Raw genomic sequence first — 72089 nt, 5'->3', positions numbered from 1 at the left:
CCGGCCACTTTTGGTATTAAATCTAAGAAGGCTTTGCCTAATCCAAGGTCATGAAACTGTACTCTTAAATTGTCTTTTGAGAGTTTTACAGTTTTAGGCCTTACATTTAGGTAGATCTGCGATCCATTTTGGATTAATGTTTGTGTATGGTGTGTAAGAAAGGGGTTCAACTTTATTCTTTTAAATATGTATCTCCTGTTGTTCCAGAAAGATTTGTTAACATACTCTTCTTTCTTTTATTGAATTGTCTTGGCACCTTTGTCAAGAATCAATTAATCATAAATATGAGGACATATTTCTGGTCTCTCAATTTTATTCCATTAATTTGTATGTTCATGTTTATGCCAGTGTCACACTATCTTCATTATTATAGTTTGGTAGAAAGTTTTGAAATTGAGAAGTTTGAGTCCTTCATCTTTTTTCATCTTTTTCAAGATTGTTTTGGCTATTCTGTGATGCTGGAATTTCCAAATGAATTTTAGGATCAGACTGTTCATTTCTTCTGTAAAGTAGCCAGCTGGCATTTGGATAGGAATTGTGTTGATTCTGTAGATCACTTTGGTGAGTATTGTCATTTGAACAATATTAAATCTTCTGACCCATGCACATGTATGTTTTTCCAGTTATTTAGCCTTTCTTTAATTTCTTTGAACAGTGTTTTATCATTTTCAAAGTATAAGTTTTGCATTGCTTTTGTTAAAATATTTAAAGTATTTTATTCTTTTTGATGCTGTTGTCAATGGAATTGCTTTCTTAATTTTATTTTCAGATTGTACATTGCTAAGTTTAGAAATACAACTGTATTTAGCAGCATATCAATATTGTACTATGCAACCTTGCTGAACTTGTTTCAAATTATTTTATTTTCTTGCCCAGTTGCCTTGCCTTTGACCTCCAGTAAATGTGGAATAGATATGGGGAGAGTGTAATCCTTGTCTCATTCTTAAAAGCTCTTATTTTCCACCATTAAGTTGGATGGTAGCTGTAGATTTTTTATATTAATTGATGTACTTTATCAGGTTCAGAAAGTTCCCTTCCATTCCTAAATTTTGAAGCTTTTAATCCAGAAAGAGTCTTGGATTTTGTCATATGCCTTTTCTACATCTATTGGGATGACCATGTTTTTCACCTCCTTTTATTTTCTCCATTGTTGTAGTGTATCACGTTGCTTGATTTTGAGATGTTAAAACAAACTTAGATTTTTGGGGATATATCCTACTTGGTTATGATCTGCAATAATTTTCATATGCTGTTAGATTTGGTTTGACAGTATTTTGTTGAGAATGTTGGCATCTGTATTTATAAGAGATAATGGCATGATATTTTCTGTTTTTGTGATGTGTTTTTGGGTTTTGGTATCAGTGTAATAACTGGCCCCATAGATTGCCTTGAGGAGTAGTCTCTCCTCTTCTAATTTTTGGAAGAGATTGTGAAGAATTGATATTATTGCTTCTTTAAATATTTGGTAGTTTTATAAGTGAAATAAGCTGGAAGGGCACATTCTTGAGTGGATCAGTGATGTAAGCCAACTTGGCTGGGTTTGGTCATATCCCTCTGAAAGATCAGGTGTACTGTATTTCAGAATTGCCCACAAAGGGGCAGAAAGTGGGAGCATTTATCTACTCACATGTCTCATCCCCTATTGTTCAACAGTTTCCTTGTAAAATGTTGGTTCCCTTGTGTTTTCAGAATTTCACTGTGTGAGTGTGAAGTGAATTCTTGTAGATACGAAGTCCAAAAAGCTGTAGTGCAGCTTAAGTGAGGTGCTGTTATGTATAACAGCATGAAGCTTGTTGTGGCACCAATGGCTGGAATAAATGGTTGGAGGAAAAAATGTGAATTAGGGTATAAGAGTCCCCGTTTATCGATGGGCAATACATTCTAAGAACCGAGTGGTTGCCTGAAACCGCAGAGAGTAAGAAGTTGTATATATTTTGTGCTTTGACCTGATAACTGAGATGCTTACTAAGTGACTAACAGGTGGACAGTATATACAATGTGGATATGTTGGACAAAGTAATGATTCACATGTTCGGTAGGATGAAGTGGGATGGCATGAAATTTCATTATGCTACTCAGAATGGTGTACAGTATAAGACTTACTGTTTATTTCTGGAATTTTTCATTTAATATTTTCAGACTGAAGATGAGGGAGAACTACTGTAGTGCATTCATTGAATCATTTCAGTCTGCTTGTGCCCTTCATTATGTTCAATCAGTCATGAAGACTGCAACATTTGTGGTTACCTCCCAAATCCGCAAAGGAATAAAACGAGGTTAATGGGACAAGATTCAACTTCTAACTCTGAGATCATAATTGCTATTCATTTATTTTCTTTACCTGTAATTCCACATTTCCCTCACCTTCATTCAGCACTTCAGTGCAGATAATATGCTGGCCTTGTAGGGTAACTCAAAACTTCGTCACTATGGAATATGAGTACTTGATTGGTTTACCTTTGTTGAACTATGGTTTCTGCAATTCTCCACTTACAATTATTACTCAGCATAGAAACACTAAGTGATGCCTCAGAGAATCCCCTAGGTACCATATGTACTCATTCTTCCCTGGTGTAGTATAGAGACAGCCCTATCTCCTTAAGCTTACGGAGTCAATTATGGCTGCCAGTATAACTCATTTCCTTTCTTAATGCCCTACACTCATGAGGAATCCCAAATGGCAAGGTAATAATTGCAGATTCAAGTTCAGTGGATTCTAATCCAACAAAGTCTAAAGTTTTAGGGATATAAAGAACAACTCCAAACACTAGAAACTGTAAGTGATACCAAACATTGTCTATCTACTTGTTCCCTTGTTATTTTGGCCAGTTGACCCCAGCTTTTAGGGGAAAACCACCGTGTGTATCCCCCATTACTTCCAGGTAAAATTTCAGAGCTCATTTTCCCAAACTCATTGGATGTTGTCCTAAGATGGGCCTTATCTATACTTACCAATCATGGCATTAGATGGACTGCTTTTGAGTGATCTAATACATGTAGAATTAGTGGATCAAGTGATCAAATGTCCATCAGTGTACCTCCATTACCATAAAATAGGTCCCTTAGTTGGTGATCATTACTGCAATATGATGCTATAAATGAGGAGTTCTGGAAGTCTTTGAATAGTGGTACTGACAGGAAATGCAGACCAGGCAGACACTCCCATATCTGGAGCACAGATCAATTCCAGTAAGTAAAATTCCAAGTAGAACTTGTCTAATAGTAAGTTGCTCAATCTGCCGGTAAGTGGCTGGCTGGTTTCCACAGTGCCATTGTGAGAGTTCAGCATCAGAATCTCGGCAGGTTGAACCCTCAGCAGTGGCCTTGGTAAGAGGATTCCCACTGTCTTTCACCCATTTGTAAGCTTTAATCCTGCTACTTTGTTCAAGACCCCTTTTTGTAAGCACTGGGTATAGTGCTTACTTTATAGTGAGCTATAATATAAAACACAAGTAGTAGTATGTTTTGTATCCTCTCCAATAGATTGCCCCATACTTATATTTCTTTGTCTCTGATCTTTTCATCTTACTCTTTGTAGGCAGCTGACCAATAAGATAAGTCATTCAGCAATGCCTGGAATTGAATGTTACCCTACACTTGAGGTCATTTCTTCTTCCACACAATGTGAATGACTTCATGTACTCTCCTTATCTGCTCACTGGAAGGATTTTCCTTCACCATGTTCCCTCAAGGTCAGCTATGACTGGGACTGCTGTGCTGCAGCATTGTCAGCTAACTCCAACATGTAGAGCTGCTCCCTCGGAGAACCAGGCCTAAGTATTTTTCTCCACTAACAGGTAATCATAGAATCTCTGCCCCCACCCCTCCCTGCCCTGAGACCACATGTATGAATTGAGAGAGAGGTACATTTCAGGAAGAGGTACAATTTGGGTAGAGGTAGGATCTCCAGGAGCCTGGGCCATTTCTTTATCTAAGTTACTTACACCTTCAAGACCTGGGGCCTTATCCTGAACATCCTATTTCCATTATATGATGGGTTACTGCTCTAGCCATTCAATATTGTGATTTGGAGGATCTGATAATATCAGCTCCAAATGGATAGCTCTAGACACGTAATTATTTGGTGTCTTTTGAACAGGCTCTTAAAATCTACTAGGAGTCCTTAGCACTATAAGAACTGTTTTTCAAATGATGACTAGTTTTTCCCTGCAGAAGGCATGGCTTTAGAACACAGGGGCTATGCACTTGACTCTTCTGCTGAGGCTTGTCAGGGGTAATGCCCTGTATTCGTATTCAATATGGATGCCTATAGCACCATTACATCTGTTGGGTCATATGATCTTAGTGTCAGGACACCTTTCACTGTACCTGGAACTGTTGCAGAATCTTCTCTTGCTTTGAGCACCAGTGAAAACTGGCATCTTTCCGAATCACCTGATTAATGACTCACAGCGATATCCCCAAATGTGGTAAATGCTTTACAATTCAAACAGGTCCGCCAAATACTGTACATTGTTTTTAGAGCTGTGGCATACAAGATGTCACAGCTTGTTCTTTATTTAGGGGAGGATATCCTTACATGCCACAGACTAGTAGGCATTTTTCCTGCTCCTAGTAATAGTATGGTCTGATCTCTGTAGTCACAGAACTTCGCAGGTCAAGACACCCAGGTTGCTACTTTGGCTTTGCTTTCCCTCACAATAATTTCATCCGTCTTGCTTCTGTCTGTTAAGTAATGCCATATGACCTCTGTTATTGTGGAACCCCATTGTCCTTATTGAAACTATAAATCCAAGATCTGTGTCAGCATCTCCAACTGTTAACTCTATCTTGCAAAGTATAACATTCAGGAGCTTTCTATAGAAGCTGCTGTTTTCCTCAGTGGTGTAACTTCTGAGCTACCAGCTGACCCTATCACCTGAGTTTATCTTTATGCCCATCTAGGGGTGGTAAGACACACATGAAGATGCACATCCGGGCTGCTATAACAAAATATCTTAGAATGAATATAAACAACAGATATTTATTTCACACAGTTCTGAAGGCAGAGAAGTGCAAGATCAATGTATGTGCTGAGTCATTGTCTGATAAAGACTTTTTGCATTGTAGATGGTGCCTCTAGCTGTGTCCTCACATGGCAGAAGGGAAAAGCAAGCTCCCTCAAGCCTCTTGTTATGTTATTAATCCCATTCATGAGGATACAGCCCTCATCACTTAATCGCCTCCAAAAGGCACTCCTCTTAATAGTATTGCATTGGAGATTAGTTTTCAACATATGAATTTTGGGGGACATACACATTTAGACCATAGCAGGTATCATAAGCTTTTTGAATCTTCTACTAGAATCTTCTACTGAAACACCTGCAAGCCACTGGGAACCAGTTGGGGATGGTAGCAGCACCCTACTTTTCCAATTTGCTACAGTATGGCTTCCCTGTGCTCTGAAAATGTACAGTACTTTGGCAAATCTCCTGCTTTCAGAAATCTCCAGAATAGAAACAAGTCAAGCCATTTACTCTTCTTGTCTCTTGGGATTAAATCCAAGAGGAAGGAAGGTAACACTAGTTATTTACTGGATCTCATTCTCTCTTATTTTTCTAAGATTTTCTCCCTCTTCTTCCCCAGCTCAGAGCTTATTTAGCTCACATTTGGGGCATATGCATGGAGCTATTACTAGTGCTTACTAATACTTAGTTCTGTTCTCCTTCTGGACATATGAGAAATGGAACTTTCCAGTCTCTGTGCTGTTAGACAGAGCTATTTGACTAGTTCTGGCCCACAGCCTGTGGTCAGATATGATGCATGCCACATTTGAGCTAAGCTAGTTGTATTAGTCTGCTTGGGGTGCCATAACAAAATACCACAGACTGGGTGGCTTAAACAACAGACATTTTATTTTCTCATAGGTGTGGTGAAAAGTGCCAGCAAATTTAGTTTCTGGTCAAGACTCTTTTTCTTGGTTTTTAAATAGCCACTTTCTTGCTGTGTCCTCACATGGCCTTTCCTCTGAGCATGTAGAAAGAGAACAAGAGATCTGATGTCTCTTTCTCTTCTTATAGGGGTACCATTCCTGTAAGATTAGTGTTACATCCTTATGACTTTATTTAACTGTAATCGTCACTGGTAAAGTGAGTTTTTTCCCCGCTTTGTATTGGTCACAAAGACCATGCGATTAGAAAAAGCAATATAGTTTTATTCCCTAGCCAGAGAATGGAGAAAGGGAACACTCACTCTATATGTACCTACTCCCCAAACAACAAAAGGTATATTGGGTTTTTAAGGATAAGGCGTGGGGCAGGAAAGGAATGTTAGCATGTGCAGGGTGGGCCTCCAGATGCATAAGCACAGTTCATAAACATGTCTTCATACATCACACGTACACAGAATGGAGGAGATTTTCTTTTAGGGAACAAACTTTTAACATTATAATCATATGTTAATGATTCGAAGACAACCAGGGATTGCGGTTCCAGTTTGCACCAGTTTCTCAGCATCTTATCTTCCTCTGGCAGCTGGTCAGGGCTCAAGAAGCTCTGGTGTCATCCTGGGCCATCTGGTTTCTTTAAGCAGCTGTGCCTCTAGATAAAGGGACTAAAGAAAAACATTAAGTAAAAGGAAACATTCCCAGTTATCTCAACAGGTCTTCCCTGGTAACTTAATTTACCTCCTTGACAGTCAGTCCTGTCTCCAAATACGGTTCATACAGGTCAATACTTGAAACGACCTTAAAGAGCCAATGGGACTACAGGGAACTTGGCTGAGTAAGAAACAATATATATTTAAATTGTGGAAATTTGGGGGTTATTTATTAGTGTAGCACAGCCTATCCTATCCTGACTAATACAAGGGGAAAATACCTGCTGGTATGTATTTGCTTCATAATTCTTTCTGTCTCATGATTATCAAAGGGTCCTTTAGGAGATTTTATTTCCATCTTTCTGTATATGAGTGATCACATGGAAACAAGACGTATGTTTTGAAATTTCAGTTCTGTTACCATAAATTAATATTTCATAAGTCACCCCGAATTCTCATGTTTCCTTTTTCCACGCAGGGGTTGATTTAGTGTTTCTAGTTATTTTAAAATAATTGGTAATATTTTGCATATTGCTTCCCCCCATCATCATATAGTTTTCATAAAGATCATTTTATTGGTTCCACAAATATTTCAGTCTGAGAGATGAAAGTAAAAGTTGTAGGCTCCCAGCTCATTGAAAGGACCATCTGTTGACCAAGGGGACCCCAGAGTAAACTTGAGTTCTCAGCAACAAGGACAGGTGGTCAGACATGCCTTGTTATACCCTCTCCCTGGCTAACCATCATTAGCCTTTCTTTCCTAAGAAAGTGGCGCCTTCAGGACTCCACACTGGTATAAACCAACCACCTGACACGGCCTCTCCTTTTTCATCTAATAAGAGACCACAAACCATAGAGTTGTCCTGGCCGGTCTACAGAGAATGCACAGTAAGGGTTTTCATGTCCTCTGCTTCACGTTTTTATGTCAGAACTTGAAAACTGCATCCTTGGATCATGCTAATGCCGCCATTTTTTGTACATGGGATTCATAAAGGGACATGAAGCTCAACTGCTCATGTACCTATTTCTCTTTCATAAATATTCATGACTCCTCCTATAGCTTATTAAATACATCCATACGCCACCCTGCTCAGCGTAAATTCCTGTTCCCTTTGCCCCTTTGGTGTCTGTTTCCGGCTTCTGGCCGAAGGCTATGCTTCCCAGCCTGTCAGAAAGGCCACCCGGCCGGCTACAACTTTTTATGAGAAATAAAGCTCTCCTTTCCAAGTTTATGAACCTCATTCATCTTCAGTTGACAAGTTCAAAGGCTGAGATACTCTAATTTTAGAGACATTCAACTTATTATTTTATGTATAATTTTGTTAATGAAAAATCTTTATATCATTTATATTGAAAGCAATGCCTCTTCTGGGTGAATTATCAGAGTTAAAAAATACACTTTTTTAAAAATAAATGTGAAATAATGCTATGTTCAGATTTATTAAGCAATTATATCTTTAATGTCTCAAATTATTGCATTTTGCACACTTTCTCCAGCATTGGCTCTAAGGTAGCTTTATTTATGTGCTACTTTCATGTACACAGAGCTTTCTCATAGAATGACTTTTGTTGAACAAATAACTAAAAGTTCCTACCCTAAGGACCTGGAGTCTGCAGGCAAGTCACCTAATATAAGAGAAAGAATAAAAGAGCAAGCATTGTGTGTAGGTTGGGGTTACGACATCTGGAATGATCAGCAGGAGCAAAGCTTTGCTTTCATCCCAGTGATACACAATTGATGCAATGATACAATGATTTAACATGTAAAATGAGACATTTAGCAACAAAAGAGACCATTAAGAAGTCACCTGTGAGTCATTACAGTAGGCCTTTCCCTCTTAAGGATGGCCTCAACCTTGTAGCAAGGAGTGACAAAGAAATGGTTTACCCTTCAGGAGATCTTAGGCATTCAGGCATGACTTAGGCTAAGCTATTTTTTAATGCTTTTATGTGGTACCTGAAGGGAACACAGGAAGACAGAGAAACAAATACAGTCAGCTTTCTGTCGCCACTGATGACAATACCATCTCCAATTATAGCCCTCCAAGAGATCTCTAAAATTGTATTTCTGAAATGGTCATTTATTAAAAGCTTAAGACTCTTCTGATAAATAAACTGGGATGTTCTGTCATACATCTTACAGGGCCAAAGGAGGCTGTGTTTGTGCTCAATGTAAGAGCAAGGAAGGTGCGGGAAGACGAGCGGGATGAGGCACAGGAGTACAGGGCTGTAATTCAGCTAGGTGAGTAATGAAATGGCAGGCTGGAAGGCAACTTCATTATCTGCGGTGCTGTGTATCCATCCATCTGCAGGAAGTGAAAGCTCAGAGAGATAGCAGGAGGCATGTAGTGGGAAAGGGAGTGACATGGGATGGTTGAGTGGAAGGTCTTGGGAGTTAGAAAAATTTAAGTTTAAATTCTGGACTTAGTTATTACTAACGGAGAGTTTGAGGACAGTTTACTTAATTTCTCTAAATCTTATTTTTCTAATCAGTAAAATGGGAATAAAAATAATGTTCTGCATAAGGTTTTTTTTTTTTTTTATGTATTCTATAAAATAATTTGGATGAAGTACTGAGCATAATGCCTGACAATAATCACAGTAATAATAACAGTCATTCATTTCCGGGACCATCTTCTAAGTGCTTTATATATTATCATATAAAATCTTCCATTTCCAGTTGATATGGTTTGACTCTGTGTACCCATCCAAATCTCATGTCGAATTGTAATCTTCACTTGTAAGGAGGGTCCTGGTGAGAGGTGATTGAATCATGGGGGTGGACATCCCCCTTGCCGTCCTCATGATACAGTTCTCATGAGATATTGTTGTTTAAAAGTGTGAAGCACTTCCCCCTTCACTTTCTCTCTTCTGCTCCGCCATGTGAAGATTGTTCTTGCTTCCCCTCTGCCTTCTGCCATGATTGTAAGTTTTCTGAGGCCTTCCCAGACATACCTTCTGTACACCCTGTGGGACTGTGAGTTGCTTCAAACTCTTTTCTTCATAAATTACCCAGTCTCAGGTAGTTCTTTATAGCAGTGTGAGAACAGACTAATCCACCAACCTTAGAAATCCCTGCAAGATAGCATACCCTTTGCAGGTGAGAAAACCGAAGCAATATGAAGTTCAGTAACTTGTTCAGGGACACACAGGTAGTAAGTGGAGTACCCTAGATTCAAATCCAGTTTGTTTAGTTACAAAACTAACCTTTCTTGTACCGTACTGCAAATAGGCTGAATAAATATTCAATACAGTCAAGTAAGACAGGCATTAGTTCAATTGAGATATTGATAAAAATATCTTTCCTATAACCCCTGTGGTTGGAGGAATGCAGAAAGATGCGTATTTTGTATGTTGGCCACTTGAATGGATTACAGTCTGGCAGATGATTTAGAGGAAGTATTAAATAATTAATGGTGTTTCAATGTATAAAGTCAAATGACAGAAGTATTTACCATCTTTCTCAAGTATGCCAAGATTAGTTGAGACAATACATACATGAATGACAAAATGCCAGACATCATGATATGGCTAATGATAACCATTATGATAGAGATTCTATAATTTCAACCAGTTTTTCTAAAATCAGATATACTCAGCCACTTTAGTCCTTTAGGGCCTATGTGGTAACATCAGACAACTGGATAAATTATTTTATATGAGGGTTATTTGCTTCTAAGTTACAACTGTCCAAGATGGTGGTATAATCATCACTTAGAAACTAAGGGACTGTCATGCTAGTTATGATGCTGCTCAGAGGCCGAGGGGTATATAGGCAAGAGTTAGTCAACATGATTTCTAGGCATGGCTCTGCTATTCATTAGTTGTGTTTACAGTCATCAATAAGTTATTTATTGGATACTGGATCTAAACTTAACAAAGATCCAGTCCTTGCACCAAAGCTAATAGAAAAAGAAGAAAAACTCATAAGCAAATAACAAAAGCTCTAGCTATGAAGGAGTGTGGTCTATTTAGATTTACAAGGATAAGGTGAATTACGTATCTGGGAAACAAGAAAAGGATTTATTGGGACCATTCACTTTCATACACATTTTGAGTGTGTGTGTGTGTGTGAGTGTGTGTGAGCGCACATTATATTCGTAGGTAATGGGTAGGAAAAAAAAAGGAGAGCTATGCCTGCCCTCAAAGACTTCATGGAGGAGAATCATGTATTCATGTATTTAAAAAGATAAATTGCCATAGAGAGGTTTGAATGAAATAATAGAACACTGGAGATTAGATTGAGAAGGAGAATTATTGGTCAGAATATTACATTAGTGGAGTTAGTTGTGAACCAAAGAAATTAACTGTGGATAACTTAAGCAGAAAAAGAAGTTACTGAGTCTACATTAGGTAACTCACTGAATTGCCTGAAAGGCAGAAAAGCCAGGTTGGCAAAATATGCAGAAGTAAATGAAAGGTACATACCCCAAATTACGTCTTGCCAATGAATCAATCTGGAGAGGATGCCTTTGCTATTACCATTGACTATCAGTGCACCATCTTGAACTCTCCCTACCACTGGCACTGAATGCTGCTCATAACCCACTCTGGATTCAATGCCTTTGACAGGTACATTTAGAATTTTTTTTTTTTTTTTTTTTGAGATGCAGTCTTGCTCTGTTGCCTAGGCTGGAGTGCAGTGGCGTGATCTCAGCTCACTGCAACTTCTGCCTCCCAGGTTCAAGCGATTCTCCTGCCTCAGCCTCCTGAGTAGTTGGAACCACAGGCATGCACCACTACACCCAGCTAATTTTTATATCCTTAGTAGAGACGGGGTTTCACCATGTTGTCTAGGCTGGTCTTAAACTTCTGACCACAGATGATCCACCTGCCTTGGCCTCCCAAAGTGCTGGGATTACAGGCATAAGCCACTGTGCCTGGCCGACAGGTACATCTTTTTAATAAAAGGTAGGTCACATGTTTTCTCCATAGTTACGAAGTAGGCTGGGAAAGTATGCCTTTGTCAGTTTCTATAAATGGAGCAGGTTATATTTCCTACTAATATTTATTGTAAATCATTCTAGAAAGGTAGAAAGGGTCTTCTGAAATTGGCCGGCCAAAAATACATGTTGCATATAATAGAAGGTCATGTTTTCATCTTTACTGGTTTTCCTGCACCTATTAGTAAATAGATGTTTTATTATTTCATGCTTATGGAAAAATATATGTAAAGCCACCATTACATTCTATACTAACTGAGCAAAAGGAAATCCTCTGTGTCTGTGCTTCCATAGATGTGCATTTGTTCCCTATTTCTTCCTAAGCCAAGGATAAGACACTTACACAAGCTCCTGACTCAAAACATGGCTCTGTACCAAAGAACTAATAAGCAAGAGCAGGATTCTTTTGTGTCTTTTCCTTTCTTTTTTTGGAATAATTGCTTTCCCTATTTATTTCTTACCAATTCAGCCAACACACTTTATCTCAAGGAAATTACATTAGCTCACATAGGTGTGTGAATAAGCACAATGACAGGAGTTTGTTTCAGCCAGAATTAGATGGGTATTGCAATTACCTGGGGAGAGAACGTTTCCCTAAATTCAGCAATGAATCCTTCTCAGATCAAAACAAGGATTACTTGGAAGATGGCTCTTGTGCCTTAATACATATTGTGTTTTGGGAGCATATAACTACTTCTTACTATGTGGTAAAGTATTTTTTGGCTTTGAGAAAAACAAATATATCTTCACAATGATAGTGAGAAGAGAAAGGCTGAGTTTTCTGGTCAAAGAAAGGGGATTAGGAGCTTTTCTAGTGATGTGATTCAGACTGAAAAGGGAATGTTGTGGATGTTTTTGCAGCTTGAAAGAATATTCAACCAAGAGCCTTCATTTAGGATTATAACTAGAGCCTCCTTTCCTGACCATGTTCTGCCAGGCTCTCAGGTACTGTTTCTTTGGATTTCTCTTGACATGGCATACTTCACTTCGCTCTACAAGCTATCTCAGTTTTTAGTTTGCTTGTTTATCTAATGGTTAATAAACTTCTTGAGGGCAAAGAATGTGTACTTTCTGTCTAGAACTCTTAGTGCTTATTGTGGCTCTAGCATCTAGTTAAGTCAGAAGCCAGAACATTAAAGGGATGAATGACTTGAACACAGAGAGCTCAATAATAACATGGAATTAAAGTCAGTATTTCTTTTTTATTGATGTTTTAGAATCTATACAGTAGTCCTCCCTTATCTGTGGTTTTGCCTTCTGAGGGTTCAGTTTCCTGTAGTCAATCGAAGTCCAAAAAATGTTAAATGGGAAATTCCAGAAATAAACAATTCATAAGTTTTAAATGGCTCACTGTTCTGAATAATATGTTGAAATCTTGGGCTGTCCCACTCCAACCCACTTGGGACGTAACTCATCCCTTTGGCCAATGTGTCTATGCTCTTGCATATGTTACCTCCCTGCTAGTCACTCAGTAACCGTCTCTTATTTGATCGACTGTCGCAGTATTGTAGTGCTTGTGTTCAAGTAATTCTTACTTTACTTAATAATGGTCCCGAAATTCAAGAGTAGAAATGTTGGCTTATTGTTTTAAAGTACTGTTTTTTTATTAGTTATTGTTAATCTCTTACTGTGTCTAATTTGTAAATTATACCTTATCATAGACTACATATAGGACAAAACATAGTGTATATAGGGTTCAATAGCATCTGAGGTTTCAAGAATCCACTGGAAGTCTTGAAATGTATCTTCCTCAGATAAGTGGGGACTATGGGATGGACGTCAGTCGAATAATAGATTCTGAGGTTTTTTGGTTGTTGTTGCTTGCTTGCTTTCTTACATGATTTTCTTCAAGAATTTCTATAGAGTGTGCATACATATCTAATTTTTATAATCATAAATAAATGCAAAAGTTAAAAATATACATACTTTTAAAAAATATAAACAATACCTTTTAAAAAGAAACCTTGAGATTTTTAAAAGCAAAAATTTAAAATTCCTTAAAGATTTCAGTTGTGGAATAAGATTCCCCCCCAAGCTCCTCCACTGTCAAATCGTAATATAGTTGTATTCACATGAAAGGAAGCCAGAATGAGCATGCTGGAAATATGGTGTAATACTAACAAATGACATGAGAAAGACAGAAATCTTTATTTTTATTTTTCATTTGACATTTTTTTGCCCAACTGGAAAGTAGAATAAAGGTTAATAGGAATATATGGAAGGCCAGGAAAGAAAGACCACATTAAGAAGATACCTACATATGTCAAATGATCTCTAATATCAAGCCCAGATAAATTGCACTCTGGAGAGGAGACAAACTTCAAGAGCAGAGATGACAAAGTAAGCATAAGCCTCTAGCAAAGCTGATACTAGGCCATTTACAAAAAGAGAGGGAGAGAAAAATGGATTATGAATGTGACAGATTTGTAAATTTGACAACAATTTCTGGGCAAAATAAACAAGTCAGGAAACATGTGGTTTTGAGTTCACAGAAAAAGGGCAACCACTAAATTTCAGAATGTGTTTTAAACGGATAAGCATACAATTTACTCTTGATTCCTTTTTTTGGGATAGGATTCTAGACTTCTGGATTAGGTGATTTAAAAAGCAAAATCAAAGTCTTTTGAAATTTGAGCAAGTCATTGAATGGTTTTTACTGATTTCTTGCTGATGAATTGGAGAGCTGTGAATAAAGAATGTGGGTCATGAGAGTTTACCCAGAAAGTGGCATACGAATGCCCAGCTTCACAGTCCTGGGTTTGTCCCTGTCCCTTTTAAAATGTTGTCCAACAACTTGTATGTGGACTGAAAAGTTACACAAATGCTTTGAAATGAAGGATCACATAATAAATATGGAATTCAAGACAAATTTAGACTGGTTGGAATAAACAGCTAAAACCAAGACGATTTTAACATAGACGAATTCAAATTCAATTGTTTAGGTTAAAAAAAAACAGAAATAGGAAGACTACTCTGTACACATCTTAATATAAATATGAGCAAATTTTTATACAAAGCAAATCTCTTTACGTGCCAACAGAGTGATGTAGTTATTAAAACATTCTGATATCCTTTTGGATTGCAGTAATAGTGCGTTAATGTCAAGTCCACAGGAGCTGATGTTCCTAACCAATATTGTTTTCCTCAGTTCATACCAGAGTGTGGTATTGAGTAGATGTTCACTGATTCAAGAAAAGGGTGATTGAAGAATTTACGTACAACTAACAAAAAATCTCTGATGGTACTGGGGATATTTGGCTTATGGGAGAAAGATTTTAGGGACACCCTGATAATCTTTCTATATTTAAAAGGTTTTTATGTAGAAAAGAGAATAGATTAATTTTGTATTGTTCTAACAGGTAACAGAAATTGTCACAAGGATGGGGAATTCAATTCAGCATGAAGAACTTTTTAACTATTAGAACTGTGTGAAATTAGAGTAGAAAGCCTTAGGAGGCAATGAACACCTGTGATTTTGAATGGGTGTGTAACTGACAATGCTCTATGTAGGAATTTTTACACGGAGGTAATATCGAGTTGAATTAGGCAGTCTAATGGCTTCTAAGCCTAAGGTGTTGTGAGCTTATAGGTTCTGTTTTTCTTTACTTTTTAACTCCAAAGGGAAACTTTTAATATCTTAAAATCAGCCTTCTTGCATTATAAGATGTCTGGGTGAAGATAGTAAACAGAACTATTTAGGGAAGTTTAAATGCATTTAGCTTGCTCTTCTTTGAAAAATCTTAGCTGAAATTGACATTAACCATGACATGTATGTTATCATGCCCTGTCTCTACTGATGATTGTTGCTTTGTACTGCATTTAATGCTGTCACTCTTCAGAAGTTTCTTTCTTTTAACTTTCCTTAGAAGTAGCTTTAGTGATGAATAAAACTTCAAATTTGTACAGTTTAATACACTTTTAAATAACTAGAGTAAGACTTTTATATTCTCATTTTAGGTATTATGCAGACTGTAAATGCAAATTTTTACAGCCTAGGTGTGCGGGCAATATTCTTTGGCAAGTTTACAATCTGCATTAATACTATAATTTCAGCTACATTTATTGAACCCCTACCCTTTGTGGGACAAACTTATGGTCACTTTGTGTGCTTTATCTCATTTAATCTTTACAAAAATCCTGTCATATAGATAACACTCTCATGTTATCAAAGCTTTAGAGAATTAGTTATTTATCCATAGTGACTCAGAGCAAAAGCTTTATACCACTGTACCTCATATTACCAGAGAGTAGATAGATTCATTTTGGATATACAAGAATCTGCCATTCCATTCCACTTTTTCTCTTTTCCAACCCAGGACCAGATACCTTGAAAATTCCCTTTTATACTTTTCTTTTTTTCCCCTACCAGCTACACATTAAAAAATAAAAATAAAAAATAAATTTCTGTAATCATTTCTTCTACCCATCCTATTAATGAGTTTTAGTCCTAAACATGTAGGACTGCTTCCAAAAGTTAAGTTGATTTTTTTAATGTTCTACTTAGTTGAGGCTAAACTATGCCATGTCCCAAACCATCATCCTTCCAGTGTTCTTAAAATGTCTCCAAGTCTTGCTTAAGACAATCAATCAACTGGGACCATTCATTGGAGTCCACAGTGGGTAGATCCCTGACCTAGTTCCCATGGAGATTAACCAAAGAAAAAGAAGATTGCTAGTTCACTGAAACACAAAGAGACATAAGAACACATTCAGAGGGATACATGGAGCAGGGATGAATTAATCAAACTTTAGGGGGTCAACCGGCTAATCTGTTGTATTTCTATAGGATATTGACTACTATAGCTGAGTGTATTATTAAAAGTTTTTCAATGCAAATGTTATAAAAGGCATTCTGCAGTGAGAGCAGATTCCCTGCCTTTGTATTTGTCCCGACCATGCAGGATTAGTCATTGATTTTAGCAACAAGGAACACATACAGTATCTTTACCTGCTGTTGATTGCCTCTCTCTTGTTCACCGCACAGACCATAGGAGGCGGCGAGGTCACATAGTGGGATATGTTAATCCAACCAAGTAACTGAATACACAGCCAAACTTATTGAGACAGAGCTGTGACATTCCTGGAACAATTTTTTAATCCTGTTCTTGTTTATATGAGCGAATTTGCGTTCCTCATGGATAAATCCTTTGAGAGCAACTCTCATTGGATGCCCTATTGGAAAAGGGCCGATACTGTGTCTAAATCATTAATTCTTTATTAGTTTGGGAACCATAAACAATACTTTAGACAATGAAAACTTCTCTCTCTTACTCCCCATCTCTCTCCCTGCTTTTCTCCTTCAAGTATATGCACACTCATCCTATTCCTCAATTAAAATGGAGTTTGGCGTGAATAAATAACTTCTACAATCATAAAATGGGAAAAGTCCTCTCTATCCTAGAATTCTAGGGAGAATAATTATAAAAAAATTATTTTAGTGCGTGAGTACTCTGAATTTCAGCTGAAATGTCTTTAGCTAGAAGTCCCATGCATGTTCAGAGAGATGATTATCTGATTGGATACAGGTCTTGGCAGAAATCACTTTTCAGTTCAGACATGGGATGGCGACAGAGTCTCATTACGCTAATTTTATTTACAGGGCAGCCTGGTTTCCTGTGCTGTGAGCTGGGTGCTTATTCAGCTGCCTTGGCTTCGGTGGGTTTGCCGCACAGCGTATTTTTGTTTCCAAACTATTTTGGCCCTGGAAGGATGTCTGGCCTCGTTTCACTTTCAGAACTCTGATGAAAGCCACAGAAGTTTCCAGGGAGCCAGAGCAGGCTACTTGTGGGGCCCTTCCTCCTACAGTGTAAATGGCTACTGGAGGGTGACTTATAATCTGGGAAGAGCCCCTGTATCTGGAGACTTTTACTTTGGCAGAGGAAAGAAATCCTCGCTATACGTGGCATTGACCTCCCTGTTCTGCATCTCCAAGGCAGAACTTAAATCCCAGAGGGCCTGAGATCTGCTGCTTTTCTTATTAGTATGGGTAGATGTGGGGTCTTATTATAGCCTCCTCTCCTAACCCAGGATACTCTGTATTAGTACTTATTACAAAGGGTGTGAGAAAAATGGGACAAGAATCTCAGTTTGACTTTGAGAGTGCTATTATTGTTTTTGCTCCATGTGGTCATTCAAATACTAATACTCATACGTTAACAGGGTACCTACACACACAGTCTCTCATGTATGCATCACAATACATGGCTGAAGGAGGGGGAGATGGTGATGATATATGCCTATTTTAAAGAAGGCTTCAGAGGGGCCAAGTAAATTATGCAGGTCACACAGCTCAGAGTGTTAGAGCTGGAGTTTAAACAGAAGTCTGACAAATGATCATTGGTTACCTTTTTTGTGACTCAGAGAAATGGTCTTAGCCAAAATTAATATGTTTGCTATGATAATCATCAGAAATTACTAAATTAGTCACAATAAACATTGTTCACGTTTTGAAAACAATTATAGAATCGCATTTACTCAGATCACAAGATGATACTGATGATTGCTGAGAAATCAATAACTAAATTTAAGTTTACATGTTAACAAGGAAAATTAAACATCCTTTCAAAATATTTGCAGCAGATAAAATTATATTTTGTGTTAGGTGTAGCTGCATTGAATATGCTGTAAATGAAAGGGATTGAGTTCTGCTAACATAAAAGTGGTAGTGCTGACAAGTGTTCGTTGGTTCTGAAAGCTGATGCATTTTCACTTTAGGACTGTACAGATGTACTTATTTATGCATATATAGGCCATGAAGTGTAACCAGAGCTAGTCCCAAACTAACTCAGACCATCAGCTCCCTTTACCAAGCCCATGCTATCTCTGAGTGTATTAAGGGCTTTGCTCATGTTATGTAGTAATTACTTATCACTAACAATTAGCTTGTTAGGTACCATTTGCCTGATGAGGACATGTAGAACCAGAAAGTAAGACATAGAAACAGACAAATGAGTTGGAATGTAGGCCTAACTCAAAAACCCATGCTTGTCACCTAAATCTCCCACAGATAGAGCCCCAGGCATTTAGCAAGATCTCTTGCTCCTAAAAGCTGACTCCATGTGCCTTCTAAGCCTAGAGCTTCTTAAGTATTGCAATTACCAGGAAGTAAGGGAGATCAGAACCTTCTATTCTCATTCCACATTCCTAAAGTTGACAAACTCAGATAGCAATTGAAATATATTTGAAATGTCAGATGCTTAAATTTGTTTTAATGCAAGTTTGATGAAATAGGAACTTTAAACAATTATATGTATCTTTCAGGACAGAGAAAAGAAAAGAGAAAAGTATTTGCTTCAGTGGCTTGCTAAAGGCTTCTCTTATCTTAAAAGACCCGGTAATTGCCTCAATTTTCCACTTCACTTTTCATGTCCAGATATGGCCTCATTTTTTTTTGAGAGTTTTTTTCTACCAACTAGTTCCACTATATTTGAAGTTTTCAATTGTATCAAGTAGAATGTAATAAGGTCTTTTTCTTAGGTACCTCTTGTAAAAGTATTTTAGAAGATTATTAGAATGTGCATACTTGAGTTGGCAGTGTTAGCAAATATTCACATCCCTTCAATGGCAGTAGCTTTGTGGGATGATAGAAACTGTGCAGTAAGTAAGGACTACAGTAAGTCATTTACATTAAACACCAGGTATAAATGTCATTCTTCTGTTTCACCTCCACCTCTAAAAGATAAAATGACATTGCATTTTGAACTAAACACTTCCCAACTACGAGTTTAAAGTTTTAATGATCTAAAATTTTCTTACTCAAAATTTTTTATTTTTCTCGATTTTTAAGATTGAAAAATCAAAACAAGATATTTTAGAATCAATCTCTTCAGCAACTGAAATTGTTTTCTGTAACATTTTGCTTAAAAAAAATTTCCATAGTAGAATCATCAACCAGAAAATCAGGACTGATATGGAGAATGCTATAGCCAGATGGGGACCACAGTTGGGTAGCAAAGTGTTTGGAGTTTAAAGAAGAAATAGTCTGTAACTTTCATAATGGGGAAATTGGATGAGAAGTTCAAATTTATGATCTCAACTTTGTGATTGATCCAAAGGCAACTCTTGGCACTTGAGTCCTACTTCGTCTTCCTTGTGCAACTAGATTTCCTGACTTAGGGAAACCCAGCTGGTAGATGGGAAAAGTTATAGTTATAGTCATGGTTCACATGTGCTACTAAGTATACCTAACTTCTAATGACTGTCTTAAATTACCTCAGCAGGTTCAGTACTTATAAATGTGCTTTTATGTGGAGATTATCTTAACATCTAGAAAATAATGAAAGACTATATTATATCCTTATATGAATAATATATTCAAATATTCACTTATATTTGATGTCCACAGATTTTAGCTTATAGCACTCCAACACAGAGCCAAGAAAATAAGCCTTTTTCTCAGAGTCCAGAAGCAGTGAGTGAACCTTTGTAAAATTGGTGAAAAGTACTCCTGTATCTTTTTCTCATTATTCAAAAAGTCATAAGCAAGATTTGAAAATGTAATGTAGGTGACGGTGAGCAGAGCAGTTTGTGTCCTGCCTTCAGAGGTAGTAACTGGTTTTTGGTGAGTCCTGAAGCTCACCAGTGAGAAGGCAGTGATTAAATAACTACTCCTCATCTTCTAAATGCAAAACTGAGGTCTTATTCAGGAAAGCGGATGAGGAAGTTGTGGGTCTGTCTTGCCCTCTCAATTCTTTGGCATTGTTGTCTATCCATCAATCCATTCATTCAATCATTTGACAATTGAGTTCTTGTTTTATTCCAGGCATAGTGTTACTTGCTGGGGACAAAACAGTGAACAAGATTGAACAAGTTCTGTTCTCCATGGAGTAAAATGGGCAGTTGCAATAAAGTATGCCAAGCCCATGGGAAAATGATGTAAAGTGATGAGGGTGGTTGTAGCGAGAGCACCTAATTCAGATGTGGGATGGGGTAGGGGGTTATGAGGCTTCCCTGAGCAAGTGATATTCATCCTGAGACATGTAGAGATCGCCAGGAAAAGGGAGATGTGCTCATCAAGATGGGATTTTGCCTTCCTTCACATATTTTTCTAAAACATGAGATGCAGAGAAAAGAAGAATGCTCCAGAAGAACCATCCTCTGAGAGGGTTAGCTTATCTCCACCAGGAGATAAGCTGCCACCCAAGGACATTTATTTTTATGTGGATATGAACATTGGGACTTACCAGTTGAATCCACACAGACTTACTGTTAAGTTTAGAGCTATCTTTAATTGTGACTATTTCTACTGGTGGATATTCAACTAATCCATCTTTGTCTGGATTGACTCAGTGAGAATTGAACTGAGAGTGATGTCGGCAAAGGATGATGTCACCTTAATTATTAGCCTTGTGTTCAGGACAGTAAGAATTTATTCATTCTGATCTGCAAGGTCCTGAAGTCACTGAAAAGTCAGAGCTTCTAAAAGTTTAATGGAATCCTTAGAATAGAATGTTCAAGTTTCTTTGTCCTTGTCATTGGTTGACACTTTTAAAATATGTTCTAAAGTGTTTAAGCTCAGTTGGATTTCGAAGTTTAGATGGAATCATAAATTCTGCAAATGTCTACTTTTTTATCTTTGCTTAAAAACTCGATAAAAAGTATTACATAGTAAAGAAATCAGCATGAAAAGCAGATTATCTTATATTTTTGAATTTGTAATTTTCTATGACCTAAAAAACTGTGAATTCCTATTTTATATTTGTATTCACTTATTCAGGTTTTCCATTACATTAGGTGAGAGACTACATTAAGTTCCAATCTTCTGCTAAAACAAGCTGAACAACTCACAGAACTTTCTGGATTGAATATCTTATCAGCTTTTCAGTCACACAAAAGGAAAGGAAACAAGCGCTTATTGAAATTGTTCATCATGAAAAAATAATTGCTTAAACATCCCATAGCAAAATCCTAGAAATATTGTTGAATATGTTGTGAGTAATGGTAGATGTTAAAACTAGGGCCAAAATTTAACCTGCTTTCTCAGTAATAGTTTATATAAAATGTTACTAAGTGGTTTCATGAAAAAATATATTTGCTTTGGTCCAACCTAAAAATATATATATTAAGCCCCCACTCTGCTCACAGCACTGCAACTCTCACTGTTGTTATTCCATCTTTCTGGGTCATTGAGAGCTTGACATCTTCAGGTGTGGTCATCTCTTCATTTGGTGTGGTGCTGGCAGTTCTCTACCAGAATTTTATTTTTTTCTTACAACATTTCCCCCAGTTTTTTTTAACATTCTATCAAAAAATATATAAAGTTATCACAGAAAATCAGGAAAATAAGTTATCTGTATTTGCATTATATAGTTATAACAATTGTTGTTACACTTTGCTGTTTTGTTCTCTTTTCACTTATATTTTTTTCTATCTCTAAATTAGAATTCAAATACATAGGTTAGGTAATCTGATTTGTAAATAATCTCTATATCCTGAGCATTTTCAGATTAATTGCATATAATTTTCAGATTTTTAGCTAAATAATGTTCACCATATGAATGAAGTTATTTAGGCTATCCTATATTGTTAGGCATCATATTAATGTAGAGACTAAGCAGCTGTCATAAAGAGAACTGAGCGTTAGTTACTCAGATGTGATAGAAGTTTATTTCTTTCCCTTGATATAGCATAAAGATAAGCAGGAGGCCTGGCTCTGATGGGTAGCACTGCTCTGGAAAGTCACCTACAAATCCAGATTTCTTTTTTTTTCTCTTCCATCTCCAAGGAGGTTGTCCTTTTCTGCGCGGTTGGAATCATTTCATGAGCACCATGTCCTTGTCTTTTATGTGATAGGCAAGCTGCTGCCTTATAAAAATGTCATCTGATGAAACCTGGGAAGGATAGTCAGGGTGGGTTACAAGATGAAGAAGGAGAAATTGGAAAGTGCTGAGCAATTAATATTAGCCATGGCATCTAAAAGGTATTTCCCCCAATGTTTTATTATGAATATCATATAGAATTCCTTTTACATGTACATGTTTGATAACTGACTTGAGATAAATATGCAATATTAGGTAAAAATGTAGCATACTTTTATATTGTATTATCTATATTCTCTAATTGCTTTTCAGAAAGGTTCCATGCTAATTATTATGGTTTACTTTAATCTCTGCTAATTCTTTAGGTGTTTTTTTTTTTTTTTTTTTTGAGACAGAATCTTGCCCTGTCACCCAGACTGGAGTGCGGTGGTGCAATCTTGGCTCACTGCAAGCTCCACCTCCCAGGTTCATGCCATTCTCCTGCCTCAGCCTCCTGAATTCTTTAGTTTAAAAATGACATTTTATCATGATATCCATTTGCATTTCTTTCATTACGAGTATGTGAAAGTATTTTTCAGGATTATCAAACATTTATATGTATTTTGTGATTTGCCTATTGACATTCTTGACCATTTTTTCTAAAAATTTTTTTTTTTGCTGATTTGTCAAATTCGAATTACCCTTTGTCATACGTATAGCATATACTTTCTTAGTTTATCATTTTTCTTGTAATTATTTGTGTGTGTTTAAAACATACTTTTTGTAATAGTTGGATTGTTTCTATTTTCCTTGATGCCATGTTTTGCTTTCTTTTTTGCTTAGTAGGACTTATGCAAATGAATTGAAATAAATAATTGCCATTTTTCTTTTTAATTGTTATTTTGCTTTTTTTCCTACAGTTATGTTTTAACTTTCCATGTGACTGAGAACCAAAAAATATTTTTCTCTTTTTTTTCACTGAATTTTGTCAGCAATTTTTTATGGGTTGTTGAGTACATGCCAGGCATTCTTCTAAGTAGATTTCATAGACCTAAAACCTATGCTTTTAAATCCAGTATAGTCATTGATGAATTCTTTTTCAAAATGTGTGAAGTATCATTTTTCAAATGTATAAATCCTTGTATAATTGTCTCGGATCCCCAGGAGATTGGTTCCAGGACCTCCTCCAAGTATACCAAAATCCGTGCATACTCAAGTCCCTCAGTTGGCCCTGTGGAACCCACATATGTACATACAAAAAGTCAACCCTCCATATATGCAAGTCTTGCATTCCATGAGTACTATATTTTCTATCTGTTTACTTGAAAAAAAATCCATGATAAGTAGACCTGTGCAATTCAAGTTCATGTTATTCAAGGATCAACTGAATATTTTAGACCTGATTTTGACTTTCTCTTCTCTCACATTCTGTTATTTTTTACTCCAGTATCAGTTTTAATTAGGGTTGGGGCAATATGTTATAGTTAATGCAAAAGCAAACAAAACTTAAGACTCAATGAAAAAATCTCACGTAATATCCTGATATGCTAGTGATAAAGGTAATATTATTTTTTTACATAATTCAGAGGAAGCTGTTAGAAAGCAAGGCAAAATAAGAAAGTATGTTTTATTATTTTGTTTTAAGTATGTTTCAGTACTCAAATATTAGAATAGCCTTTTAAAAACTGAAATAATTAGGTTTTGCAATGTACTTTGCCCCATCTTCAAAATATGACAGTACCCCAGCTAATGAGGTATAACAAAAAAATTAATGTGATTTGTCGAATGAAGTACTTAAGTTAGGGTTGGTATAGTTAGGTGAATATATATGGCACAGTGAAATGCACTCAACCTGGAGTGTCAAAAGGATTAAATTTATTACATACAGATCCCAGAGAAGAGGGCAACATGCCTCACAGGGCCAACCAGAAATAGGGAGGTTTCCAGTACATGTGCACTCAATTACTAGGTAGAGAGCAAGAGGGAGAGACTGATGGGCCGAAGCCTTTACTGGGGTCCAGGGCATTACCTGGGTAAGTTTCTGGCAACAGGCTTGAACGGGTTAACCTGAAGTCTTAATCTGAGGCTAAACACAGAACCTAGGGTATTACATTACCAGGTTTAAGGCAAAAAGTAAAGTGGTCAAGAAGTTCAGGGTATGGGGCCTTGTCTATCTAGAACAGAAAAATGGGAAGTGGATAGAATACTGCCTCTAAATGAAGGTCTAAGAAAACAAGACAGGGACAGGACAATGAGATAGAAGCCAAAGCAGTATTAATATGAATCAGAATCAGAATGATGACAATAATAGTTTGTGAGCAGTAATCTCAGTAATTGGGATAACTGCTATTGCTCACAGCTATTCTTGTCTGCTTTCATTGTCAAATATTTTTATACTGTTGAGTTGCTACGTGAGTAAGTTTTGATGCATTACATACATGTGTTATTAAATATTTACCCTCATTAGTTGGTAACTATGATTTTCTTCTAGTGCTTTATGTAGTTTTTGTTTTCAATGTTTTTAGACTATATACATATACTACATAGACTGCCTGTTTATTAATACATACTTGCCTGTTAAAAATTAAGGCTTGGTACATAATTTTAATACCATAATTATACCTGTTGCCAAGGTATTTGAGTGCATCTCTTATTTGTCCAAGCATTTATATTTGTTGTCAATTTTACCTACTATCATCAGTGACTGTATTCTGTGTTTCTATACTACACTGCAGTCATTTTCAACCAAACACTGCAAAGTCTAAAGATCTCAAAGAAATGAACTACTAGCAGTTAGTCTGAGATACATAATCTTGGATAGATAGACATCGTGTGACTCTTCTTGCTGCCACATTTGTATCTACACGTTAGTTAGGATAGATTTTCTGATGGTTAATTCTCTAGCTTTCAAAATATTAGTAATTTAAAGGCAATAATTTTTTAACCTAAACCATATCGGTTAGATCTGAACCATAGACCTATCAATGGGACCCATTTCTCTGTTTGGTGGTATGTGAGTAATGCAACTGAATCATATTTATGTCTCACTGTATACCATCATTGTGTCATGTATTTGCCATTTTGGATGATATGCCAGGAAATGTTTTCTATTCACTCGTTACATTTAAAAACCTTTTTTAAAAATTGTGATTTGCCATTAGCAATTACAGGTGACTATGGAAAAACCAGATCCCAAATCACACAATCTTAACACAGATTTCAATTTTGTATCAGGTCATCACAGTAATCCTGTGAAAAAGTGAAAATCCATCATAATGTTTTGTAATTTGAAGACACTGGGAGGGTCAGAGATGCTGAGTCACAGCCAATGTGGCACTGCTGTCCATGTCAAACACGTTCTTGAATTCTAGTCTCTGATTGTAAGTTCAGGATTCTTTTCAGTGTACATAATAAAAAGATAAAAATTAAAAATAAAAACTTTATAATAGGTTGTTGACTTACTTAATCTTACAGAGTATTATCAAAAATACTCATATGAATTGATAACATTTCATAATTATATGCTTTACTTAGTGAATGAAATTGGTTACAATAAAATATGAAAATATGTTCATCTTGTATTGAACATTGGCATGCCTTCAGGGTTTGTTTTACTTTTACTTTGCTTTTGAGTTTATAATTTTAATCTGTTACGAGTAAAACACATTTGTCTAATCATTTTTGTTGATTATGTTAAATTCTTTTATTTAAAATTACTAACTTAGTGATTATTAATTTAAGATGGGTTCATATGGAGAATTTGGAAATACATTAAAAAAATAAATAATAGGTCATCCTACCATCGGGAGATGACAAATATTGACGGGTGTGTTTGTGTGTGTGTGTGTGTGTGTGTGTGTGTGTGTGTGTATACACATATATTCACTCATCCTTACAGGAAAATTTATATAAATGGTTTTCTTCAAAGAATAAAATTGAGAGTGTACTCTTTATTTAGATTATCCTCTTATGTAGTATGTTAACACTATTTCCCATATTCTTTGATATCATGATTTTAAAATTTGTATTATATCAATTTAAACAAACCATATCCCATTCCTTCACCTCTATTTTCATTGACTTGCTCTACCTTCTTCCTATTTCTGTAGTAGTGTGGGAATTATGCACTTTATTTTTATTTCTGTGTTGGGATTTCCTTAATGTTGTTTTTGTGATTATTTTTCCTAAGCATGTAAGAAACACCTTCTTTTAAAAATTATTATCTACAATTATTACTACAATAGGAGAGAAAAAGTAACCTTTAATAAAGGAAAGTTTTGGTTAATACTAGAGACTTTATCTCACTAAATGAAATAAAGTGTTGATAATAATAAAAATAGGTCTTTTAAGTCCACAGGCGTCAGTGAGAAATACTATGGTGGAATAACTTTAGAAGACAGATTGCCAAAGAACGGGCCCTGCTGCTGAATAAAATGTGGTGACCCTATGTAAGGTTTAAGCCTGGGGAATGCAATAGAACACCTATGATGCTTCAAGGATGTTTTGAGAACAGACCTTATCTTGTGGCTTCCCAGAAATAAGTATGGGAAGCTTATTTGGGATAGCCAAAAATCATGGTCTAAGAACATTACTAATACTACACTCATCACCCTCCAAATCTCATAATGAAGAATTTAGGTCCATGAGAATTTCTGGCCAGGTGTCTGAAGATGGGAGATTAGGTGGTACTGCTTCTCCCATCTATTCTGGCCATATACAATAGATAAGACTTTGTCCTTCTTCAAGTATTTGGCCTTGAATGTGTAGTTTAATTGTCTTTCATGAGTTAGTTAAGAAAGATTGTGAGAACATTTTTCTTTTGGCTTGTAACTCCCTAACAACCTCCAAGTCCAGAAAACCCTCTTGATCATCTTTAAATTAATAACTATTTGAATTTAAGTCAAGAATAAAAAGAAATACATTGGTGTCTCTATTATAAGATGGTAAATTGAGAAAGTTTTTCCATCTTTTCTTCCTGGAGGAGAATATGGGATAGGATAAACTCCAGATATTGTTTAGAATATTCTGCAGCTTTCAAAATAGGCTATTACTGTTGACTTATTTCATTCTAGATTATGACTATTTAGTAAAGTTTCATACATTATTTTGATATTTGTGTATAATTTTTTGCCCTGTTGTGAGCAATTATTTTCACCTGGGATAGAAGTCTCTTTCATTAATTTCTCAGACGTGATTTTGTTTTCTGATTTCTTCCCTCTCTGATCTCACTTATGCTAGATCTTGCTATAATTGCTCAAAATTTCTGGCCTATAGATAGCATTCTTACCTGGTTTCCAGGGCCAGTGTAACATTTTCCCCATCTTTAGTTTCTGATATTAATTTCAATAGGAATTGGGGATGGAGAAGCTCAAAAATATGGATTCAATTTACTCTAATGAACTAGGCCCTGAAAACATGACTTTATTCTCAGTACCCTTTTCTGATGTGAGAGTAGATCCTAATCTATTTACATTTAATATTATTTCTATTTTTTACATTTAATTTGTTTCTGAATTTTGCTTTAATTAATAATTTAAACAAGTTAATTTGTATCTAAACTTTATCTGTATATCTCAAAAGTTTTCTCTGTTTTGTATTTATTTCCTCTTAACTCTAGGAAACTCAATAATACACCATTTTGCGACAGCTTATAAAGTGACGCAAAAAAAATGGAAGATAAAGAGAGAATAATGGTGACTAGTTTTAGGTCAGAAAACTAATCTGTTGGAAGTGTCCTTGTCTCCTGCTCTCCGGCCTCTGCATAATTCAAACTGAGAACTGTGGAGAAGGACTTACTAAAAGGTGTAAATTTCAATAAGACATTTGTATTTCTGAATGCCCATAGTGTGTATCATTTCAGAAACTTACAAGAATCAAATCTTTAGCTTATAAAGGAGACATGGTGTGAGTTAAATAATATTTATTAAATATTTATTACAAGCCAAACTGTATTCCTGATAGTAGTAAGATGGGAAATAAAATAGATAAGACAAAATTCTTGTTCTTGGGCCTATAGTGGTTTCACGGAAAAGCAAAGACATGCAGTTTTGAAACTTTATAAGTATCAAAATGTGTTAGCCAAAATCTATCTGTACAATTTAAAAAATTAACACATGAGTAAGAAGTATTGGTGACTGATTGAAACGGACACTGATCCAGTGTTTGAAGGTTGGGTTGTGGTCATCACTATACCAAATTAATGGATTCTGGGATGGCTTTGTGCAGCCTCTTTTATTCTTATTATATTTACTTTCAATTACTCAAGTAACAGCTGCATATATATTCACAAAATTCAAAAAATAAAGAAATATTTAGAATAAAATGGATAGGTTTTTGTTTTCTCATTTCCTTCTCTGGAAGTAACCACTTTGTATATACTTCAAAAATATTTATATACATAGAAATATGTGGCTATATTTTGTGTTTTTTAGTAATTCTGGAAATTGAACCACATTGTATGTTTTGTTCTGCAAGCACCTTTTTCTTAACTTAATCTGGAGGGTCTTTCATGTCAGTAACTACAGATCTATGCTAACATTTTAACTGCAAATTACAATTTTATGAGCTAAACAAATGAGTGTCATTGGAAAAGTTGGTTACTCAGCAGTATAGAAAGAGACCATCTGACAATAATTGGGATTTTGCAAGACTCTTAGCCTCAATTTGTCATCTTCTAATTTGATGTCTTACACACATTTTTATGTGTGTGTGTATATATACACGCATATATGTATACATTATACACACACAAGCATATCATATATATGATTTTATCTTGTTTAATAGCACTTTTTAAATAACTAGGTGTTAAGTAGACTGGCAGGGATTAGAGTTGGAAGGAAGACTAAACCATTCCTGTCTTATGTGGTTCATTTTCCTAGGTACGTTGCAAAAAGACTGATGAAAGTGAAATTAGGGCCCCCAAAATTGACCTGGGCCATATTTCATGGCTTAATATTATCCCTGCCACAAATTGTATATCTGTAAGAGTCTATGTGGTCCTAAGTGAGGCAGAGACAGGAGTTTGTGGAGTACACACAGCTGTTAGAGAGTGTTAAAAGATTTTGTACCTGCTGGTAGCAATCTTGATCTTTTATCCTCTGCCTACTTTTTAAAGTGTTTTTTGTTTGTTTGTTTGTTTGTTTTTACTTCTTCCTTCCACTCTCAAGCTTTCTCACTTAACCCCCAAAACAGCTTGATTCACAGTTGTTTCTGTCCACCTAATCCTACCCCAAATGGAATAGACGAGCCTGACTGACAAGTGAGTTTTACTTGTGTTTGCAGCATCAGCTAATAACCCTTAGGGTATTTTGCAATCAAATTTTAGTCATATTGATGTGTTGGAACCTAGGTACTCTGAAAAGAGATCTATAAAGGAACCAGACATGCTTTATTACCTGGAAAGTATTCCAGGGAATACTAATGGTGGAAGGTAATGCACTGAATCAGAAAAGGAGGGTTTTCCCCAAACTTTGGTACCCAGTGGTTCCTTTAAAGTTGAAGATGTGCTCCGCAGAGAGGTAATAAAGTCGGCTCTCAAGGACTGATACTTTTCTATTTCCAAACTCCTTTCCTCAGGGTATAATAATCAAAAGCAGAGGCCTGCCTTCCTGGTCTTCACATTTTTCCTTTTATGGAAAACATTCAGCACTTTCTTGATGGCTTCATAAGCAAACAGTTCTTGAGCCATGACCTGAAGAATTTAGCTAGATGAAACTTTAAAATTAATGAATATTCAACTCTTTTATTCAAGGTTTACAAGAAGAGTGAAAGAAAAAAATTAGGGGGAATATTCATATCACTATAGACACCTGGCGGTACTGAGTGAGGGCTGGAAAAGAGTCAATGACAGCCAGAAATCCAGTGAAAGAATGTGGGCGCCTGCATCTTCCTCATAACCACATTAAGGAGTGTGGATTCATCTGCTGTGATGGTTCATCTTCTCCCACCACTCAATTTCTCTCCTCTCATCTGCATCTTAATTACAGGTTACATGTTTCTTAAGAGTTTTCTTTTGTTGCTTAGAGATGTGTGGCATGTCTAAGCACTGAGGCTTAAGCACATGTTACTCTTGCCATCTGAAACTGACCCTGGCATGGGCAGTATTGAGATTGGAGGGCTAATTTCCACCCCTAGTAACCTTCTGCTGAGGCCTACCTGGCTGCTGGTGTTTTGTCTTACCATCCAACAGTCTCCACCATTTCCACAGTTGTGAGATGACTCAACTTCTTGGAATAGTTTGCTAGTCAAGAGCCAACCTTACCCCTCTATGGGTATCTAGTGGTGAAAGTGGTTGATGGTTACTCTCAACTCATCATCCTGAGAACCAATGACTGTGCCAAGCATTGGAAGTGCACTCACAAGAATTTAAAATATTCAGAAATTTACTAACAAGAAGTTGATCCTTCTTTACACCTGAATAGGGGATGGCTAAGAAGAAATAAGAAAGGCATCGAAGGTGAAAATGACGGGAAAAGGAAGGTTTTAGAGAAGAGTAATTTCTTCTTTTATCTACCACTTTGAGAAAAATCATAAAAACAGCAATTTCCTTTTGAGGATAGAAACTGCTAATTGTACCAGAATCTCTGCATTCATGATTTTAAATATGTCTGAAATTCTGTTATGCTTTTTACTTTTAAGAGAAGGAAGACACAGACACTTTAGTACCTGAAATCTGAAGAAAATCAAACTGTTCTGGAAACAAATTTGTATTCTTGCAGTTGAAGAATTAAATAAAGTAAAATCCCTTCATCCCTAGCATCATTTCCTATACTTTTCTGGAATTTACTAGTATTTGCAACTATAGGCTTTGTTCCCATCTTTAGTTTCAGAGCCAGTCCTCTTTGAAGAATGAAGCTTTTGTTTCTGCCTTCCACTGTGGTGGGAGGGGTGCATTAAGCCCCCTTTCCAAGTATACTGCCCTGAGAGTGAGAGTCATGAGGCTCACCAAAGAGAAACCTGAGACTCATTAAGGCAGAATCCCAGTATTTCTCACTTTCCTGCAATGACCCAGTTCTGATCATAGGATTCTATAGCATCAAGGTACTTTGTTGGCTAGCCTCCATAGAACTTTTCTTCTTTCCCATACCTGTCCTGAGTTCCTCTGTAAAGATTGTAGTCTTTGGAGTCTCCTTATTGCTTTAGCCTGGCTTTACTTTGCTCTTAACAGAGCCCCTTTTGGCGAATGATCTGGACACTACCCATAACTCAGCTACCTGTCTGGTTTTCTGAAATTTAGTCATTTTCTCTATTTCAGAAATTGAGCCTAGTCCAACTTCTGAGACCCTTTGCAACATTATATTATACTAGAGGTTGCAAACTCACATAGAGACCTCTGGATGGAGAGTGCTGGGTAAAAACCGAGGTGGACTGGAAAGAGCGTGCTTCATTTAAAGGAGGTAGTCACAAGCCATATCTAGCTGATAGCTGCAATTTCAAGAGAAAAAAGTTATCTGAATTTTGGTGTGAAATTTCCTGATTTGAAAATGTTTGTGGCCAGGCACAGCAGCTCACTCCTGTAATCCCAGCACTTTGGGAGACTAAGGCAGGTGGATCAGGTGGATTGCTTGAGCCCAGGAGTCTGAGACCAGCTGCAGCAACATGGTGAAACCCTGTATCTACAAAAAAACACAAAAATTAGGAGGGTATGGTAGGGCATGCCTGTAGTTCCAGCTACTTAGGAGGCTGAGGTAGGAGGATCACTTGGGCCTGGAAAGAGGAGGTTGCAGTGAGCCATAATTATACCCCTGCACTCCAGCCTGGGCAATAGAGTGAGACACTGTCTCAAAATATATATACATATTCACAACTAATTCTTTTTTTTTTTTTTGAAATAACACATGTGCCGAATAAATTCCTTCTGTAGCCTGACCTATGACTGTATATGTGCGATTTCTATTTCAGACCATGTTCTTAAACGCTGGAATAACCTATGTGTCTGTGCTTTTGTCTAGGTGGATAAACCTGTGCTGTCAGTCTGTAAGCCCAGGAAATCGCCTCACTATCTATTTTAGCCAAATAGATGGTTGGTCTCCAGGAACATCCTGCTTCCCCTGTATTTTCCATCTTGTTGTGTGTTGTTGGGTAACAACGTATTTCCCAAGGAGCATTTCCTTCGCAAATATGGTTTTTTCAGCCCAGGAAATTATTATTAAACAACTCTAGCTTACTAAGTACTGTGATGTTGCTTTAAGATATAAATATCAAATATCTATAACACGTTGCCCTTGTTCTCTAGCTTGTCTGGAGGACACAACGTAAAGTGACCCTCCAATAAGTAATATCTTTGCATAATCTGCTCCCCTTGAGAATAGGCAAAACCTATGACTAACTTGCTGCTAAGCAGTAGAATATAGCAAAGGTGATGGGATGTCAGTTTCTTGATTAGATTGAGTTAAATGGCAGAGGTGGCGGGGAAGGGAGGTTATAACACCCATGATTGCATTATGTTATAGAAGAGGCCCTTTTAGTAGACTGGAAAAGAAGATCTCCTACTGGCTTTGAAGAAGCAAACCATCATCCTGTGAACTTTCTTTTTCTTTTCTTTTTTTTTGTTTTTTTTTGAGACGGGGTCTCACTCTGTCATACAGGCTGGAGTGCGGTGGTGCTATCTTGGCTCACTGCAAGCTCCACCTCCCGAGTTCACGCCATTCTCCTGACTCAGCTTCCTGAGTAGCTGGGACTGCAGGGGCGCCCGAAACCACGCCCAGCCACTTTTTTTTTTGCTATTTTTAGTAGATATGGGGTTTCACCATGTTAGCCAGGATGGTCTCAATCTCCTGACCTCGTGATCCACCCACCTCTGTCTCCCAAAGTGCTGGGATTACAGGCGTGAGCCACTGCGCAGGACCATCCTTTGAACTTTCCACACCAAGAGCCATGTAGCAAGGAACTGTGGGCAACCTTTAAGATTCCTAGTAAGAAGTTGAAGGCCCTAGTCATACAACTGCAAGGAAATAAATTCTTCCAAAAACTTGAATGAGCCTCAAAGTAGATTTTTTTTCTGAGGTAAGCCTTCAAATGAGACTACAACCCTGGTCAATACTTTGAGTACCACCTATGAGAACTTGAGCCAGAGGAACCACCAAGCTGTACCTGGACTCCTGTCCCATGAAAACCCTGAGATAATAAGTGTGTGTGGTTTTAAAGCATTAAATATGTGGTAATTTGTTATGCAGCAATAGAAAATACAAGCAGTTGAGAGCCTACCATGGAAAATGCAATAGCCCATATGACACATAAAACAAGATGGAGAGAGATATTTACTTGAATTCATTTTAGGGAAAATACTCGTTTGGGGAAAAAGAAAAAGAGGTAGAGAGACTTTGTTGACTGAGCCCCAGGGCTGCCCCCAAGGCTACTGTACAACCAAAAGATGATGGTGTTTTTTATCAAGAGAAAGATATATGCTTATGGGTATTCCAGAGATCATCAAGATTTTGAGTGTTTTTCCCCTGGGCACATGCTTCCTTGAAGTCTGCATCTCCCTCTTGCTTTGCTCTGATCTGTATCACACAGGGAAGATGGTTCTTTGAATCTGCTTCTTCCAGGATACCAATAATAGGAGGCACTGGAAGGAGATTGAAGAGGAAGGGTGATAGGGGAATGAGAGAAGTCAGAAACTGTCTTCTGGTCTTTCTCTAGGTCTGGTGGCATCTGAGGCAAGAGACGCATTTCCTCCAAAGTTCCAGTTCCCAAGGGAATGACCTTCTGTCGTTTCTAGAACTTCACTGTGACTTATGGTAGCCACTAATACATATATAGTTATAAGTAGCTATACAATGTTAAACTTTTAAAGTTCAATTCTTCAATCATACTAATCACATATCACTAGAGGCTACCACAGTAGATGGCGCAGATATAGATCATTTACATCATTAGAAAAAGTTTTATTGGACAGTACTGTGCTAAAGAGTAATCTGGTCCATGGGCTCTGCTAACACTCCCCCTCTCTGCCGTTCTAGCCTAGTGGTCGGTGTGGCTGCTTGATGCTATTAATTGCTATGTTATCTCAATGTCCTCCCTGTTCTCAGCATTTCTATCACCTGTGTAACCAATTATTTGCATTAAGAGTCCCTGTGTCCTAAATAACCAACTGATTTCTTTCCTGGTCAAACTTTCATTGAGCCATCAGAAGAAGAAAGAATAGGATAATCAACACTCCTGTAATAGCTAACTATATAACAAATTTCTCCCAAACTTAGAAGATTAAAACAACAATTTATTATTTCATAGTTTCTGCGACTCAAAAATCTGTGTAGCTTGACCAGGTGCAATGGCTCACGCCTATAATCCCAGCAGTTTGGGAGGTCGAGGCAGGCGGATCACCTGAGGTCAGGAGTTTGAGACCCACCTGGCCAACATGGTGAAACCCTGTCTCTACTAAAAATACAAAAAGTAGCCAGGCATGATGGCAGGTGTCTGTAATCCCAGCTACTTGGGAGGCTGAGACAGGAAAATCGCTTGAACCTGGGAAGTAGAGGTTGCAGTGAGCTGAAATTGTGGCACTGCACTCCAGCCTGGGTGACAGAGTGAGACTCTGTCTCAAAAAAAAAAAAAAAAAAAAAAAAAAAAAAAAAAAAAAAAATCTGTGTAGCAAGGTGGATCTAGCTCAAGGTCTTTAATAACCCTGCAGTCAAGATTTTAGCAAGGGCTGCAGTCTTATTTGAAGGCTCAACTGGAGGAGGATTTGCTCCCAAGATCACACATGTGGTTGTTGTCAGGCTTCAGTTCCTCATTGGCTGTTGGCTGGAACTCTTTGCCATTTGGACTTCTCAGTTGATTGCGTGAGTGTTGTGTGGTATGGCACTGAACTGCCCCAGAACAAGTAATCAAAAGGGGAAAGAAGGAGCAGTAAAAGGGAGGTAGAGAGAGATTAAAAAAAGAAACTGATAGTGAGAATATGTTTAAAGCGGAATATGTCATCTTTTATAATCTAGATTTAGAAGTAATATGCCATCATTTCGACTGCATTTTATTGACTATAGAGATCAATTCTGGTACAGTGTAGAGGACTACACAGAATGGGAAAGCCAGGAGACAGGAATCATTAAGGGCCATCCCGGAAACTACCTGCCAGAAGTGCTTTAGAGAGGTGACTGGGTTTGATGTATAGAGAAATTGTTTAGCCTCTTCATGACTGAAATTGGGAAGGGAAGAAACCACACAGCAAATGGGTAAAAGGATGTCCTCGTATAGAGGAATTTTATGGGAAAACACTAACATTTCTATGATGCTATGTAACTTTTGAACTGTATGCAGCATTCAGAAGACTATTTGATTACTGATTCCATTTAAATCTAGGACATAATAAAAAGTATAAAGATGTTACAGAATTGTACTCTGGAAAATAATTTGAAATAATTAGCCCACTTAAAAATCAAGATTTGGGGCAAATGTCTTAACATTTAGAGGGAATTTTAAAAACATATATATGGCTAGTGCAAAGTTTATTATAAACTTTTGGGTAGGCTGGTTCAAGGTTCACATTCTTGCTTGAAGGTTTAGTAGTGGATGCTTGGTAAGCTTCAGGTTGCTCTTGGCTACATACAAGTTTTCTGCAAGGAAAGATTTTGAAAGCACAAATCTTTATCTGTCAGCTGACAGATTATGAAGTCAGGCACCTGTGTGGATGAGTTAGGATGAAAGGAGAGAGCACCTTCATTTCAACTCTAGCCTGTGGTAAGGAGCAGGAGTGGGCTGTTGAATGCCAGTTTGTTCTTTTCTGATGAATATAAACCTAAAGAAGAAAGTGGCATTGATACCCATGTGTTCAGTTGTAGCACACGCAGTCCTTGTCACTTCATGAATGAGAGACATCCCATCTTCTCCACAGTCAGTTATGTTTATGTTTAGCTGAACACAGCCTGCCTGGAAAATGGCCCAGTTCAAGAAAATTGCCATTTTGAAGAAAAACTTACTATACACTACTCACAATAAAGAAGGGAATTTCTAAAAAGCATTTTTGTCTTCTTGAAAGAAGAAAGTGACAGAGAATGAGAATGAGAAAGAAAGGGAACTGAGGCTGAAGTAAGCCCAGGATGTAATTTTTGAAAACATAATGAACCTCAGTGAATAGCTTTTTTTAAAAAAAGAAAAAAATTAAATCAAAATGCATTTTTATGTTTGAAAGTTTCAAGCTGTAAAAATAAACCCTGGAAGTAGATTGCCTGGAGTAAGATTTAATTAAACACTGTACAGTAAATTAGCATAATTTAATGAGGATCAGCTTTAGTTCCTAGAAACTGCAACAGGTAGAAATTTTCATTTTGTAATATATTGTAAAAATCTGCGATCTCATATCCAAACTGTAGTTTTAGAAAATAAGAACTAAACAAAGTATTACCAAGAAGAAGGCAATTTATTAGGGAGATCATGTATTGCTGCTAGGATTTGAGGAGGGTCTTACTTCAAATACTAAAAGAAGAATGTTTTTTGTAAAGCAAAATATATTGAAAGATGAGTTGAATTTTTGAATCTGAAGCAGAGGGGTTATCTAGTATTATATTAATACTTCCCTAGGCTGTGGCTTAACTAGAATTTCAAGGAGAGCTCTTCCTTTTTTCCTCCTTCGCTTTATCCCTTTTTCTCATCTTTATTTATTTTTTCTTGATCTCTTTCTAAATGAAAAGACTACTGTACATCATAGCTGAGAGGTAAAGGAAGACAACCAATCATACATACAAAAAACCTTCCTGGAACATAACTACATTATTGTTGTTTTACCCCTGCCTATAATTCACCAAGCACATGTCCTCAGTATTACACAATATGCATCATTTGTTTTGCCTAAGGAATTGCCTGTACTCAAGAGTCACAGTAGAATAGATACATTCACTGGAAAAAAAAAAAAAAAAAAAAAAAAAAGTTCTCAGACAACTAGGATTCAAAAAAACCTCTCTGATGAGAATTTTAAAAAGTGAAATGAGAGAATTCAAATCACTTTACAGAGGGAGCAATGTGATAGAATTGCTAGACGATGAATTTGGGGAATTACAAGTGGGTCTTTATGTGGGTGCATTCTTAGTACCAAGAAGGATGCCTGAAACATAGTTGAGCCTCACTAAATGTGTGTTGAATAAAATTATGGATGATGCTTTGCACCATGTGTATGTGGTTTACATGAGTAAAAATTAATGCATCCTCATATGTCTTCCCTTAGTTGTAATAAATTTTAGAAGTAGAGATTTGTCTTTCTGACTCCAAAGATTAAATTCCTGGAAATCCCATAGTGAGAAAAGTAATGGTTGAGAAACTTCAAATTGAAAAGAAATCAAGGATGTGGGAGATTTATATGCAGAAACTGTAATGATGAGACAAATTGAAGACACAAATGGGAAAATATTCCATGTTCATGGATGGGAAAAATTAATATTACTAAAATGTCCATGCTTCCCAAAGCAGTATACAGATTTAACACAATCTCTATCAAAATTCCAATGACATTCTTTACAGAAATAGAAAAAAGAATGCAAAAGTGTGTATGGAACCAGAAAGAGACTCACAATTTCCAGAGCAATACTTAAAAAATGAAACAACAATAACAACAACAGTAAAACAAAGTTGGAGGCATCATGCTTCCAGATTTAAAGTTATACTACAAAGCTATAGTAATAAAAACAGCATAATACTGTCATAGAAACAGAAACACCAACCAGTAGAACAGAATGAAATCCCAGAAATAAGTCCAAACTTATGTGGTCAACTAATTTTTTACAAGGACACCAAAGGGACACAAAAACAATAAATGGTGCTAGGAAAACTGAATTTCCACCTGCAAAAGAATGAAGTTGGACTTTTATCTCATACCACACACAAAAATGAACTAAAAATGGGTAAAATACCTAATTTCAGATCTGAAACTGTAAAACTCCTAGAAAGAAATAAGGAAAACGATTCTTGATATCTGCCTGACAATGATTTTTTGGATATCACACCAAAAGTTCAGGCTCCAAAAATAAATATAAATAACTAGGACTACATCAAACAAAAAAGCTTCTGCGTAGCAAAGGAAACAACCAATAAAATGAAAAAGCAGTCTACAGACTTGGAAATCATAACTGCAATCCACGTATCTGAAAGGCGTTAATATCTAAGAATGATAAAGAGCTCTTACAACTCAATAGCAGAAAAATAACTGTATTAAAAAATGGACAAAAGACTCAAACAGGTATGTATCCTATTAAGTAAAACGCGAATGACACAGAAGTCAAAGGAAATAGGATTTATTTGGGAAACGAAGAATCAGAACTCAGGTACACTGAGTAAGGACAGTCCTGAATTGTTTCCTGCAAAGGAAGCACAAATGAGGTACTTTATGGGGGATTTCCATGAAAAGTTATTTTCAGAGGCAGTTCAATGGCTTGGCAGAAATCTTAAATTGTAAACTGTTCTGATTGGTTACTTAATATACTCTCCAGCTGAGAGACACTGAAGGCCAGAGGATACTGACTCTAGTTGTTATTCATCTATTACAAGCTCGCCCCACCTGCAGCCTTGGGACCACATGTGGCCCAGGGCAACTTTGAATGCGGACCAACACAAATTTGTAAATTTTCTTGAAACATTAGGAGATTTTCTACGATTTCTTTTTAAGCTCATTAGCTATCATTAAAGTATTTCATGTGTGACCTGATACAATTCTTCCAATGTGGGCCAGTGAAGCCAAAAGATTGGACATACGGTGTAGTGAACATCCTATGGTTTGACCTTTAGCAGGTGTTAGTTCAATCCTCCCACAATCTCGTGACTCCACTTAAAAGCATTAGCCTTAATTAGTTCATTTTCTTTCACACCCAAAAGAAGACGTAAGAATAGCCAACAGGTATATGAAAAGGTGCTCAGCATTACTAATTAAGAACATACAAGTGAAAGACACCATGATATATCACTTCACACCAGTAAAGATGACTATTAAAGACAAGAGCTAACAAAAGTTGGCAAGAGTGTGGAGAAAAAGGAATGCTAGTGCACTGTTGGGAAGGGATGTTGGTGCAGTCATTGTGGACAAGAGTATGGAGGCTCCTTAAAAAATTAAAACTACCTTATGACCCAGCAATCCCTGTTCTGGGTATATACCCAAAGGGGATGAAATCAGTACCTCAAAAAGATATCTGCACTCCATGTTTATTGCAGAATTATTCACAATAGACAAGATATGGAAACAACCTACATGCTCATGGATGGATGAATTAATGAAGAAATATTCAGCCTTTGAAAAAGGAGGTCCTGCCATTTGCCACAATATGACTGGACCTGGAGGACATTATTCTAAGTGAAATAAGCCAGACATGGAAAGAACACTATTGTGTGATCTCACTTATATGTAGAATTTTTTAAAGAGGTCAAATACACATATATAATGAAACAGTGGTTACCATGGGCAGGGGGAATGGGAGTAAGGAGAGGTAATGGGGAGATATAGGTCAAAGGGTACAAAATAGCAGATATATAGGAGGAACAAATCTAGACATCTAATGTATAGCATGAAAGCTAAATCAAATTATATAGTATTAGGGATTTTTGTTAAATGGATTTTAGCTGTCCTTATCAGAAAAAAGTATGAGATGATATGTTAATCTGCTTTACTATTGTAACTATTTTAGTGTCTACATGTATATTCTAATATGTAAATCTCAAATATGCACAATATTTAGTTTTAAAAAAGGAATCAAGATTTTTTTTTTTTTTTTTTTTTTTGAGACGGAGTCTCGCTCTGTAGCCAGACTGGGGCGCAGTGATGTGATCTTGGCTCACTGCAACCTCCGCCTCCTGGGTTCAAGTGATTCTCCTGCCTCAGCCTCCCAAGTAGCTGGGACTACAGGCGTGCACCACCATTCCCAGGTAATTTTTGTATTTTTGGTAGAGACGTGGTTTCATCATGTTGCCCAGGATGATCTTGATCTCTTGACCTCGTGATCCACCTGCCTCGGCCTCCCAAAGTGCTGGGATTACAGATGAGAGCCACTGCACCCAGCCGAAATGGGCACATTTTAAGGTGTTCTCTCCCCCTTATGTCTAGAATATCTCCTAAATATTGAATGCCTTTCGGATTGCTTTGGAAGTTTATAGCACAAAAGTTTTTGGCTACCTCTTTCTGTGTCCCACCTGTAGCCTCTCCTTGGCTTTTAAGACGCAGAATAATGTAGTTGGTGAGATTTTCCTGATATAAAGTTATGCCAAATATACACATCAGCAATGATTGTACATATCACTGCTTTCCCCCTTCCAACAGGCATAAGGACTTAGTTCTCAGTCCTAGGTTTCACTTCACCTCATGCTGCTTTGTGCAGTAGTTAGCAAGCATTTTAGGGGACGGGCTAAGCAAAGTTTCCAAAAATAAGAGAAATCTAGAGACAATGAACTTCTCCAAAATTCTGAAATTAAAAAAATCCTCAAAGCCCAAGAAGGAACTAATTTTGTCAAACATTATACCTAATATATAGAGTATAAAGTTGTTGTTTTGGATTACACATATCATCCGTAGCTTATAAAATTCTTTGTAGTATCAGTCCCTAAAAGTATTAATATGACCCAGATTTAACCTCATCTTTCCTGTCTTTTCTCTTTGCAGATGTTATTAGCAAAATTTCTCCACTGATTCTGACTTTTGAGTTACCTCCTCCTTCCTCTGTAAACCCTGCTTTTTTCTATTTTTTCTAGTTATCCCAAACTGGAGTAATTGGCAAATCACTTGCACTGGAACCCAAATTCTTGTGGGTTTGCTGAGAAAAGGTTATACAGAAGTAAAACCACATATACTTGAATTTTTGCATAAGGGGAACTCTAGGCCGGGAAAGATTGTGGTTTTGTAGGAAGATCACTCTTACCCTCAAAAAGCCAAGGGCATCTTTTCTTTAAAGGAGTTCCCACTTTGTTTATGTGGGAAATTGTCCAGGGCACAGCAAGTCTCTGGCAGGACTTTGCTGGCCTTTTGCTTTCTAACTGGCTGTTGTAAGCAAAAACAGCCCTCCAGAGTCTCTGTGTTTTGGTGACATGTGCAGCTGCAGTTTACAGGGGAGGAAAGGGGCAGGAAAGAAAAAGGAGGATATCCTAATTCCTTTTCTCACCTGATGTTCTAAAATGTTGAGATTGTGTCCTTACAGCCAGGGGTCATGAACCTAAATAAAGTACAGAGTAGCCAGAAGTGCTGGAATATCCATCCCATTTTCCTTAATTCAGTCTATAAAACAGAAGTATTCTGAAGTCTGTCCATGGATTTTGATTCCCTGCAGTCTGAGCTCTACTGAGAGATGGTGGAGCTCCTTCCTCTCTGTGGTGTCTCCCCTATGAACCAGCTGGCTCACAATGTGTGCTTTTACATCCCATGGCCAAATCTCGACTAACTACTTAAGGATACATTTTTGGGTCTTTGAGGTGGGAAACTTCACAACACATGAGTTAATTTTAAGGATCCTATGGGTGTAAAATATATTAGGATTTGAATTAGAATATAGTGGAGGTTCAGAACCTGGACTCTGTAGTCTATCTGCCTGGGTTTCACATTTCAGTACTTACTAGCTGATAGACCATAGCTACATGTTTGTTTGTTTGTTTGTTTGTTTGTTTGTTTTTGAGACAGAGTCTCTGTCACCCAGGTTGGAGCACAGTGGTGCAGTCAAGGCTCACAGCAGCCTCGAACTCCCGGGCTCAAGCGATCATCCCCCAGCTCAGCCACCTGAGTAGCTGGGACTACGGGTGTGTACCACCACGTCAGGCTAATTTTTGTATTTTTTGTAGAAACAGGGTTTTACCATGTTGCCTAGGCTGGTCTTGAACTCTTGGGCTCAAGCAATTGGCCTGCCTCAGCCTCCCAAAGTACTGGGATCACAGGTGTGAGCCACCATGGCCAGTTTTTTTTTTTTTTCCTAAACTTTCCAAGCCTCTATTTCCTCTTCTACAAAATGGTAATAATAATAGCAACTATCTCTTAGGTTTTTGTGAGGTTTGAACAGATGATTGTTGCAAAGCCCTGGGAATAGTGCTTGGCAATAATGAACAGTAAATTTAAGTGCTATTGTCCTTGTGGTGGTTCATAATATTGTTGTTATCGTTATTATTATTATTGAGACGAAATTTCGCTCTTGTTGATGAAGCTGGAGTGCAATGGTGCAATCTCGGCTCACTGTAGCCTCCGCCTCCTGGGTTCAAGCAGTTCCCCTACCTCAGCCTCCCCAGCAGCTGGGATTACAGGCACACGCCACCATACCTGGCCAATTTTTCGTATTTTTAGTAGAGACAGGGTTTCGCCATGTTGGCCAGGCTTGTCTCAAACTCCTGACCTCAGGTGATCCGCTCACCTCGGCCTGCCGCCAAATGCTGGGATACAGGCATGAACCCCATAACGTGCCTGGCCTGCCGTTATTATCATCATTCTGTTGGAATAACATAGATTAGGTTGTCTGGAAGGAGAGACTGAGAGAGGAATTCTGGTGCAGGTATTTACTGAGGAATTACTCTCAAGTGAAACCTGTGAGGAGTGAGAGACTTAACATTGGACAAGGAAGAAACTAGGCAAAGATGTAGTTTTAGCAGAGGCCTAACTTCAGCCTGATCCCATGGGGACATCTTGAGTAAGAATTACAGCAAAAGTGGCCCCACTGTGAGACAAGGTGACCAAATTTGTACCCCTGAAAAAATTACTCATTGGTTTCAGGTTGCCCCAACTGCAGACAGCATAATTCTCAGCACCTTCTGAGGGGTGGGGGTGGCCTGGAAGTGGATCTGAGTAAATTAGCTAGAAATAGTAATTAATTAGGAACCAGCAGAAAAAGTCTATAGGTGCAACTCATTCATATAAATATTCCTATTGAAATCATCATGTGCATGTGTGCCAGAAACCAGAGCACCAAAAGCACACAGGAAAAGCTGAAGGGAGAATCTTTTATAGACTTGATCTGGGCTCTTTGGATGGAGATTAAATATACTCAGTTTGGATTTTTATTACTATTTAGAATTTGCAACTTAAGGCTCTTGAACAGCCTCACTGAATCAGAATTGGTGAATGGCTTCTGGACTGGGAACTCTGGTTGAATAATTTATTTGCCTATATTCCCTTGCTTCTTGTTGCCGTTGCTCAGAAATCATGCACAGTGGATTGTTTTAAGGTAGAGTATGCATCATAGTTCCCAAAGTTTGAAACCTGCTATTTTGAGGCATGATGCTGTGTGCTTTGCTTTGTTTGCTCTCTTTAGGAAACAAAAAAAAAAAAAATTGGATGGTGAGGAGATCAGAACCTGTCACAATTCTTAAAGTGATTGGAATATAAAATAAAAATTTCAAGTCTCCTCCCTACCTACTGCTGTGGAACCTCCTTCCTCCTTCAATTTTGCAAACCATTCATTCAAAGAGACCCTTTCATTGAACACCATGCTGAGCTTAGTTCTTCCATTAAATTCCTTCCCCGTGTTGCTTAGAATTGAGGTAGAAAAAAATGTTTCCTTTGCCATGTGAATGTTTGACTCAGTTGAGGAAAGCCCTTTAATTAATGCTTAAACTTTGCAATTAATGTGCTCTACTTAAAAGACCAGTTTAACCTGGATTCCTGACTCTGGAATTAATGGAAACTTCTGAGCAAAATCTTTTTGAGCCCAAATCTTCCTTATCCATGTGTGGCTTGTCCACTTTGTAGGCCTTTATTTATTTAAATTCCAGACTATCCCCACCCACTGCATCTTGACCACTGCTTTCCACTGGCAGTTGGTGACTATTCACAGTTTGCTAAGTAATTTTAACATAAGTCCAAGCCATGATCAATGAAGAAAGGAAGTCAGATAAGATAGGAGGAAGCCTCAGTGTTTTCCTGAGCAAACATAAAGGGTATTTTTAAGTACATTATGTTTTAGAATATCTATGCCGTTGCTTCTTCCCTATTGGTTCATGTTTTCAAGAGTTGGTTGTAGCAAAAGTAGACAAATAGGATTGTATCAAATTGAAAAGCTTTTATACAGCACACACACACAAAAAAAACTAACAGAGGAGACAACCTATGAAATAGAAAGTATTTGCGAAGCGTACTTCTAAGATTAATATCCAATTAATTGTCGAATTATTGGGAATAGTCTAGAGGTGAAAACTCAGTGTCCATCGACAGATGAATGGATAAAGAAAATGTACGTGGCCGGGCATGCACACGCACACGCGCGCGCACACACACACACACACACAAACACTGGATTTCTATTCAGCCTTAAAAACAAAGGAAATCTTACCCTGTCATTTAGAACAACATGGAAGTAACTAGAAGACATTATGCAAAATGAAACAAGCCAAGCACCAAAAGGCAAACACTGTATTATCTTACATGTGGAATCAAGAAAAAGTTGAAATCACAAGAGCAGACAGGATACTGGTGGTTGCCAGGGTCTGGGGAGTAGGGGAAATTGGGAAATGTTGAAACAATGAAACATTTTAAAAATTGGTTTTAAATGCTCTACTGGCCATTGGTGAGTTAATGATTCACAAAATACCATCAGAGAACTCCACACTTTAAAAAAACACACTATGTGGAAGCTTGTAGTATGTGTGTATGTGTATTATTTTTTAAATGAACTTTTATAGTAGTTTTTGATTTGTGTAAAAGTTGCAAAGAAGTTTTCGATATACCCCATACTCAGTTACCCAATTATTAACATCTTACATTAATAGGGCATTTTTTTTAATATTAATGAATTATTATTTTTAGATGATTATTATCTAAAGTGTATGTTTTATTAGGATTGTTTCCGATGTAATGCCCTCTTTTTTTGTCCCAGAATCCCCGTTTAGAAGACCACATTACATTTAGTTATCAGGTCTTCTTAGGTTTAGACTGTGGTAGTTTCTCAGACTTTCCTTGTTTTCGATGACCTTGACAGTTTTGAGGAGTGGTGGTAGATATTTTGTAGAAGTCCCTTCAGCTGGGTTTTGTTTTATTTTTGTTTTCGTGATTGAGGTTTTGGATTCTTGGTGGAAAGATCACAGAGGAAAAATGCATTCTTATCACATCGTATCAAGAATACATGCTATCAACGTGACTTTTCACTGATGATGTTAAATTCAATCACCTGCCTGAGGTAGGTTTCCCCATTGTAAAATTACTCTTCCTCTCTACCCCAATACCTTTCCATACTATGCTCTTTAAAAGGAAGTTACCATGTGCAGCCAACATTCGAAGGTCTTGGGGAAAGGGCAAAATCTTTGCCCTTGCTCCACCACCTGGAAAGGGAGTAGCTATATAAATTACTTGGAATTCTTCTGCATGGATATTAGTCTGTTCTTTTCCGTTTACTATTTACTTATTCATTCATTCATTCTAGTTTAGACTAATGGATATTTATACATTGAGCTATAACCCAGTATTGTATTATTTCATTTGTTGCTCAAGTTATTCCAGCTTTGGCCATTGTGGCTAGTTTTAGTTGTTCACTGCTGTGCTCCTTTGACATACCCCCATCATTTTGTTTTCTCAGCACTTCCTTTCTGAAAGGAAGGAAGTCCCCTTTCTGACACTACAGGGAACTACAGGCTTATTTTAGATATACCCTGCCATACAATCAGCCATTTCCTTAAGGAGTCCTGGTTCCTTTTATTGGAGAATGGTATTAGAAACTAAGATCTGGGCGCTAGACATTCTCGTTCCTGCCGGGATGTCATTTTTTAGGCCATTTCAGGCTACTGGGCTTGAGAAAAAAATACACACACACACTAGCATAAATACATGTATCTAGAATTATTTCTGTCAATCCATTTGTGTCTGTATGTAGCTAAATATGAGCATATATGGATGTCTGTAACTGTAATTCAGTATTACATGGTTTATTTTAGCTTCTTCCCCTTGTTTGTCTGTAAATTCCCTTTCCAACAGTGAAAATCTTGGCTCCCACCATCCACCCCTACTTTTATGTTCAATCCAATATACATGTACAGTGGTTTCAGAATTGGTAATCTGTACTCCCATGAGAAACAACTTTACCAACTAGAGTATTGTTACTATATGAAGTTCCTTTTATTTTAACCTCATAGTCTTCACTCATTTCCAAATAAGCACCTATTTTTCCCCCATTCCCTTCAGTGTGGTTGTCATATATTTGCTATATAATTAGAGTCTTTTTCACGGCCTGAATTCTATCTTGGACACCCAGATTTTTTTCATTTTACCTTCTTGTAAAGATCTCAAATAATTTTGAGAATTACCTGATATTATCATCACAAAATTGAATATAGCAATGATGCAAGCAAATGAGAGTCATAACTTGACAAGTATTGAGAACAGAACACAGCTTAGAGTAAAAAGCAAACAAACAGAAGCAATTTCAAAGTCCCAGCTTTGCATGACTCTAAGCTAGCTGTGTCCTTCAACAAGTTACCAAAGTCCCCTAGGCCTTCAGTTTCTTATCTCTACAATTGGGTGCAATTTCTCTGGATTGTTATGAGGATTAAATCAGAAAAGCAATATGAGACTATAAATGGTATAATATATTTTAAAGTAGAAATATTAAATGAAATAGAGGCAAATTCCAAACTTCTGGCAAATAAAGTTTGGGTCAATAATACGGCTTTTATTTTATTATTATTATTATACTTTAAGTTCTAGGATACATGTGCACAACGTGCAGGGTTGTTACATATGTATACATGTGCCATGTTGGTGTGCTGCACTCATTAACTCGTCATTTACATTAGGTATATCTCCTAATGCTATCCCTCCCCCTCCCCGCACCGAACGACAGGCCCCAGTGTGTGACGTTCCCTTCCTGCATCCAAGTGTTCTCATTGTTCAATTCCCACCTATGAGTGAGAACATGCAGTGTTTGGTTTTTTTGTCCTTGCAATAGTTTGCTGAGAATGATGGTTTCCAGCTTCATCCATATCCCTACAAAGGACACGAACTCATCCTTTTTTTATGGCTGCATAGTATTCCATGGTGTATATGTGCCATATTTTCTTAATCCAGTCTATCATCAATGGACATTTGGGTTGATTCCAAGTCTTTGCTGTTGTGAATAGTGCCACAATAAACATACGTGTGCACGTGTCTTTATAGCAGCGTGATTTATAATCCTTTGGGTATATACCCAGTAATGGGATGGCTGGGTCAAATGGTATTTCTAGTTCTAGATGCTTGAGGAATCGCCACACTGTCTTCCACAATGGTTGAACTAGTTTACAGTCCTACCAACAGTGTAAAAGTGTTCCTATTTCCCCACATCCTCTCCAGCACCTGTTATTTCCTGACTTTTTAATGATTGCCACTCTAACTGGTGTGAGATAGTATCTCATTGCGGTTTTGATTTGCATTTTTCTGATGGCCGGTGATGATGAGCATTTTTTCATGTGTCTATTGGCTGCACAAATGTCTTCTTTTGAGAAGTGTCTGTTCATACCCTTTGCCCACTTTTTGATGGTTTTTGTTTTTTCTTGTAAATTTGTTTGAGTTCTTTGTAGATTCCGGATATTAGCCCTTTGTCAGATAAGTAGACTGCAAAAATTTTCTCCCACTCTGTAGGTTGCCCATTCACTCTGATGGTAGTTTCTTTTGCTGTGCAGAAGCTCTTTAGTTTAATTAGATCCCGTTTGTCAATTTTGGCTTTTGTTGCCATTGCTTTTTGTGTTTTAGTCATGAAGTCCTTGCCCATGCCTATGTCCTGAATGGTATTGCCTAGGTTTTCTTCTAGGGTTTTTATGGTTGTAGGTCTAACATTGAAGTCTTTAATCCATCTTGAATTAATTTTTGTATAAGGTGTAAGGAAAGGATCCAGTTTCAGCTTTCAACATATGGCTAGTTCATTTTCCCAGCACCATTTATTAAATAGGGAATCCTTTCCCCATTTGTTGTTTTTGTCAGGTTTGACAAAAATCAGATGGTTGTAGATGTGTGGTATTATTTCTGAGGGCTCTGTTCTGTTCCATTGGTCTATATCTCTGTTTTGGTATCAGTACCATGCTGTTTTGGTTACTGTAGCCTTGTAGTGTAGTTTGAAGTCAGGTAGTATGATGCCTCCAGCTTTGTTCTTTCGGCTTAGGATTGTCTTGGTGATGCATACTATTTTTGGTTCCATATGAACTTTAACGTAGTTTTTTCCAGTTCTGTGAAGAAGGTCATTGGTAGCTTGATGGGGATGGCCTTGAATCTATAAATTACCATGGGCAGTATGGCCATTTTCATGATATTGAGTCTTCCTATCCATGAACATGGAATGTTCTTCCATTTGTGTCCTCTTTTATTTCATTGAGCAGTGGTTTGTAGTTCTCCTTGAAGAGGTTCTTCACATCCCTTGTAAGTTGGATTCCTAGGTATTTTGTTTTCTTTGAAGCAATTATGAATGGGAGCTCACTCATGATTTGGCTCTCTGTTTTGTCTGTTCTTGGTGTATAAGAATGCTTGTGAATTTTGCACAATGATTTTGTATCCTGAGACTTTGCTGAAGTTGCTTATCAGCCGAAGGAGATTTTGGGCTGAGACGATGGGGTTTTCTAAATAGACAATCATGTCATCTGCAAACAGGGACAATTTGACTTCCTCTTTTCCTGATTGAATACCCTTTATTCTTTCTCTTGCCTGATTGCCCTGGCCAGAACTTCCAACACTATGTCGAATAGAAGTAGTGATAGAGGGCATCCCTGTCTTGTGCCAGTTTTCAAAGGGAATGCTTTGGAAATATTGGCCGTGGGTTTGTCATAAATAGCTCTTATTAGTTTGAGATACATCCCATCAGTACCAAATTTATTGAGAGTTTTTAGCATGAAGGGCTGTTGAATTTTGTCAAAGGCCTTTTCTGCATCTGTTGAGATAATCATGTGGTTTTTGTCTTTAGTTCTGTTTATATGCTGGATTACATTTATTGATTTGTGTATGTTGAACCAGCCTTGCATCCCAGGAATGAATCCCACTTGATCACAGTAGATAAGCTTTTTGATGTGCTGCTGGATTAGGTTTGCCAGTATTTTATTGAGGATTTTTGCATCGATGTTCATCAGGGATATTGGTCTAAAATTCTCTTTTTTTGTTCTGTCTCTGCCAGGCTTTGGTATCAGGATGATGTTGGCCTCATAAAATGAGTTAGAGAGGATTCCCTCTTTTTCTGTTGATTGGAATAGTTTCAGAAGGAAGGGTACCAGCTCCTCCCTGTACCTCTGGTACAATTCGGCTGTGAATCTGTCTGGTCCTGTAGATTTTTTGGTTGGTGGACTATTAATTATTGTCTCAATTTCAGAGCCTGTTATTGGTCGATTCAGGGTTTCAACTTTCTTCCTGGTTTAGTCTTGGGAGGGTGTATGTGTCCAGGAATTTATTCATTTCTTCTAGATTTCCTAGTTTATTTGCGTAGAGGTGTTTATAGTATTCTCTGATGGTAGTTTGTATTTCTGTGGGATCGGTGGTGATATCCCCTTTATATCTGGAGTTATTTACGATAGTTCTCCAACATCTGAATGAAAGGATGGTTTGTAAATGTATTACTATTTATATTTCCAGGGGAACACAAGGGACCCCTTGGGTGTTTTGGCCCTATTAGATGCTTTGTTGGCCTCTCTAACAAATATTTAGAGAAGTAAGATTTAGGAGTTTAAATTTGGACCTTTTTGGTTACTTAACTTCTACTTTTATGTACCTAGAGGTAAGTCTTTTTTTTTTTTTTTTTGAGACGGAGTCTCGCGCTGTCGCCCAGGCTGGAGTGCAGTGGCGGGATCTCAGCTCACTGCAAGCTCCGCCTCCCGGGTTTACGCCATTCTCCTGCCTCAGCCTCCTGAGTAGCTGGGACTACAGGCGCCCGCCACCTCGCCCGGCTAGTTTTTTGTATTTTTTACTAGAGACGGGGTTTCACCGTGTTAGCCAGGATGGTCTCGATCTCCTGACCTCGTGATCCGCCCGTCTCGGCCTCCCAAGTGCTGGGATTACAGGCTTGAGCCACCGCGCCCGGCCAAGTCTTACACTCTATGGCAACCTAATTTATTTTTACCATGTCTCTGGGATATTAATTCTTCTCCGAGAATTAAAAAGCATAATTTAATTCAGAGACATAGGGGGTGGACATGTACCACTTACTGGATTGGAAGGATATATGAACTTGAAGAATCTACTATATCAGTGTAGTCAAGTTGAGCAAAGTAGAGCCAGTGAAGAAAAAAAGTGGACAGAGTCTCTCCTTAAGGCTACATATGTGCATTGCACATTTTCCGCGGCACCATTCCTGTATATTAGTGTGAATGGAATCCCCAGAATGGGCGAACAGGCATGGCATCTCTGGAGATGGGGTCTGTTTTCTTGTTAGTATAAGGGAGAAAATACATTTAAAAAATGCGCGCGCGCACACACACACACATACATACACACACACACTATCATGCTTCCGATGGTTTGACTATTGATAATTCTATAGTGTATTTTATACTACTTCATGGGACATGTTGTGTCTCTTTTTTAAAAAAAATCATGATCTTAATGATCATGTGAACATTTTTGAAAGATTATACTTCTGCAGAATGTGCTACTGCCAACTCCCAAGGGTCCTCCTGATTTATGATCTAAGCCTGAGTTTCCTCTTCATAAAATGAACTAAAGAGGGTGAAATAAATAATGTCTAAAAAAGTATTTGGTAAAGAGCAACACGATTGGCATCAATGTCCTGCGCTGACCCCACTTCCCATTCAGTGTTGTTCTTATACCTCACAAATACCCAAATTCATCTTACCTACGTCTCTCTGTATTCCTTTCATGTGTTTGATTTCTCCCCATGCAGTGTTTTATTGTAAATACCTGTTGTACTTTGGTAACTACATTAAAATGAAAGCAATGTTTGTAGCAATTTATTTATACAGCTTTTTACTTTCTTTCATCTCAGCTGAATCCATAAATAAAAAATGTCTTATCTTTCAAGCAGTTGCCTATAAAGATATGCATATTTAAGAAAAACCTGCAAAAGAATATGCTATCTTTATGATTTATTAAAAGAAGATAATTGAGGAGTTAAAAAAATACCTTTCAGCCTACAATCATGAACTAAAGAGGGAAAATGTGTCAACTGGTATATATGCCAAGAAGTGCTAGAAAATTATAGTTTTATTACTCAAGATCCTTTTCAGACAAATAGTTGGAGACAAATATTCCCTGTACTTTAGCTGTGATTTATTTTACAAGTAAAGCTCTATCTATGCAGCATAACTCAAAGTTAGGATTTGAATTAGATTGCCAGTTGTACCCAAGCCAAGCAATTCAAACTATGAAGTGAAACTTTGAGTTGAATTCTCCAGCTTGTATTAAGATGGAAGGCTTCTATATCGAGACCTTTCTATTAAAAATACAGGAAACACTTTTCTTCAGCTATTTTCCATCCTGGGTTTTCTGAAATAGACCGTCTCCATTTCAATACTCCTTCCCATTTTCCCCATATGTATATCCTTTCCGATCAGAATATATGTTACTATTTCTTGGTCAGCAAATGTAACTGCCATGTATGTTGTAAAATCTAGCTTTTCTACATCTTAGTTCACTTTTGGAGACCACCCTTTTAGCAAGGTTCGTCATTTCAGTAGTTTGGAAACAATAGTTTATTCAGGTAGCCCCTTTTGATGGGAAATAGCATGGAATAGTACAGGGTTTTCTAAACTGTGTTTCCCTGGGACACAGTTTCACAAAATGTTAATGAAAGTTTTATAGAGCACGGATTTTGACTAGATGTATGTGAGAATATTGAATTGAACAAAATTAAACAGTTTATTTTTTGACAGAAATTCCCAGAACTTTTGATAAGTACTTATGCATTGTGAATCTCAAGATAAATTTATAATTTCATTCTTTCCAAAATTGTTATATATGTGGAACTCCCATTTTTATTACACAGAATTTTATTCTCTCATTTATTTATTGCTGCATCACATAACATCCCCTGATTTAAAGCAATTTATTACTCTCTGTCATAGTTCAGGCTTCACTGGGTTCAATTGGGTGGTTCTAGCATGGATTCTTTTTTGCAGTTGCAATCAGATAGACTGAGGATGAGTTATCTAAAGATGTAACTAGCCTGGATGTTTATATGAATGGCTGTAGATGGTGGCTGTTGCCTAAGACCTCAGATGAGGTTATCAGCAAGAACACTTACCTATGTCTGTTTTCATGCTTTTGGCTTCTCCTACATTCTGTGAAGGAGCATTCTTGGAGTCCCAGGGAAAGCTCCATGGGTTCCAATAATCCAGCCTCGAAAGTCCCAGAACATCATTTTTGACACAGTTGTTTGGTCAAGCAAGGCCCAAAACCACCCTAGATTCAAGGTGAGGGGAATTAGAATCTGCGTCTTGATAGAGACATGTAGAGATTCAGGAAGGAAAATAATTCATGAGGGCCAACTCTGCAGATTATCCACCAGACTTTAACACCTCATGAGGCACTGAAATTCTGTAGAAAAGTTAGGGTAGTGGCGAGCTGAACTGTGTTGGGGGGATTGGTATAGAAGAATTCCCCATCAGGGACAAATATTCTGTCACGGATATTGTTTAAAATTGTAGGTGTATGGTAACAACAAAAACATGCCAGCTTTTAGATAATTTTATGCTTATTTTAAAATTCTCTATAGAAAGGGTTGCCAGGTGAAGAACAAGATGCCCAGTTAAATTTGAATTTCAGATAAACAGCAAATAATGTTTTACATGTGGTATGTCTCATATATTGGACATACTTATACTAAAAAAATGGTTATTTATGTGAAATTCAAATTGACCTAGGACTTTTGTATTTTTATTTGTTAAATCTGGCAACACTATCTACAGATAACATTTTCTTGTCAGTGTTATTATTAGACCCCTCCTTCTGTACCCCCCCTTAACATTGCTACACCATTGAGTTTGTGGAGAAAAAAAATGATGTAGCAAAAAGAACTTAGGTTTTAGAACAAGAGAGGTCTGATTTCAGATCCCAGTTTTGCCATGTACCAGCCTTGTAATTGTAAATTATTTAAGCTCAGCAAGCCCAAGTTTCATCATCTGTTGGGACTAGTCATAACTATCTGGCAGAATTGCTAGGTGCTTAGATGAGATGACGTGTGTAAGCACCTAAACCTGTGATTGAGGTATAACAGGCATGGAGCCAAAGTTAATCTTGATTCCTGTTTCCTGCTAAAACTGAGGCAAGAGGAAAATTCTCCTTAGTTTCCTGGATGGTGTTTATTTGATGAAGGATTTCAACTGGTAGAGACCTAGGTAGGTCTTTTAATTCTTGCAGGTGAATGGAGTAAGTAAGATGTCATCTTGGGAGTTGAAAGTTTGATGGGAAGAAAGATATATTTAAAATGATGATGACAACTATGCTGTCAACATTGTGATCATCCCGTAAGGTCTATTACATAATCCTCTGAATTACTCGATAATGTTTTTATTTTGATTTTATTTGTTTGCGTATCCATACTTTTATGTAGAGTGTTACCCCAAATCTGTTATAGTATCATTAATTATAGGGTAAATTCCATGTCTGTTATTCTGATTAACCACACCAAGAAAAATTTGGGACAAGTGAAATCTGAATTAATACAGTAAAAGCATTTTCTCTTTGGTAAACCTTGAATATGCAGAGAAATATTTAATGAATACATACTGTGACAAACACTGTGGAATTCTCTGTGAAATAGGTTGTGGTTAGCTCCATATTTACAGCTAGGGAAATCAAGGCTCAAATTGGCCTGAAAAAAGTTACAAGGCAAATAAAGGCAAAGAAACTCCTCCCCTCCAACCCATCTGTAACATCCCTTGTTTAGGTCACCAGTAGCATTCATGTCACTGAGTGCAATGGACATTTCTCAGTTCTGATATTCATTAACGTTTCAGCAGTATTCCACAGTGTTTACCCACTGTTTGAAAAACCCTGTTCTGTTTTCAGTAATACTTCACTCTCCTGAGTCCCTCCATCTTCTCTGGCTTTTCTTTTATATTTCTTGGAGCCTTGTCTTTTTCATTAGGTATATTTTGAAATTCCTCAAGACTGGGCCTTGAGGCATCTTCTCTTCTATTTTTTCTCTTTTACCTTTAGGGGAAAAGAAAAGTGATAGGTGATTTATTTATACCTATCACTAGGTTCATGGCTATGGTTCTTAAAGATTAACAAGAGATAATTATACAAATGTATTTAATATAAGTTTTATATGACATGAGAACCTTCAGAAATGGGGAGCCAAGGAAACAGGGAAAGCTGTGCATTTTTATGCTAGGTTTGACAAAGAAGTCAGTAGTAATGGAGAAGTATGATTAGACAAAGGGAATACCATTTAATGATAATACACCAACTTAGCAAGGTCTGTTTGTTCAGATTCTTCTCTATGTCCCTGTTTCTTCAAAGTTAGAGATGTTCCTTTCCTCCAGGTATGGGGGGGGGGTGTCTTTTGAATGAGGGCCTTATGACCAGCTTGAGGGGAGAAGGAAGGGAGAGGATCTGAGAGTGACCTTCCTAGGTTTTATGGCTTACTTCAAGGGAGAAGGGTGATGGGAAGGTGGCAGGGACTTCCCTGCTTCTGCTGTTTTCTCAAACACCAAGGTATCATATTTTGGGGTACTATATACTGTTCCCCATCTTATCTCAATCACATGTACAGCTTCAGTTAGCACTTATCATAGTTCTCCGGGTCTCACACATCTCTCCACTGCCCACACCAGGGTTACACCTTTATTTTCATTGGTGTGCTTATTTCTTAATATCTTCATGTCTGCTTTTACTTACTGTCAGATCCTTAAGGCCTTGCATTTAGTGATCATTTAAGATAGACTTGAGGATTGAAAGAATACATGAATGAATGAACCCAGATTGCTGTGACCTGAAACCTCTTTTTTTCACTCCCTACTCTGTCTCCCAAAGGCCTTTAGGCATCAAAAAATCCCAGAACTTCATTTTGTACACAGGGGGCTGAAATTCAGAGAGATCTAAAAAGTTTTAACTGTGTACAAAATGAAGTTCTGCACTCAGCACTCAGAAGATGGGTCTAGTACTCTGCTCTCTCAAAGATTGGGACTGTGTGCCTCTCTATAGATTTGATCCCAGCTCACCTGCATGATTCAACATATTCATAAGAATGATGGTTTTCCTTTTCTGGTAATGGAAAAGTGGTCTTTAGCAATTGGATTAGCATATGTTCATTCTATAATTCATCTCTGCCCTTTAGATGCAGCCAGAATCCGAGATGTGTACCTGTATCACTTTCCCAGCACTTTCCTTTATTGGCTTGTCTTTTACAATGACTCAGCATTTTCTTCATGCCTTGTTTTCCTCTCTTTACTGTATCTGAGAAAAATAGCCCTTTAATAATAAAATATGATAGTCCCTGCAAACTTAATAGAATTCTTAGAAATTCCATATGTCAAAGGTTTGAAGTTCTGTGTTGAAATGCCAAAAATATTAGTAAAATCCTATATAGCTAATAGCTTTTTCTAAAACCCCACAAAAGGGTTTCTCTGTTTCCATGCTAGAGTCTGCACACATATGCTGTGGTTGGTAATGTGGTGAGTGGTGCTTTTTTATTGACTGACAGAATAAATAGAGTATAAAGCCAAAATAATCCACAGCAGATGACTAAAAGCATGTTAAACTTAGCTAAGAGTAAAGGTACTTGTCATTTTTAAACTTTCATTTTACTTCCTCTTTCTTTCTAATGGTGGTGGAGGGTGTGGCAGGGTAATGTGGATTGCCAAAGCAAGCAAGAGGGAAAGGAAAAACATAGCATACGTGAGAAACGTTAGGAAAAGAATTGAACAATATTTCCATTCTGTTACAGAGTTACATAATTATTGACTGATGGAACTGAAAAAACCCTTAGAAACTATCCTTCTTACTCCTTCGAGTTTACAGATTAAAATTGCAAAGTCCAGAGAGGTTATGCGATTTATCCAGGGTCACACAATTATTTAATGAAAGAGTTGAGTTGAGGACATTTGATGTTGGTTTGTCCCGTAAGGTTCAGCTGACTTATTATATTCTCTGTGGTATCTTTTATCGGTTCGACCAATCCATTGTGCCCCACCGTATCAGTATTGCCGTAGCACCCTGTATTCCCTGTGCACCATGTGGTGTCATATGTGCCTCTTGTCTGCAACAGATTTTGAGCTCCATGAGTTCTGCGATTGCACTGTTCATTGTCAAGGAGGAAGAAGGCAAGAGAGTTATTGACATGTCCTCTTGTGTGGTGAGGATTGCTTTACATTTTCCAAATATAGGCCTCTTTGCCCATCCCCACCTAAAAATTTCCCAGAGAGCTCTTTTGTTGTCCTGTGGAACTGTCATCTTACCTGATATCTAAGACCAAGCCTGTCTCACTGGCCATGTTTTGCTACCAGACCTGTCATCCTTACCTGTGTCTGTTACTCATGATTTGACCCAGGGAAGGATATTTAGTCTTGTTGAGGGCCAATTTTCTTTAGTCTGGGTATACAAATGGGTATACAAACAGCTGTATTTTAAGATATTCATTCAGAGTATGCAAAAGGGGAAGAAGGAAGTCTTTCTTTCTGGGTGTGTACTCATTTCACAGACAAAAGAAAACTGGTCCTCAATGAGACTAAATAGCTTATCATTTGTCATTATTCTCTTGGGTCCTCATAGAGACTGGGCTGAACTGGTGAGGCAGTAAATAAAGTGGACCACTTGCTGCCTTACAAACTTGCTGAGCAGTTTTAGTTTTTGTTGTTGTCATGATTATTGCTATTTTACTTTTGATTCCTAAGATTTTTACTCTTTTTCTCATCTAGAATTTATTATCTAGGATTTCCTAATGATCAGATGGATTACACTGATTGATTTTTGAATGTTGAATTATCTCTGCATACCTGGAATAAATTCCACATGGTTGTGGTGTATATTTCCTTTATATCAATGCTTTAAAAAATTCATTTGCTAATTTTTGGAGGAATTTTGCAGCTATGTTCATGATAGATATTAGCCTCTAATATCAGCCAACACCATTAAAATTAGACCAGTGAATAATCCTACAATACCACTAAGTGTTCAAATAAAAGAAAGAATTGCACATCTCTCATTTTAAATCAATTACTAGAAATGATTATTCTGAGTGAGGAGTGTGTCACAGAGCAAAATAGGATGAAAGCTAGGCCTCTTGTGCCAGACAGTTAGCCAAGTTGGAATACAAAGAAAAAGTTCTTGGAGGAAACTGAAAATGCTACTTCAGTAGCAACAAAGCCTGGATGACAGCACATTTGTTTACAGAATGGTTGACTGCATATTTTAATTCCACTGTTGAGACCTCCTGCTGAGAAAAAAAAAAAACCCTTTCAAAATAGTGCTACTCATTGACATTGTACCTGTCATCCAAGAGCTCTGATGGAGATGTACAAGATTAATGCTGTTTTCATAGCTGCTTGAAGGCTCAGATGATTATTAACATTTTTTTTAGCAATATGCCCTTTTGACAATGCTATTGAATACTTAATGGATTATGGTGTAGTGTAGACCTAACTACATCTACAGTAAAAAAAAAATACAAAAAAAATAAAAAATAAAAATTCTGTATGACTCACTTCATTGTGATATTCTCTTCATTGAGGTGATCTGGAACTGGACCTGCCATATCTCTGAGGAACATCTGTATCTAATTCATGTTTACCTATTGATGCAGGCAAGTTTGGATTGTTTCCATATGGGCTTTTAAGGGCCATCTTAATCAGAGGCTTTGTTAGGCAGTTTATACATGTTGTTCATTCAATCTTCACAACAGCTTTCTGTGTCAGGTATTCCTACTAACATGTTATGGATAAGGGAACAGAGTGTCAAATCTTGTTTTGTAATAAAGAGGAACAGTATTATCCATTGTATAGGTACTCTCCTGTGCTTTAAAATAGTTCTTGATTGCTTTCCTCCCTAATCTCTTTATACATATAGAGACCTATACTATGTTAGCTGTATAATCTTAAAGAAAGAGATCATTTGGTAGAAACAAAATGAAATGACTTAATGTTGGCAGGGTGTCTATGCCACTGAAATTCAAATGGTAGTGGTGCCCCTAGTTTTATTACTCCTAAGTAATTTTTAATTGTTGATTCCATGCATAGCTGGTTGCATCACACAGACATGCTCCGTGCCCTCATTTGGTTCTGCTTCCCAGGGATAGCAAGCAGGGATTTTCTTGTTCAGCAGCATGACTGCAGTGGGGTAAAGACATTTTGGTGCTTGGTTTTATTTCCACAGCTAAATTACATGTACAGTGTCCTGATGAGAGGATATTGGGCTGTCACTTGCTAAAGAGAGAAGCACAAGTAATTATGTGAACCTTGTTTGACATTTATAAGCAACTTGGTCAATTCTGAGAAATGAACAAGATAGTAGACACTTCCATGAAAGGTGGCTGATTGATAGTCTAGCCAAAATATGATACCTGGTAATTTATGGCAATTTTCTCTAACAGGAGTAGGTATTGAATTTATTTCAAAAATGCTTCAAGAGTCTTTATACTATCAAGGCATTACTACTTTTTGCAAAGCACACACTAGAAGAAAAAAATGCTTCAGACCAGAAAATAAGGATATTGTGTGTCTCTGTGCATGTTGTAGGGGGAAGGGCTTAATTTAGTGTGCTATGGAATTCATGTAGACAGATTGATAAGATTACATTTTTTTTTTTTTTTTTTTTGAGGCAGGGTCTCGCTCTGTTGCCCAGGCTGGAGTGCCGTGGTGCCATCTCGGCTCACTGCAAGCTCTGCCTCCCGGGTTCACTCCATTCTCCTGCCTCAGCCTCCTGAGTAGCTGGGACTACAGGCGCCCACCACCACGCCCAGCTAACTTTTTGTATTTTTAGTAGAGACAGAGTTTCACCATGTTAGCCAGGATGGTCTTGATCTCCTGACCTCGTGATACACCCTCCTTGGCCTCCCAAAGTGCTGGGATTACAGGCATGAGTCACCATGCCCAGCCAGTAAGATTAGGTTTCATGGCTTTGTGGGGGTTGCAAAATTATTCCCACTGCAGAATTTGTTACAAGAAAAGGAGAGAGTGATTTAAAGAAATTTATTTCATTTTGATAAGTAACTCATGGGTAATTCCCTCTACAATATTTTAAACAAATATACCATTAAAAGCCTGCATCTCAATCTCTTTGCACAACTTCTTTTATCCTATTTCCAATTTAAATTATAGAATAGCAATCATCTATTTTAAAATTCTCTCCGTCATTTTAACTGCAAAGTCAGAAAAATGGTACTTATTACTTCGCTGGGCTGCTAGCATGATGTGAGAGATGAAGGTATGTTCTTTTCAATACACATCTGATAGAATCAGGGTATGTTTTAATTCTGTTTCTGCCATAAATTAATGTATAACTTTTGGAAATCATGTGCCCTCTCAATGTCTAAGTTCCTGTGTTTTAAAGTAAGAACTAAAATACCTATCAAACTTACATTAAAGGGTTGAAATGTTGATAAAGTGAGAAAGTGTATTTGAAATTGTAGAGTCCTTTTGGATTTTGCAAGACTCTCGTGCCCACTTTGCATTGATGTGGCATAGTTTACAGATATGAATTTTGGTTCTAAAATTTCTAGAAATTCTATCTGAATAGATATGAACAAATGTTTAACATAGCATTGTGTTCTATGAATACTATGCCTTGCCTTCACCTGCTAAGTTTCCTACATTTTAACACATAGAACTGAGCAGTAAGAATATGGTAGCATATGTGCATATATGTATTGGCAGAGGTAAGCTGAGCTAAATTTGAAGACAGAATGTAGAACAAATAATATCTTAGAACTGTGGATGTCATTCATATAGGATTATATTGCTCTTGACCCATTCATGGCTAGTCAAAGACGATCTAAGTTTTTTTTTTTTTTTTTTTTTTTTTTTAATCAAAATGACTGGATGAGAGTGATGGGGGCAGCATAATCACTAACGATAAGAAAACACAGTGGTCCTACTTGTTAAGTTAAGAACACTTTAATTGTATAGGCATATCATTTAGTAAAATGGATAGTTTTGATTTTTGAACAATATTATGTTTTCTAAGCATATTTTTCCCTTCTAGACTGATCAGAACAGGATGACCTAGTACTTTGTTTTGTTGAGATATCATTGACATGTAAGTGTCATCCTTTTAAAGTATACAACTGAGTGCCTTTTATTATACCTTGTACAAAAATTATATGTTGTACAAAATTGTACAAACATCAACTTCATCTAATTTATTTTTGTAATCCCTGAAGAAACTCCGTATCTGCCAGTAGCCACTCCCCATTCTTCCCCACTCTTTACCTAGCCACCACTAATCTGCATTTTATCTTTCTGGATTTGCCTATTTTGAAAATTTCGTATAAATGAAATCATACAACATGTGCCCTTTTGTGTCTGGCTTCTTTCACTTAGCAATGTTTTCAAGGTTCATCTGTGTTGTATTATGTATCATTAGGTCATTCCTTCTTATGGCTGAATAACTTCTACTGTATAGATATACTATATCTTGTTTATCCATTCTTCAGTTGATGGACATTTGAATCGTTTTCATTTTTTGGCTGTTATGAATAATGCTTCTATAAATACATGTGTTCAGGATTATGTGTGAATACTTTTTAAATTTATAGACTTCATTTTTTTCAGATTGATTTTTAGGTTTACAGAAAACTTGAGCTAGCAGTACAAAGAGTTCTATATACTACCTCTCCCCACTGGCCTGTCACTGCTCACAGTTTCCCCTATTATAAACTTCTTATATTGGTCTGTTACATTGTTTGTAATTCATGAAGCAATATTGGAACAATATTATTAACCACAGTCCATAGTTTATCTTAGGTTTCATTCTTGGTGCCATATAGTTCTATGGATTTTTGTCAAATTCATAATATCAGGTATCTAACCATTATAATATACAGATTAATAATTGTAAGATCCTAAAAATCTCCATATTCCCCCAAACCCCTGGCAATCACTGATCCTTTTACTGTCTCCATAGTTTTGTCTTTTCCACAATGTTATATAGTTGGAATCATATAGTTTGTAGCATTTTTAGGCTGGCTTCTTTCACTCAATAGTATGTGTTTAAAATTCCTCTATGTCTTTTTCTGGCTTGATAGCTCATTTCTTTTTATTGTCAAATAATATTTCATTGTAACATAGCTTTTTCACCTACTAAAGGATATTGATTATTTTAATTTTTGGTAATTATTAATAAAGCTGCTATAAACATTCTTGTTCAGGTTTTTGTATGAACATAAGTTTTCAAGCCATTTAGGTTACTTAGGAGTGCAATTGATGAATCATATGGTAAGATTATGTTTAGCTTTTTATAAAAACTGCCAAATGTTCTTCTTTAGTGCCTCTATTATTTTGCATTCTTACCAGCGAAGGATGAATATTTGTTACTCCATATCTCACCAGCATTTGGTGGTGTACATGTTTTGAATTTTAGCCATTCTAATAGGTGTGAGGTAGAATCTCATTATTACAGTTTGCAGTTCTCAAACTGCAGCAGGGAGGCATGGCTGGGGCTGTATACTCCATGGAGCCGGTGGGAGCCCCACCCCTTCTAAGTGGGGGCAGGTGCTCCCGTGTGCCGCTGCAGCTGCCCAAACTGCAGCTTCAGACCCAGACTTCCTGCTGTACCAGCAGGCAGGTTCCCTGACCTTCTGGGTGGGGCTACAGCCACCCAAACTGCAGTTGTGGATGCAGACCTCCCTGTGATCTTGGAGGGGGCCAGGAGCAGGCAAGAACTGCAGCAGTTGGGGACAAGCAGAAACGATGCCCCTTCAGAGTTGGCCAGGTGGGAGCTCCCTGGGTGCAGCTGTAGCCTCAGCATCCTCCCAGTCACAGTACCTAGGCATCTATGCAGCCTCTATCTTTGGGGCCCAGGAAGGACCCTGCTCCATTTCTGCAGGCTCCAGGGTGTCTGCTCCCACTGCCTGGCTTCTCTCCTCTCCCACTGCCATCTCCAGGTGGGGATAGGGCCAGGCAGCTGGGGCCCTGAATGGCAGCGGGAGGCAGAGTCCTGGACAGAAGGGGGTGGGTCCCCAGTAAGGCCCCACCTCCAGGCCAGGCAGGGTCTGAAGTCTGGGGGCTGGGCTGCCAGTCCCGTGGATGGGAGTGGAGACTGGTGGTGCCTGCTCCGGGCCCACCCATGGACCAATCGACATGCACTGCCTCCCCTCTGAGGTCCATAAAAGCCTTGGGCTCAGCCAGAGTAGGGTACAGGATAAAGAGACAACAGAATATCCAGCTGCAGAGAGGAGCTACCCTCTCTGCTGATAGCTGGAGAGGTTGGAGGGACCACTGCAGAAAGGAGCTACCCTTTCTGCTGAGAGCCTCAGAGGCCTGCAGAGAGGTCTGAATGACCTGCCTGCAGATAGGAGCTATCCTCTCCAGGGCCTCCTCACTGCTGAGAGCAGCAGATGTTGGGAGGACCAGTGAGCAGAGAGGAGCTATCCTCTCCAGGGCCTCCTCTCTGCTGAGAGCTGAACACTTGACAGGAGGATCTGCCTGCCTACAGAGGGGAGCTACCCACTGTGGGTCTCCTCTGAGCTGTTCTAGCACTAAATAAAGCTCCTCTTCATCTTCTTCATCCTTCACTTGACTGTACCTCGTACCTCATACCTCATTATTCCTGGACACAGGAAAAGAACTCTGCCAAAGGCAACACTGACCACAGAGGTTTTTGAGAAGAAAACTGACACCCCAAAGATCCCATAACAATATGATGTTGAGCATCTTTATATATGTTTATTTGTCATCTGTATATATTTGGTGAGATGTCTGCTCATATATTTTGCCCATGTTTTAATTAGTTTATTTTGTTTGCTTGTTTTCTTGTTAAGGTTTAAATGCACATATGTTTTTAATTTTGAGGGGGTATATACCTAGGAATGGAATTGCTGAGTCATATGTTAATTCTATGTTTAACTTTTTGAGAAACTATAAAACTGTTTTTGAAAGCAATTGTACCACTTTAAATTCCCAACAGCAAAATACAAAAATTCTGATTTCTCTGAATCATTGACAATACTTGTTATTTTTAGTCTTTCAAATTATAGACATCCTAGTGGCTGTGATGTGGTATCTCAATGCACTTTTGATTTGCATGTAGTCAGATCATTTCTTAAAAATTCATTCTACCAATAAGTGCTTTTGGATTGGAGTCTGTTTACATTTAATGTAACAACTGATAAGATAAGGTTTATATTTGCCATTTTGCAATTTGTTTTCTATATGTCTATTGTATCTTTTTCTTATTGTTCTGCATTTCCTCTTTTACTATCTGCTCATGTGTTAAATCAATTTTTCTACTATACTATTTAAATTCCCTTGTCATTTATTTTACTATGTACAATTTATTTTGTTAATGGTGGACTTGAAAATTATAATAAACATCTTAACATATAACAATCTACTCAGACCAATAGAAACTTAATTTCAATATTATAAAAAAAAATTGATTCTATGTAGCTCCATTCTCCCTGCCATCCTTGGTAATATTGTTGCCATACAAATCACATCTGTATAAATTGTGTTCTTGTCTTAGGGCTGCTACAACAGAATACAATAGACCAAGTAGCTTAAACAACAAATAATTATTTCTCACAGTTCTAGAGGCTGGAAGTCTGAGTTCAGAGTGAAAACCAAGAACTTAGCATAGTCAGGTTCTTGGTGAGGGCCCTCTTTCTGATTATGTCCTCACATGGTCATCTTTGGTGAGTGCATGCAGAAAGCACATGAGCTCTAGTCTCTTTCTCTTCCTCTAAGGACACTAATTCCATGATAGAGGCTCCACCCTCATGAACTGATTAGCTATTAAAGGTCCCACCTCCTAATACCATTACATTGGGCATTATGGTTTCAATGTATGAATTTTGCATGAGACACAAGCATTTGGTACATATCTGCTCATCTATACAGATTTATAATTATGGTTTTATGCACTTTTTATCAGATAGAAAAAATGGAAGTCTAAAAACAAGATATAAATTTATATTATCTTTTCTATTTATTTATGTAGTTATCTTTACTGGTATATATATATTTTTGAGACAGAGTCTCACTCTGTCGCCCAGGCTGGAGTGCAGTGGTGCGATCTCAGCTCACTGCAAGCTCCACCTCCCGGATTCATGCCATTCTCCTGCCTCAGTCTCCTGAGTAGCTGGGACTACAGGCACCCGCCACTATGTCTGGCTAATTTATTTTTGGTATTTTTAGTAGAGACGGGGTTTCACTTGTTAGCCAGGATGGTCTCGATCTCCTGACCTAGTGATCCGCCCGCCTCGGCCTCCCAAAGTGCTGGGATTACAGGTGTGAGCCACTGTGCCTGGTCAACTGGTACTCTTTATTTCCTTCATGTGAGTTTAAGTTACTGTCTGGAGACCTTTCATTTCATCCTTAAGGACTTCCTTTGGTATTTCTTGTAGATCACATCTGCTAGTGACTAGTTCACTCAGTTTTTGTTTACCTGATAATGTATCAATTTTTCTTTCATTTTTGAATGATATTTTTGCTGGCTATAAAATTATTGATTAACAGTCATTTTCTTTTAGCTCTTTGAATATTGTATATTTCTTTGTATACATTACTTTATAGCTTCTATGGGTTCTGAGAAATCAGCTATTAACCTTATTGAGGATTCTTTGCACATAATGAGTTAATACTCTGCTGCTTTTAAGATTTTCTGCCTTCATAGCTGATAGTTGGATCATGTATGTGTTTGAGTCTTTAAGTTCTTCCTACTTGGAGTTAGTCAAGGTTCTTGAATGTGTAGGTTAATATTTTCCATCAAATTTGGGAAGTTTTTAGATACTATTTTTTCACAATTTTTTCTGCTCTTTTATCTTTTCCCACTCCTTTTGTGCCCCTCCAGTCACCTATCCTGCCTCCATTTTCTATCTTTCCACTTTCTACCACCACGTATTTTAGTTCCCACATATAAGTGAGAACGTGCCAATATTTGTCTTTTTTTTTTTTTTTTTGCCTGGCATATTTCACTTAACATAATGATTCTAAGTTCCAACTATGTTGCTGCAAATGACATTATTTCATTTTTTATGGCCAAATAGTATTCCATTGTGTATGTGTATGTGTACATATATACACCACATTTTCTGTATTCATCTATTGATGAACAAAAGTTGATTCCATATCTTTGCTATTGTGAAGAGTGCTGCAAGATACTTGAGTGAAGGTTCACTTTGATGTATTAATTTCTTTTCCTTTGGGTAGGGATGTAATTTGCATACTTGTTCCCACCCAAATCTCATGTTGAATTGTAATCCCCAGTGGTAGAGGTGGGCCTGGTTTGAGGTGTTTGGATCATAGGGGTGGATCCCTCATGGCTTAGTGTAGTCTCGGTGATGGTGAGTTCTTATGAGATCTGGTGGTTTCAAAGTGTGTGGCTCCTCCCCCCACATTCCCTCTCTCTTGCTCCTGCTTTTGCCATTTGACATGTTTGCTCTGATTTTACTTTCTGCCATGAGTAAAAAGATCCCTGAGGCCTACCCAGAAGCTAAGAAGATGCTGGTGTCATGGCTGAATGGGGGTTAAAGTATAGAATGGCTGTAAATGTCTGTTAGGTCCATTTGGCCTAAAGTCTAGTTTAAATCCAATGTTTCTTTATTAATTTTCTGTTAGATGATCTGCCTAATGCTGAGAGTGAGATGTTGAACTCCCCGACTATTACTATATTGCAGTCTCTCTCTTTAGATGTAGTAATATATAGCCATTCTATACTTTTAAGTGGAGAGCATAGTTTGTTTACATTCAAGGTTATTGATATGTGAGGCTTTATTCTTGTCATACTGTTCATTGTTTTCTGGTTGTTTTGTGTATTGTTTCTTTTTCTCTTATTGATTGTTGTGACTTGACAGATTTCTGTAGTGGTACCATTTCCATCCTTTCTCTTCTTCCTTTGTATGATTGCTTTCCCAGTGATTTGTATAATTTCTTGTGTTTTCATGATGGTAAATGCCATCTTTTTGCTTTCAGGCTCAGTACTCTCTTGAGCATTTCTTGTGGGGTCGGTCTAGTGGTAACAAATTCTCTCAGCATTTGTTTTTCTGAGAAATACTTTATTCTCTTTCATTTAAGAAGGGTAATTTCACTGGATATAGTATTTTTGATGAACTTTGTTTTTCTTCTAGTACTTTAAATATATCTTCTCATTCCCTTCTGATGTGTAAGATTTCTGCTGAGAAATCTGCCGTTATTCTGATGGGCTTCCTTTATTAGTGACTAACTGATTTTCTCCTGCTATTTATAGGATTGCTTTTTATAGATAACTTTAGACAGTCTGAGTATAATGTGCCATGGAGAATACCTTGATGCTTCTATCTGCCTAGAAATCATTGAGCCTCCTGTATCTAAATGTTGAAATATCTTGCTATACTTGGGAAGTTTTAATCAATTATTTCATTAAACAGGTTTTCTAATCCTTTCTTTTCCCTTTCACCCTCAGGGCAAACAATAATTCGAATTATTTGATTGCTTTATGTTGCCTCTAATGTCATGAAGGCTTTGCTTATTATTATTTTGTTCTTTATTTTTTTTTCTTTACTGAATTGTTTCAGAAGACTTGTCTTTAAGTTCTGAGATTCCTTCTTCTACCTGATCTAGTCTATTGCTAAACATTTCAAATGTATTTTGTATTTCTTGTAATGAATTCTTTACTTCTAGAATTACATTTTTTTTAAGTATCTGTCTTTTGGTAAGTTTTTTATTCATATTCTGAATGATTTTTTTCTGATTTCTTTGTAGTGTTTTTCAGAATTGTCTTGTATCTCACTAAACTTCTTAAATATTTTGAATCTTTATGTGTGATTTCAAAATTTTCTTCTTGATTAATATCTATTGCTTGAGAAATATGTTCCTTTGGAGGTATCACATTTCCTTACATTTCTGTTTCCTGAGTCCCTATGGTGATACCTGCATATCTAATGTAGTAGTAATTTCTTCTATTTTTTAATTTACTTTCATGGGGTTGAACTTTATCTGAAAGGTGTATCTATGATATTGGTTGGATAGGGTACTTTGACTTTAATTCTTGGTGTGTGCTGTAGTGTAGTCTCTGTAAGACTTATTTGGCTGTAAATAGCATTAGTGGCCTCTGTGATTTTCTTGGTGGGTTAGAGTGTAGTTATTAGTGAAAGCTGTGATAAAGTTGTGCTGGGGATTGGGAGCCAGGTAGGCCAGGCAGGCCAGTCTTAAGTCCACGTGTTGAGCAGTATACTCAGTGTGCACACCTCTGTGCCCCAGGATGGTGTACATTGGCACCTGTGTTGGTGTATACCAATGGCTGATTTTTGGGCCTCCAAGTGGCTTGCTTGGATACCAGTAGTGGCAACATTGGCCTGGATGGGTTCTCAGGCCCCTGGGCAGCGGGAGTGGTGTGGGCAATAGCTGTAGCAGTGCTATGATGATTCTCTGGGTCCTGGATGGTGTGCATTGATGTCAGCAGTAGCTGTGATGGGCTGGGCTAGTCAGTCTGCAGGGACTGCACATGGTACCTGCAGGTAGGTATCAACTGAGGTGGCAGTGGCTGGGAGTTGAGGCCCAACCTCAGCCCTCTGAGAGGAGTGTTTAGGTATCCCAGGTGGTAGATTTGGCTGGGCAGGACCCCAGGCTGTGTGCTCTGTCTTGAGTGATTACAAACCAGATTGAATGGGCTTATGCTCAGGCCCCCCAGTGGTGAGAGCAGAGTGCTCAGGTTAGGTATGGAATCAGCCACACTGAGGCCCTGGCACTGGAGAGGGTGAGACTGACTTCAGTGGTCACAATCTGGAGCAGCAGCAGGTGGAGAATAAGTATCCCTCTCATGCCCCAGTCCAAGGGGGCTTACCTCTTAGCCTTGGTGGCAGTAGCCCATGCCTACCTCACACCCAGTTTATATTCCCCTCCCTAAATTGCAGGAGGCTCGACTCAGCTGGCAACCAAGTCTCAGGGGTAGCTCATAACCTGCTCATGTCCTGGTCTCCATTCACACAGCACTCATTTTTCCCGCATTGGCATATCTCACTCACTTCTTAACTCAGCTGTGAGAGATCTTCCACACGCAGCAACTAGGTTTCTGTGATTCCTTAGCCCTGGTGCTGCTGGACTCCAGGAGAGTGTGCAGTCTCCTGTTTGAAAATGGCACCTTGTTGTAGCTGCTTAGGTCTCAGAAAATGTGTGGAGCCCAGCATGAATTCCCCTACTTGGAGCAGTTCCATCCCACTGTCTCCCACTCTCCTGGCAGCTCTCTATGTTAGTTTCAGGCATTGAGTTCTCCCATGGCCAGGATTGTATTATTTCATGGTTGGAATGTGGGCTGCTGGAAGTCTCCCAATCACCCATTCCCCATATTGGGAAGTCATTTCAGGCTTCCAGCCTGTCCAAGCCTGGCAGGCTACCTCTGTCCCTTCCTATCCCCTGCTTTTGGTGTTTACTGCCACTTCTCTGTTGAATTCCAGAATTCTCTCTTGAATAATGTATTTAAAGTATGACTGTCTATACAACATGTTCATTCTTATAAGTGGAGGAAGTGGGCCTGAAGTGCTTCTAGTCAGCCATCTTGAAACCTAAAGGGAAAGAAAATTCTTTACCCAACTTTTTCACAGCGAAATTTTACATATTTTTCAACTGCTTTATTTGCTATATTCTTTGCTATTGCTTTTCTGAGCTTTCTGAGTTTCTGCAGTTTCCTGAAGGGGTGATGCTGCCTTTCCCACATAGTTGTTGGGACATACTGTTTCATTTCCCTGAAAATTATTTCAGATTCTCCTTTTGTCATCCTTCCATGGATAAAAGCTTCTAGTCCTTCAAGCAATTCTTTACATATATTCAAAATATTTTTTTTTTTCTATTTGTTCTAGGAAAGCAGCTGTTCTTTCCACATTTCTTTCATGGTGTTACGCTATTTCTTGGTGACTTGTTGCTACAAATATTTCCCACCCTCTTTTGGCACATGATGATCGTATTACTTTAGAAAAGGAAAATATAGAGAATATAAATACTTGTCTGTTTCACAAATGTCAGGAGGTTCTATTGACTTTATAATTCCTGCCAATTTGAGGGTACCAAACTCTTCCCAAATCGATTCTTAATTCATAATTTAAAAATCTCCTTTTAGATTAGGCCTTCTCCTTCCCCATCACTATAACAAATATGTCTCATACTACACAGCAAAGACATTGTCAGTGAAAAAGAGAAATGAGCTCTTGATCCAATATTCCACTCTGATTTAAGAAAATTCTCTCCTTGAAAGCCTTCTGAAATCTTGACACTTTCCCATACCCAAGGAAAAGAAGTAGGTGGATCTGTGTGCTCTTGACACTTTGAAATTAATGGAATCTTTTAATTCTATCAACATAGATTAAATGAATATCATATTTATATAAACACAACTTATCAGGGGAAAAAGTGAAAGTTAAAAAATTTTATAATTCACTTTCTGGTGGCCCTTTTAATCAAAAGCATGTGAAGGGTGTTTATTGGCTATAATAGTGCCTAAATCTGAAGAAATGGAAAGAAATACTAAAAGATATTTGATTGTATGTCCTCATCATATATGCAGAAATTCCAGTTACAATCTGTTTTTATAGCACATATTTTTCAGTTAGAGTTGCTATCCTAAGTAAATATCAAAATGAATGAAATCAGTGATGTAAAAATGATCACAGTGAATAGAATGAGTCAGACATCAAAGACCTGAGTTGATAGTAGAAAAAGAGCCTATAGTTGATAGTAATGAAATGGAGAAGAAGGCCGACCAAGTACAGTTGTATCTGATAAATATGGTGCTGGAGTTTCAGAGCGATCAAAGTCACTTCCCAGGGTACATGGAAAATGAGAAAGATGGAAGTGAGAAGTTCCAGAGAAAAAGAAAATAAGGCTAGTTATTTAACTTTCTCGTTAGAGTTTTTGTTTGACATCAACATCCTTACTATATGGGATGCCACATGTGAATGTGTTATAGACACTCAGAATTCTAAACAAGCACTACCCTAAGAATGGATATACACAGAGTTGTTTCTTGTGTTAGACTAGGTTAGGCTATGCTGTGGTAACAAATCCTAAAATATCACTGATGTGACGTAGTAAAAGATTGTCATCCACATTATAGTACCATATACGTCAGACAGCTCTCTTGAGTATAGCTACCTTTCATGTGATGACTCAGGGACCTAGAATTTTTCCGTATTAAAGCTATCTCATGTGGAACAAATGACTCCCACTAAAACCATTAGAAGAAAAGAGAAGCTTGTAGAACACACAACATATTTTAAAGTATTTTACATCTCCTTTAGCCATGTATCATAGACCAAAACTCAGTGGGGTGGCCGCAGCCTAACTACAACAGTGGTTGGTACTTTACCTGTGTACTCTGGAAGAAGACATGGAGTCATTATCTCTGCCTCAGTTTTCAAGATTTTGAGGAAACAATGCAGCATTGGCATGTGAAACATGTGAAAGTCTGTGGAAAGGATTCATTGCCAAAATAAAGAAAAAAAAATTGATGAAAATGTTGATGAAATATGGGAAGCAGAATAAACTGATAGTGGAGTTTCAAAGGCTATGTTAGCACTACATATTCTTGATAGAGTTGTGAACTTCTTGAACTAATAAATATGCCAAGCTTCACGTAAAGAAGCCTGATATGTTTATTAGTTGAAGAAGTTTGTAAATCTTCTTTTATGTAGATAAAAAAGAATAATTTTGGCGTATGCTATTAGCATTCCCATATTAACATGTAATGTGTTTTGACCACAGGATTTCCATCTACTATTGTTAGAACATTTGAAATCTCTGGTCTGAGATTTCATCCTCTCTAAGAGGATTGGACATAGTATCTAAGGTGACTTACATTTCTGCCATTCAGTGATTTGATGTTCTTAACTCTTTTGTGTGTATGTGTGGGTGGGGTCATTTAATAGTAGATTTGATATAAACTTTGTAACTGACAGAATTTTTCTTTGGGAAGAAAATTGTTTAGGCTACAAATGACTGTTTTACAATCCAATGTGTATTGTTCAACAGAATTGAATTTTTAAAGATTCTATTTGCCATCTTTTATTTCCTTTACTCAAATGATCATATATACATATTTTTATTTTATTGAAATGCTAATTTTTTTTCCTTGAGTAACTTTTTCAAAAGACGAAACTCACATTCTGAGATTTCTAAAACCCTGCTTTAGTTTTCATTGTTTTTTTTTCTTGAAATATTATTATTCTCTTGGGTTTAGAGCTTGTTAAAAATGGTATTTCGCAAAAGTACAAATCAAAGGATAGTATTCTATAAAGTGTGAGGCCATATTTTAACCAAAGTTTAATCTAGCTTGTGGATATGATTTTTAGAATGTGTGTTCTCTGTTATTAGTTGTTCTGTGAACAGACATACATGGTGGAATCTTATTCTGTATTTTATTATTTCTGTGACCTCTTAAATAAGTTACCTTTCTGTGTGTTCATTTTGTCATCTGTAAAGTATTAATGATAATCATTAAAACTTTAATTTTATTTCATCAACAATTAATAGAACCATGATAATTTAATCTTATTTGTTAATTCCCACCCCCCAACCCCCCGGCCAAAAAAAAGTCTCTTTTAGTGGAAATGGAAACTAGGACAATTTCTTCCATTATATTATTAAACTCAGCCTAGTTTTCAAGGGCAGGGTGTGAGGACACAATTTTTTCTGTCGCTACCTGGAATGAGTGTTAAGCATTACCATTCTCTTGAAGATCTAGTTATAATGATATCTGCATTTAATTATGTATTTTGTGTATAAATCACTGCTTAACACAGTGCCGGGCACATAAGTACTTAATGTCTAAATGCTGAATAAATGAGGATATTTATGCAATGAAATTATAGGCCCCTTTTAATAAAGAAGTCATAATAAAGAAGAACTTTGTTTGAAACTTTTCTAGGATATATAATAATATTACTTGAAGATTCATTATGTAAATTTAAAAATTCAGCAA

This window comes from Piliocolobus tephrosceles, chromosome 2 (assembly GCF_002776525.5).
Source record: "Piliocolobus tephrosceles isolate RC106 chromosome 2, ASM277652v3, whole genome shotgun sequence".
Lineage (NCBI taxonomy): Eukaryota > Metazoa > Chordata > Mammalia > Primates > Cercopithecidae > Piliocolobus > Piliocolobus tephrosceles.
This window is presented reverse-complemented; position numbering follows the sequence as displayed.